The 72,089-nt window shown below is 38.0% G+C and overlaps 2 long non-coding RNA genes and 3 other non-coding genes across 7 annotated transcripts; 3 read left to right on the plus strand and 2 right to left on the minus strand.

Moving 5' to 3' along the window:
* Positions 1–5,658: 5,658 nt before the first annotated feature.
* LOC112781646 (small nucleolar RNA R71) lies at positions 5,659–5,766 on the minus strand. The gene has a single exon (XR_003192410.1). It is a non-coding gene; the product is annotated as a small nucleolar RNA R71 (small nucleolar RNA).
* A 13,062-nt stretch (positions 5,767–18,828) lies between these two features.
* Positions 18,829–23,005, plus strand: LOC140182050 (uncharacterized). Of its 2 annotated transcripts, none has more exons than XR_011877881.1 (3): positions 18,829–19,417; positions 19,540–19,904; positions 22,781–23,005. It is a non-coding gene; the product is annotated as an uncharacterized lncRNA (long non-coding RNA). The 2 variants fall into 2 exon arrangements; XR_011877882.1 differs by having other exon boundaries at positions 22,789–23,005.
* A 2,817-nt stretch (positions 23,006–25,822) lies between these two features.
* LOC112776562 (uncharacterized) lies at positions 25,823–49,475 on the plus strand. 2 transcript variants are annotated; one of them, XR_011877883.1, is made up of 4 exons: positions 25,823–26,376; positions 26,465–26,567; positions 26,751–26,863; positions 49,261–49,475. It is a non-coding gene; the product is annotated as an uncharacterized lncRNA (long non-coding RNA). The 2 variants fall into 2 exon arrangements; XR_003190062.3 differs by having other exon boundaries at positions 25,825–26,376; positions 26,499–26,567.
* LOC112780574 (small nucleolar RNA R71) lies at positions 44,513–44,620 on the plus strand. The gene has a single exon (XR_003191400.1). It is a non-coding gene; the product is annotated as a small nucleolar RNA R71 (small nucleolar RNA).
* Positions 49,476–56,032: 6,557 nt separating the features above from the next.
* Positions 56,033–56,141, minus strand: LOC112782091 (small nucleolar RNA R71). The gene has a single exon (XR_003192831.1). It is a non-coding gene; the product is annotated as a small nucleolar RNA R71 (small nucleolar RNA).
* Positions 56,142–72,089: the final 15,948 nt, after the last annotated feature.

Below are 72,089 nucleotides of genomic sequence, written 5' to 3' on the forward strand. Positions count from 1 at the left end.
TAACAAGTGCCAATTTACATACCTCAAGGACCTGATTGTTGGCAACCACCCACCTGAGGAAGTCCCAGACACTCCGGACTGCACTTTACCTACCAACACCGGGAGCCATAACGACCCCGCCTGTGGAGATGCTGTTACTAGCCCCCCTTTGCTCCTGACTGATGGCACCGAGGACGGTGCCAAGCTTTAAGTGTGGGGAGGTCAGTCAGTACCTGACTTCCGGAGGTAACTTTTCTCTCTTAACACCAACAATTTGACTTTTTCTTTTGTCATATAGGATAGATTACATAATAATAAGTGTTTGCATGCATGTTCTACTCGGTTGAAAAATAACAAGTTTCTTTTTAAGACCCTATTTTTGAAAAATTTTACTAATTAAAATTAAAATTTGTGTTAAACTTGTTTGAAGACTGTAAATTGGAACATGAATTATAGCTAAGAACACACAACCTGCGAGATTTGAGCTTAATTACATGGTTACAATATTTAACCATAATATTGTTTTTTGTGTGTTTTCTTCCCTATGATTGCAATCTTTGCTTTGTTCCATTCTATATATCCATTATTTAGTGTATTTACATGCTTGCATATGATTGAAGCCATCATTTGTTGTTAGCTCACTTATCCCAAATAGCCTACCCTTTCAATCACCTTTGTTTGCCACTTTGAGCCTTTTAACCCCTTTGTTCTATATTTTACCACATCACTAGCCTTAAGCAGAAAAATAAGTAATTACCCCAAATGAATCTTTGGTTAGCTTAAGTTAGAGATTGTGTGTCAATTATGTATGGGGAACTGTGGGAACTTGGGTTGATGAAAGTGTACAGTGTTTCATTGACAAAATATTGGAAATTTGGGTACCTACTCATGAAAGACTAGGAAAATTAAAAATCCATATGCATTGATATGTTATGTTGCCTTTATATTTTTAATAAAAAAAAACAAAAATATTCAACTACTTAAGTACACAAGTGAATAAGGGGATAAAATTACCCCAATATTAAGCTTTAATAAAAGAGCAATGCATATGTGATAAAATTAAAGAAGAGTTGATACATGAGTATGTGATGCAAAAGTGAGAATTATGGGTAGCTAAGCATGATTTTAGAATTTTATAGAGTGTGTGCATGTTAGGTGATAGCTTAGGTTACTCAAAGATTCAATTTATAGCTCACTTAGCCATATATATATATATATATATATATATATATATATCCTCACCTTTACCTTAGCCTTATTACAACCTTGAAAAGACCTCATGATGTTTGCATTGGTACATTAAATATTTGTTGACTGGTTAGATGAAGAACAAGGTTTTAGAAAGCATGACTAGAGAAAACTAGAGTGGATTACCCTATACACTTGAGAGATTAGAGTGCATATACACTACCAGTGAGGGTTCAATGCTTGATTCTATGTTCCCTACTTTCATGAGCTATCTTCTTACAAGTTTAATTGCTTCTTATTGTATGATTTGAATTAGTGGAATTTGATTTATATTTGTGATGAGCGGATAATTTATACGCTTTTTGACATTGTTTTTAGTATGTTTTTAGTAGGATCTAGTTACTTTTAGGGATGTTTTTAATAGATTTTGAGTTAAATTCACATTTTTGGACTTCACTATGAGTTTGTGTGTTTTTCTGTGATTTCAGGTATTTTCTGGCTGAAATTGAGGGACTTGAGCAGAAATCAGATTCAGAGGTTGAAAAAGGACTGCTGATGCTGTTGGATTCTGACCTCCCTGCACTCAAAGTGGATTTTCTGGAGCTACAGAACTCAAAATGGCGCGCTTTTAAGTGCGTTGGAAAGTAGACTTCCCGGGCTTTCCAGCAATGTATAATAGTCCATACTTTGGCCAAGAATTGACGACGTAAACTGGCGTTCAACGCCAGCCATCTGCCCAAATCTGGCGTCCAGCGCCAGAAAAGGATCCAAAACCAGAGTTGAACGCCCAAACTGGCACAGAACTTGGCGTTCAACTCCACAAATGGCCTCTGCACGTGCTACACTCAGGTTCAGCCCAAACACACACCAAGTGGGCCCAGGAAGTGGATTTATGCATCAATTACTTACTCATGTAAACCCTAGTGACTAGTTTATTATAAATAGGACCTCTTACTATTGTATTAGGCATCTTTGGATTACCTTATGATCCTTTGATCACGTTTTAGGGGGCTGGCCATCTCGGCCATGCCTGGACCTTCACTTATGTATTTTCAACGGTAGAGTTTCTACACTCCATAGATTAAGGTGTGGAGCTCTGCTGTTCCTCAAAGATTAATGCAAAGTACTACTATTTTCTATTCAATTCTTCTTATTTCGCTTCTAAGATATCCATTCGCACCCAAGAACGTGATGAAGGTGATGATTATGTGTGACGCTCATCATCCTTCCCCCTTATGAACGCGTGCCTGACAAACACTTATGTTCTACATGAATTAAGCTAGAATGAGTACCTCTTAGATCTCCTAACCAGAATCTTCGTGGCGTAAGCTAGAATGATGGCGGCATTCAAGAGAATCCGGAAGGTCTAAACCTTGTCTGTGGTATTCTGAGTAGGATTCAATGATTGAATGACTGTGACGAGCTTCAAACTCGCGAGTGCTGGGTGTTAGTGACAGACGCAAAAGGAGGGTGAATCCTATTCCAGCATGATCGAGAACCGACAGATGAATAGCCGTGCCGTGACAGGGTGCGTGAGCATATGATTCACTGAGAGGAGGGGATGTAGCCACTGACAACGGTGATGCCCTTGCATACAGCCAGCCATAGAAAGGAGTAAGACAGATTGGATGAAGATAGCAGGTAAGCAGAGGTTCAGAGGAACGAAAAGCATCTCCATTCGCTTATCTGAAATCCCTACCAATGATTTACATAAGTATCTCTATCCCTTTTATTGTTTATTTTAATCTAATAAAGTATCATGTTTAAATCCGCCTGACTGAGATTTGCAAGGTGACCATAGCTTGCTTCAAGCCAACAATCTCTGTGGGATCGACCCTTACTCACGTAAGGTTTATTACTTGGACGACTCAGTACACTTGCTGGTTAGTTGAACAGAGTTGTGTCCACACATAGTAAAGAGCCATAATAATGATTCCATACAATAACAAAGAGTACTACATTAATGTGATCACAATTTCGTCCACCAAGTTTTTGGCGCCGTTGCCGGGGATTGTTTGAGTTTGGACAACTGACGGTTCATCTTGTTGCTCAGATTAGGTAATTTTCTCTTTATTTTCTTTTCAAAAATTTTTTCAAAAATATTTCTAAAATTTTCTCATCTATTTTCGAAAAAAATAAAAAAAATGTTTTCAAAAAAAATTATTCTATGGCTTCAAAATTTTTAAGAATGAATTCTAGTGTTTCATGAAATATGTTGAATCATATCTGGCTGTAAAGCCATACCCAAACTACTTTGGGATTGGTACTCAACTAATCACTCCAGCCCATGTAATTATATGTTGCATCCTGGCTGGCTGTAAAGCCATGTCTAAATTCGTTTAGACTGAGGCTTGCAATTGGTTATCAAGAGCAAGCTAGTTGGAGCTAATCCACCTCCTACTGTTCCTGATCTACCCGCTGTTGATCCACGATCACATACTAAAGCTTGGCTGGCTATTAAGCCATGCCTGACCCTTTGATTGGAGCTTTAGAGCATAAGATACCTGGAATTCATATTAAAAATTTTGGAATCCTTATTTTTTCAAAATAATTTTCGAAAATATAAAATAAAAATCCAAAAAAATTAGAAAATCATAAAAATCAAAAATATTTTTCTGTTTCTTGTTTGAGTCTTGAGTCACATTATAAGTTGGGTGTCACTTGCATATGCATCTAGCATTGTTCGAAAATATCATGCATTCATAGTGTTCTTCATGATCTTCAAGTTGTTCTCGGTAAGTCTTCTTGTTTGATCTTGATGATTTTTTGTTTTGTGTCTTTTCATGTTTATCATATGCATTCTTGAATTCTTAGTGTCTAAGCATTAAAGAATTCTAAGTTTGGTGTCTTGCATGTTTTCTTTGCATTAAAGATTTTTCAAAATTGTGTCTTGATGTTCATCATGACATTCAAAGTGTTCTTGGTGTTCATCTTGACATTCATAGCATTCTTGCATGCATTCATTGTTTTGATCTAAAAATTTCATGCATTGCATATTTTTCATGTTTTTCATAAAAATTTCAAAAATAAAAAAAAAATATCTTTCCCTTTTTCTCTCATCAAATTCGAAAATTTGGATTGACTTTTTCAAAAATTTTTAAAATCAAGTTGTTGCCAATGAGTCAAATCAAATTTTCAATTTGAAAATCTTATCTTTTTCAGAATCTTTTTCAAAATTCAAATCTTTTTCAAAATTCATGGTTATTTTCGAAAATTCCAAAAATATTTTTCAAAAATCTTTTTCTTTTTTTCCATCAAATTTTCGAAAATAACATAAACAATTAATGTTTTGATTCAAAAATTTGAAGTTTGTTACTTGCTTGTTAAGAAAGATTCAAACTTTAAGTTCTAGAATCATATCTTGTGATTTCTTATGAATCAAGTCATTAATTGTGATTTTAAAAAAAAATCAAATCTTTTTCAAAACTAATTTCAATCATATCTTTTCAAAAATATCTCCTTATCTTATCTTTTTCAAAAATATCTTTTCAAAATATCTTTTCTAACTTCCTAACTTCTTATCTTTTCAAAATTTGTTTCAACTAACTAACTAACTTTTTGTTTGTTTCTTAACTTTTTCAAAACCACCTAACTAACTCTCTCTCTCTCATTTTTCGAAAATATCTCTCCCCTTTTTCAAAATTTCTTTCTAATTTATTAATTATTTTAAATTTAAAAAAAAAAATTTTCGAAAAATACTAACAAACTTTCAAAAACCAATTTTCAAAAATCACTAACTCCTTTTCAAAAATAATTTTCGAAAATCCCCCCCTCTCTCTCATCCTATTCTATTTATTCATTCATTAACTAACATTACTTCCTCACATCATCACCAAATTCGAACCCCCTACTCTATCTGTGTTCGAATTTCTTCTTCTTTTCTTCTACTAACAATAAGGATCCTCTTTACTGTGACATAGAGGATTCCTCTTCTTTTCTTTTGTTCTCCTCTTTCTTATGAGCAGGGACAGAGAAAAAGGCATTCTTGTTGAAGCTGATCCAGAACCTGAAAGGACTCTGAAGAGAAAATTAAGAGAAGCTAAATTACAACAATCCAGAGACAACTTGATTGAAAATTTCGAACAAGTAAAGGAGATGGCAGCCGAACCCAACAACAATGCAAGGAGAATGCTTGGTGACTTTACTGCACCTAATTCCAATTTACATGGAAGAAGCATCTCCATTCCTGCCATTGGAGCAAACAATTTTGAGCTTAAACCTCAATTAGTTTCTCTAATGCAACAGAACTGCAAGTTTCATGGACTTCCATCTGAAGATCCTTTTCAGTTCTTAACTGAATTCTTGCAGATATGTGATACTGTTAAGACTAATGGAATAGATCCTGAAGTCTACAGGCTCATGCTTTTCCCTTTTGCTGTAAGAGACAGAGCTAGATTATGGTTGGATTCTCAACCTAAAGACAGCCTGAACTCTTGGGATAAGCTGGTCACGGCTTTCTTAGCCAAGTACTTTCCTCCTCAAAAGCTGAGCAAGCTTAGAGCTGATGTTCAAACCTTCAGACAGAAAGAAGGTGAATCTCTCTATGAAGCTTGGGAAAGATACAAACAGTTGACCAAAAAGTGTCCTTCTGACATGCTTTCAGAATGGACCATCCTGGATATATTCTATGATGGTTTATCTGAGCTATCAAAGATGTCACTGGACACTTCTGCAGGTGGATCCATTCACCTAAAGAAAACGCCTGCAGAAGCTCAAGAACTCATTGACATGGTTGCTAATAACCAGTTCATGTACACTTCTGAAAGGAATCCTGTGAATAATGGGACGCCTATGAAGAAGGGAGTTCTTGAGGTTGATACTCTGAATGCCATATTGGCTCAGAATAAAATATTGACTCAGCAAGTCAATATGATCTCTCAGAGTCTGCATGGAATGCAAGCTGCATCCAACAGTACTCAAGAGGCATCTTCTGAAGAAGAAGCCTATGATCCTGAGAACCCTGCAATAGCAGAGGTGAATTACTTAGGTGAACCTTATGGAAACACCTATAACTCAACATGGAGAAATCATCCAAATTTCTCATGGAAGGATCAAAAGCCCCAACAAGGCTTTAATAATGGTGGAAGAAACAGGTTTAGCAATAGCAAGCCTTTTCCATCATCAACTCAGCAACAGACAGAGAACTCTGAACAAAATGCTTCTAATTTAGCAAATCTAGTCTCTGATCTATCTAAGGCCACTGTAAGTTTTATGAATGAAAGAAGGTCTTCCATTAGAAATATGGATGCACAAGTGGGCCAACTGAGTAAAAGGATCACTGAAATCCCTCCTAGTACTCTCCCAAGCAATACAGAAGAGAATCCAAAAGGAGAGTGCAAGGCCATTGACATAAGTGCCCTGGCCGAATCTGTAAGGAGAGGAGAGGACGTGAATCCCAAGGAGGAAGACCTCCTGGGACGTTCAGTGATCAATAAGGAGCTTCCCTCTGGGGAATCAAAGGACTCTGAGGCTCATCTAGAGACTATAGAGATCCCATTAAACCTCCTTATGCCCTTCATGAGCTCTGATGAGTATTCCTCTTCTGAAGAGAATGAGGATGTCACTGAAGAGCAAACTGCCAAGTTTTTTGGTGCAATCATGAAGCTGAATGCCAAATTATTTGGCATTGATGCTTGGGAAGTTGAACCTCCCTTGTTCATCAATGAACTAAGTGATCTGGATCAACTGACATTGCCTCAGAAGAGACAGGATCCTGGAAAGTTCATGATCCCTTGTACCATAGGCACCATGATCTTTAAGGCTCTGTGTGACCTTGGTTCAGGGATAAACCTCATGCCCCTCTCTGTAATAGAGAAACTGGGAATCTATGGGGTGCAAGCTGCTAAAATCTCACTGGAGATGGCAGACAGCTCAAGAAGACAGGCTTATGGACACGTAGAAGATGTATTGGTAAAAGTTGAGGGCCTTTACATCCCTGCTGATTTCATAGTCCTGGATACTGGAAAGAAAGAGGATGAATCCATCATCCTAGGAAGACCTTTCCTGGCCACAGCAAGAGCAGTGATTGATGTTGACAGAGGTGAAATAGTCCTTCAATGGAATGAGGACTCCCTTGTGTTTAAAACTCAAGGATCTCCCTCTGCAACCATGGAGAGGAAGCAGAAAAAGCTTCTCTCCAAGCAGAGTCAACCAGAGCCCCCACAGTCAAACTCTAAGTTTGGTGTTGGGAGGCCACAACCAAACTCTAAGTTTGGTGTTGAACTCCCATATCCAAACTCTAAGTTTGGTGTTGGAGAGTCTCAACAAAGCTCTGCACATCTGTGAGGCTCCATGAGAGCTCACTGTCAAGCTATTGACATTAAAGAAGCGCTTATTGGGAGGCAACCCAATGTTTATCTAATTCTTATTCTTATTGTTTTTCATGTTTTCTTAGGTTCATGATCATGTGGAGTCACAAAATAAACAAAAAAATTCAAAAACAGAATCAAAAACAGCAGAAGAAAAATCACACCCTGGAGGAGCATCTGTCTGGCGTTCAAACGCCAGAACAGAGCATAGTTCTGGCGCTGAACGCCCAGAATGGGAGCATCCTGGCACTGAACGCCCAGAACAAGCATGGTTCTGGCGTTCAACGCCAGAAATGGCAGCAAAGGGGCGTTGAACGCCCAAAATGGGCACCAACCTGGCGCTGAACGCCCAGAGTTGTGTGCAAGGGCGTTTTGCATGCCTAAATTGGTGCAGGGATGTAAATGCCTTGACACCTCAGGATCTGTGGACACCACAGGATCATCTCAGGATCTGTGGACCCCACAGGATCCCCACTCTACCTCCTCATAATCCTAGTTTTTATTTCCACATCTTCTTCTTCATCTATTCCTTCTTCTTTTGCTCGAGGGCGAGCAACATTCTAAGTTTGGTGTGGTAAAACAATTATGTAAAGGATCTATAGCTCAGTGGTAGAACATTTGACTGCAAATCAAGAGATCCCTGAGATACCTCAGGGGATACATTTTCTTCCACACAATTATTGGAAGCAACTAAGGGTGGAACATCAAGAGCACTCCATCATCCTTCATGAAATCAGAGAAGATCTAAAAGCAATGAAGGAGGAGCAGCCAAGGCAAGGAAGAGACATAGAAGAGCACAAGGACATCACTAAGGTGGACTCATTCCTTGTTCTTACTTTCTCTGTTTTTCATGTTTGTGCCTTCATTACATGATCATTAGTAGTTAGTAACTTTGTCTTAAAGATATGAATGTCCTATGAATCCATCACCTCTCTTAAATGAAAAATGTTTTAATTCAAAAGAACAAGAAGTACATGAGTTTCGAATTTATCCTTGAACTTAGTTTAATTATATTGATGTGGTGACAATGCTTCTTGTTTTCTGAATGTATGCTTAAACAGTGCATATGTCTTTTGAAGTTGTTGTTTAAGAATGTTAAGTATGTTGGCTCTTGAAAGAATGATGACTAGGAGACATGTTATTTGATAATCTGAAAAATCATAAAAATGATTCTTGAAGCAAGAAAAAGCAGCAAAGAACAAAGCTTGCAGAAAAAAAAAATAGAGAAAAAAAAAATAGAAAGAAAAAGAAAAAGCAAGCAGAAAAAGCCAATAACCCTTAAAACCAAAAGGCAAGGGCAAATAAAAAAGGATCCCAAGGCTTTGAGCATCAGTGGATAGGAGGGCCTAAAGGAATAAAATCCTGGTCTAAGCGGCTAAACCAAGCTGTCCCTAACCATGTGCTTGTGGCGTGTAGGTGTCAAGTGAAAACTTGAGACTGAGCGGTTAAAGTCAAGGTCCAAAGCAAAAAAAGAGTGTGCTTAAGAACCCTGGACACCTCTAATTGGGGACTTTAGCAAAGCTGAGTCACAATCTGAAAAGGTTCACCCAATTATGTGTCTGTGGCATTTATGTATCCGGTGGTAATACTGGAAAACAAAGTGCTTAGGGCCACGGCCAAGACTCATAAAATAGCTGTGTTCAAGAATCATCATACTGAACTAGGAGAATCAATAACACTATCTGAACTCTGAGTTCCTATAGATGCCAATCATTCTGAACCTCAATGGATAAAGTGAGATGCCAAAACTATTCAAGAGGCAAAAAGCTATAAGTCCCGCTCATATGATTGGAGCTCTGTTTCATTGATAGTTTGGAATTTATAGTATATTCTATTCTCTTTATCCTATTTTGATTTTCAGTTGCTTGGGGACAAGCAACAATTTAAGTTTGGTGTTGTGATGAGCGGATAATTTATACGCTTTTTGACATTGTTTTTAGTATGTTTTTAGTAGGATCTAGTTACTTTTAGGGATGTTTTTAATAGATTTTGAGTTAAATTCACATTTCTGGACTTCACTATGAGTTTGTGTGTTTTTCTGTGATTTCAGGTATTTTCTGGCTGAAATTGAGGGACTTGAGCAGAAATTAGATTCAGAGGTTGAAAAAGGACTGCTGATGCTGTTGGATTCTGACCTCCCTGCACTCAAAGTGGATTTTCTGGAGCTACAGAACTCAAAATGGCGCGCTTCCAATTGCGTTGGAAAGTAGACTTCCAGGGCTTTCCAGCAATGTATAATAGTCCATACTTTGGCCAAGAATTGACGACGTAAACTGGCGTTCAACGCCAGCCTTCTGCCCAAATCTGGCGTCCAGCGCCAGAAAAGGATCCAAAACCAGAGTTGAACGCCCAAACTGGCACAGAACTTGGCGTTCAACTCCACAAATGGCCTCTGCACATGCTACACTCAGGCTCAGCCCAAACACACACCAAGTGGGCCCAGGAAGTGGATTTATGCATCAATTACTTACTCATGTAAACCCTAGTGACTAGTTTATTATAAATAGGACCTCTTACTATTGTATTAGGCATCTTTGGATTACCTTATGATCCTTTGATCACGTTTTAGGGGGCTGGCCATCTCGGCCATGCCTGGACCTTCACTTATGTATTTTCAACGGTAGAGTTTCTACACTCCATAGATTAAGGTGTGGAGCTCTGCTGTTCCTCAAAGATTAATGCAAAGTACTACTGTTTTCTATTCAATTCTTCTTATTTCGCTTCTAAGATATCCATTCGCACCCAAGAACGTGATGAAGGTGATGATTATGTGTGACGCTCATCATCCTTCCCCCTTATGAACGCGTGCCTGACAAACACTTATGTTCTACATGAATTAAGCTAGAATGAGTACCTCTTAGATCTCCTAACCAGAATCTTCGTGGCGTAAGCTAGAATGATGGCGGCATTCAAGAGAATCCGGAAGGTCTAAACCTTGTCTGTGGTATTCTGAGTAGGATTCAATGATTGAATGACTGTGACGAGCTTCAAACTCGCGAGTGCTGGGTGTTAGTGACAGACGCAAAAGGAGGGTGAATCCTATTCCAGCATGATCGAGAACCGACAGATGAATAGCCGTGCCGTGACAGGGTGCATGAGCATATGATTCACTGAGAGGAGGGGATGTAGCCACTGACAACGGTGATGCCCTTGCATACAGCCAGCCATAGAAAGGAGTAAGACGGATTGGATGAAGATAGCAGGAAAGCAGAGGTTCAGAGGAACGAAAAGCATCTCCATTCGCTTATCTGAAATCCCTACCAATGATTTACATAAGTATCTCTATCCCTTTTATTGTTTATTTTAATCTAATAAAGTATCATGTTTAAATCCGCCTGACTGAGATTTGCAAGGTGACCATAGCTTGCTTCAAGCCAACAATCTCTGTGGAATCGACCCTTACTCACGTAAGGTTTATTACTTGGACGACCCAGTACACTTGCTGGTTAGTTGAACGGAGTTGTGTCCACACATAGTAAAGAGCCATAATAATGATTCCATACAATAACAAAGAGTACTACATTAATGTGATCACAATTTCGTCCACCAATTTGTCTTGGAGAACTTGTTTATTTTTAACCAAGTAGACAGAAGCATCTTAGCATATAGTTGCATTCATACATAAGTTGCATTGCATTGCATTACATGAGTCTTACTTCCCCCCATTCATCCCTTCTGTCTCCTTGAGCTTAGCATGAGGACATGCTAATGTTTAAGTGTGGGGAGTTTGATAAACCACTATTTCATGGTTTATCTTGTGCTAATTTGAGTGGTTTTTATCAACTCTTTACTCACTTATTCATATGATTTGCATGATTTTACAATTCCTTCCTAATTTTGTGCTATGATTGAAAACATGCTTCTTTGGCCTTTAATTCACTATTTTTAATCCTCTTTTATTACCATTCGATGCCGTGATATGTGTGTTAAGTGATTTTAGGGTTTATAGGGCAGGAATGGCTTAGAGGATGGAAAGGAAGCATGCAAAAGTGGAAGGAATACAAGAAACTGAAGGAACTGCACAACTGTCCAACCTGACCTCTTCGTACTTAACTGACCATAACTTGAGCTACAAAGGTCCAAATGAGACGGTTTAAATTGCGTTGGAAAGCTAACATTCGGGGCTTTGTAACAATATATAATTTGCCATAGTTGCCATGCTACTAGGCAACGCGCACGCGTGGATCACGCGCACGCGTGACCTGGAGAAAATTCAATCCACGCGTACGCGTGGAGGACGCGTACGCGTGACTTTGCCGCATGCTGGACGTATCAGAAATCACTGGGGACGATTTCTGGGCTGTTTTTGACCCAGTTTTCCACCCAGAAAACACATATTATAGGCTACAGAGTGGGGGAATGCATCCATTCATACACACAATATTCATTCACATAATTTTAGGTTTTAGATGTAGTTTTCTGGAGAGGGAGGCTCTCTCCTCTCTCTTAGGTTCTAGGATTAGGATTTCTTCTTCTTCTCAATTCCAAGTTCAATGTTCCCTTAATTTAATTTCTCTTCTACTTTTATTTATTCTAGAATTCTAGTTTATTTATTTTCCCAATTTGGTTTTATGAACTCCGTGTTAGATTTGATTTCTTTATTTAATGCAATTTGAGGTATTTCAGATTTATGATTTTAATTTATCTTTTTCTATTCTTAGCTTTGGTTGAGTAATTGGAGGCACTTGAGTTATCAAACTCCTTGTTGATTGATAATTGTTATCTTTGCTAGTTAATTTGAATTCCAATAACTCTAGTCTTTCCTTAGGAATTGACTAGGACCTGAGGAATCCAGTTTAATTTATCCACTTGATATACCTTCATAGTTAGAGGTTGACTAAGTGGGAGCAATAGACAATTCTCATCACAATTGATAAGGATAACTAGGATAGGACATCCAGCTCTCATACCTTGCAAGGGTTTTCATGATAATTAGTTTACTTTCTTGTCATTTACATTCCTTGTTCAAACCTTTCAAAAACCCAACAAGATACTTTTCTCATAACCAATAATAAATACACCTCCCTGCAATTCCTTGAGAGACGACCCGAGGTTTAAATACTTCAGTTATTATTTTTATTGGGTTCGCTTAAGTGACAAACAAGTTTTTGTATGAAAGCATTCTTGTTAGTTTAGAAACTATACTTGCAACGAGGATTTATTGTGAATTCTTTACTAGCAAAAATCTGTTTGTCAAGGTCATAGCTAATCTCCAATTGATTCAATGAGAGCTAGAGTTAATGGCTACCAACTATCAATCACTTGGACGTTAGTAACTCAAGAGTTCCTAAGTTACCTTCCCAAGCCAAGAATATAAAATTCTACTCTAATATCTTCTCAAGCATTTTGACAAACACTTGGAAGGTATAAAAGGAAAGCATGGTAAATTTACAACAAGAATGAAATCTAACAACACTTTATTGCAAAGAATTAACAACAAAAATCAAAAGGATCACAATTATCATGAATTACCTCAAATTGCATTGAAAGAAAATAGAAGAAACAAGAGTAGATCTACAACAAAGCATAGAAACAACATAAAGGAAATTACAACAAAAGAATAGAAGAACAAGATGTAACAACAAGGAATTGAAAGGTAGAAGTAGATGAAAGCATGGATTAAAACCTAGATCTAAGATTATTGACCTAAACCTAATCCTAATTCTAGAGAGAAGTGAGAGCTTCTCTCTCTACAACTAACTAATCCTAATCCTAATGTGTGTAGAAAATGATGGAATCCCCCTTTGCTCTTCAATCCTTGGATCTTTTAAGTGTTTTTGGCACCGAAGTTGGTTTAGATTGGGCCCCACAACCTCTATGAATTCGCTGGGCACGTTTTTACTTAAAAATCACGTGCCAGCACCGACGCGTACGCGTACAGCACGCGTGCGCATCCATGGGGTTTTCGTGATCCACGCGTGCGCGTACATGGAGCTTGCGCGTGGATGGGTGCATCCCAATCTTTGGCTTTTCCATGTGTTCTCCACTTTGCATGCTTTTCTCTTCACTCCTTTGATCCATTCCTAGCCTTTTCAATCTGAAATCACTAACAAACACATCAAGTCATCTAGTGGAATCAAAGGTGAATTAAAATCATCAAATTAAAGGCCTAAAAGCATGTTTTCACATTTAAGCACAAATTAAGGGAGAATCACAAAACCATGCTATTTCATTGAGTAAATGTGAGAAAAGGTTGATAAAATGCTTTGAATTCAATACAAGATAAACCCTAAAAATGGGGTTTATCACTAACCTATATAACAACCTATACAATTTAAATGCTAACCTAACTACCCCTAATTCTCACTTATTCACATACTCATGCATTCTTTTCTTGATCACAACTCATATGCATTGATTATTATTGAACTTCACTTTGGGGCATTTTGTCCCCTTTTTATTTATTTTCTTTTTCTTTTCTCTTTGTTTTTTTCTATATAATTTCTTTTCTTTTCATATATATATATTTTTTTTCTTTTTATTTTTCCATTTTTTTTGCAATAAAGTATATACAAAAGTATCAATGCATATGATTTTACATTTAATTAACACATGAGTATGTACCCAACTCCCAATGTTTTCAACAAAAAACTCAAAATACACTTTTACCTCAACCAATGTCCCAAGTTTCCCCACACTTGAATGATACACACACTCACTAGCCTAAGCTAATCAAAGATCCAAATAAAGGACATTTATTATTTTTCTCTTTAAGGCTTGTAATGTGCTAAAATTAAGAACAAGTGGGTTTGTCATAGGCTCAAAGTTGGCTAACAATGGAAGATAAAATGTAAGGCTATTTGGGTAAGTGAGCTAATTGAAACAATGGCCTCAATCATATAAATGCACGTATACACAAAATAATGGACATAAAGAATCCAACAAATCAAAGATTATAATCATAGAAAGAGAATAATACACACAAGAATGAAAATAAGTAGTTATATGATGTAACCAAACAATTAGGCTCAAATCTTACATGCTTATGTTCTTTGCTCAAAACATGATCCATAATATATAGTTCAAGCAAGTTCAATGAAAAATTTTTACTCAAATCAATTGGGGTACCCTATAGATAAATTTCTTGAAAAAATTCATTATTTCGACTAAGCTTATTATATATGTATGCAACTACAAATCCTAAAAGACCTAAAAATAAAATGCAAAAGTGTTGGGATTAGAAATTTGTCACCCAAAAGTGCCGATTCGGTCGGACGACCTCCCCACACTTAAAGGTTTGCACCGTCCTCGGTGCACTCAAAGATGAGCAAGGGGGTACTGAAACTACACCGGTTGCCACCTTCAGCTGGTGGATCAACTGGCTGCTGCATGTTCTTTCTCCCGCTTCCATTCTTGCTTGTGGTGCATCATTCATGAGAAATAAAAAATAACACCGTATGAGAAAATACAAAAGCAAGGAAGCGTAAATTGTTGGAATGAGGTAAATCACTAGAATGAGGTGAGTGAATTAGTGTGACATTTGTGAAAATAGGTGTGTGGGTTCTAAATTGCGCACGGTTTAGAACACACTAGCAGAAAAAGCTATGTCAGAAAAGAAGCATGCACTTTACTCATTCTAGTGTGCTTGAAATACTTCAAAGAAAACTTGTAGGTTAAGGCAACCAAACAAACAATAAAGAAGCACAAAAGCATTCAAGCAAAGATAAGTAATTGTGAAATGGATAATGAATGGACATTGAGTGATGTGCAAGTAAACTTAGTGAACCAATGGAAATGTGAAGCTTACACATCAACAATGTCACACTTTGAATTTGGGCTCACATCACCTAGTGGACATAAGATGGGAAACATGATTGCTATGCGATGTAGCAAAAGAGAACGATAGGTGAAAAGTCAATCACATAACAAGCATGGTCCATATAGCTTGAGAATTTCAGAAGTGTGTCCCTAGGTGAGCTTCCAATCTAATTTCACAAAAGGAACATTATGCTAAAAAGACTAGTTTCAAATATGTGTAGAGCATATAAGTAAACAATTAATGGTCAATCATGTCAATTAAGGCATAAGCATAACATATGGATGTATATGATCAAGAAATACAACGCATTAAGATAAATGCACAACATCCATCAAGAAATTGCCTAATCAAAGAAAAGGGTTCAAACCACATGGTGGCCAAATCATGCAATTCAAAAAGATTTAACATTCGTTAAAGGCAATTCTCATGTACTTGGTGTTCACAATTGTTCAACAAAGAAACTCAAAACCAAGTAGCAAAATATAACCTCAACAATGAAATCCAACAATAGGAATTAGCAATAATGATGTTAAAACAACATCTTATCAGTAATCAGCAGCAATAAACAACAAATAATATTACTAATCCAACACTTGTACTGAAAAATAGAAAATTAAACAAAAATTAAACTATCTAAACAACCAACTAACTAACTAAAGGAAATGGTGTTAGATGGTGCTTGGTAGTGTTGGATGATGGTTGAAGGATGGAAAGAAAAGAGAAAAAGAGAGAAGAAGGAAAGAAATGGAAAGATGAGAAGAAAAGAAGAGTGGTGAAACAAGGCAATCCACGCGTACGTGTAGTGTGACGCGTAAGCGTGGGGTGGTGAAATGGAAGCGACGCGTACGCGTGGGGCATGCGTACATGTGATGGGTTATTCAGAGAGGCGATGCGTACGCGTGAGGTGACGCGTACGCGTGGGTAGGCTTGTGCGAAACGCACAATTCCAGCCCAAAACTCGCATAACTCTCTTGAATTTGTATGGGAGGTGAAAATTTGGGATCCACGCGTACGCATGAGTGACGCGTGTGCGTGGATTGGCGAAAAACTTGGGGTCATGCATACACGTGGGCGATGCGTACACGTGGCATGGTGCTCTGTTTTTCAAAATTTTTTCAAGTTCTTGCACCAAACCAAGCATTCCAAACCTCCAAACAGCTACCAAACCATCATAAAACCTTATTCAACATACTAGACTCCCAAATAAACTCAACTAACCAAACAAAACCTAAAATTAAGCTAATTACCAATATTTACAAAAGAAAAAAATGAAAAGATGTTACCATGGTGGGGTGTCTTCCACCTAGCACTTTATTTATTGTCCTTAAGTTGGACAATTGGTGAGCTCCTTGTCAATGTGGCTTGTGCTTGAACTCTTCCTTGAACATCCACCAATGCTTGGACTTCTAATAGGCTCCATTCTTCAAAATTAATAACTCCAAGCTTTGATGGAGTTCTTCATAAGGTAAGGGCTATATTCTCGGATCCCAAATCTTGTTTCTACACCCATCTTCAAGTTGATTATCGTCAATCCATCCGGGTGTCATAATCTTCGAATTCTCACTCAAGCGACCAAACATCATCCTAGACCCAAGCAATCTAATTTTACACTAACCCTTGCTATTAAGCTTTGAACATGTAACCATCATGAACTTTGATTTACAATGCCAACCACAGACCATCTCCCTTTTGCTCTTAAAGCCACAAAGAGCTCGAAGTTGCCCATCCGTCTCAAGCAAACCATATTCAAGTGGAATCATGAAGCGTAGGGATAACAGATTTACCCACATGAATGAAAGAATGGATGTTGATGGCTTGGGGAGAGGTGTTTCCATTGTTCTTGCAAGCTTCACTCCCTTGTGTTCTTCCTTGATTACCTCCACCTCTAGGTAAGCTTCTTCAATTTTAACCTCTTCCTCTTGGTAGCTTTCTTCCAATTCAATCTCTTCTTCATTGCTTACCAAGGGCATGGGAGGTTGTTCACCTTCTTCCTTAATCTCTATTTCAAGTCCAATGGGATAGGATTCAATTGTAGATAAGAATTCATCAATGATTGAATCTATATCTTGATCAACCCTTTCAAAATCTTCAATCATGATATGCTTTGGAGGTTGTACACCATCCTCAACATCAATTTCAAGCTTCTTGGAGGGAGGTTCCATGGTTTTACATTCCCATGCACTTTCAACATCTCCTAAATCTTCAACCACTTCTTCCTCTTCTTCAACAATCATAGCTTCCTCCAATTGTTCCAACACAAAATCTAACTCTTCATTTTCCACCGAATTTTCTAATCTCTCCTTCATAATACGCTCTTCATTTGATTCTTCACATGTGGCCATGGAAGTACTTTGCGTGCATGAATATCGGGAGGCTAAAGTCTTTTCTACCTTGATCAAGGCGACCATGGAGGTACCTCCCTCTTCATCTCTTATTGCCTTTGAAGGAATAAAGTGAGAGAATCGTCCATTGGGGCTTGAGGTGGATAGGAGGGTTCATTATTTTGGAAGAAAGGTTCATAATAGGAAGGTGGTTCTTCTTGGTGGAAATATGGAGATGGTGTGCATTGAGGTGGTTCTTGGGAGTAATTGTATTGTAATGTGGGTAGTTCTATAGGTTTTCTCTCATAATGGTCACAAGGATTAGGTAAGGGTGATTGGTCATATGGTTGAGTGTAACATCCCGCATTTTTTTAAAATCTAAATATAAATAAATTGTTATTTTATCTTGTTAAGTTTAAATTTTGTAATTTTAGAAATTATTTTGTTAGGAATAATTAAATAGATTCGGAGATAGTTTTATTTTGAATCAATTAATATTTTTAAGTAACATTATTATAACAGAATATTTTATATAATTTTAGTAATTAAAAAATAAGAAAGAATTGTATAATTTAATTTAAATAACTTTTATTCTGAAAGGTTACCGTTTATTTTATTGATTTGATATCTTATTTTATAAATTAATCAATTGAGAGTAATTAAATTAGTTTTATTAATATTCGGAGTCAAGTTAATTAATATTTTTGTGTAAATTTTTATAATTGGTTATTTTATCTAATTTCAAATTAGAATTCAGTACTGGAAGTGTTATATAATTAAATTTAAGAAATTTCTATTATGAATAAATTATGATTTATTTTATTAGTTTGAACTCTTAGAGATTAATTTACTAGAAAATGATTAAATTAATTTTTATAAATACTTTGGGTTTAAGTTAATTAAGGTTTATGTACAATCTTTACTATAATTAGAGTTATTTTATATAAATTGGAATTAATGTTTTGGTAATAGGAAAGTAATGAAAAAAATTATGTCGTATAATCTAAATAATTGATATTTTCGGATTTAAACCGTATTTTATAAAATGTGATTAGTATGATTATTTTATAATTTAAATTAGAAATAATTATTTGAGCTCGTTAATAGATTGATAGATAAAATCTTATACGTTTCGAAAGTAATCTTTATAGTATTATATTTGAATCTTAAATTGTTATTCTATCTCAAATATTTTATAAAATTTATGTTACTTGTATATATTTTTTCTAGTCTTATGTTTCTTATTTTAACACGTACCGTTATTATCTAATACGTATAATCCCTAACCAATCACAAACGCATACGCACACTACCACTAACCCTTTCCCCAAGTGATCCACGTTCTTTCATTCCTTACCATTCATTTACACTCAATAATTCCCCACACATTTTCAATAGTATAACGCATAGAGGGAGAAAAGGGGGAGACGAGAGACTGAGAAACAGGGGAAGAGGGAGTAAGAGAGCACAAGATGCAGAGGGAAGAGGGGAAGGGGGAGCAGCACCGGTGGGTGTCACTGCCACCGTCGCTGCTGTTGCTATCGAGTAGAAGAGGGAGGGAGGCTGTCGCATTTCTAGCCGCCGCTGCTGAAGCTCCCCTCACCACTGTCAATGTCGGTTAGGGCAGAGGAGAAGAGGAAGAATAACGGAGAAGAGAGACTGATGGGGAGGGTAATATGGTTGCTGTTGATTTGGAGCTGCTACAAGAACGGCAGTTCCTGCTTCTAATCCCTGTCCTTTTGATTTTTGGAGCTGCAGTGGATGGAGCTTGTCATCGGAGAAAGCAAGCTGCCGCCACCAACTCTCAATTAAGCTAGGATCCTTCTCCTTGTTCTGATTCCAATTTCCCCATTTTTGAAACCGTAACACTCTCACCCTTACTCTGATTATACTTTGTTTCTCTTCCATGAGCTTGTTTTAATCATGGTTGCCTATATTTTCGTTGCTCAACCCCTTTTTGGCTCCTATTTCCTGCTACAATTAGGTCGAGTATTGAAGCTGGTGCTGCCATGGGATGGTTGAAGCCATTACTGATTCTGATTTTGTTATCTTGGTACTGGTCTTATCTTCTTCTTAGGGTTGATCCATTTACACGTTATGTTTTGTCACTGCTATGGTTGCCATGTTCTGGTTTTAATTCTATTTTAGTTTTTGCTTTGTCTTGAATCCCTAGAGCTGAAATTGGTTGTGATTCTTATCCAATTTGAATCCTCTATTTTACTGCAACCATAGTCAGTGCTGCGAAGGGTAATATTGTTGCTGTTCCGGTTGCGTAAGAGTTACCGCTGCTGCCCTGAAACTAAAAGAGAAGAGAGTTGTTACGTTAAAGTATGTGATTGCGACATCGAGGTAGGGGGTTTAAAATGATTTTAATTTAGGAATGCCAACAAGGTTTACTGAATAACTGCAAATAGTATTAATAGCTGTGAGTAATTAATTGATTATATGAATGTTTGATTATGATTGCGATTATGCTTGTGCTGTGATTGAATTTATTGTAATTATGTATGGTAGATGAGTGAATTATTGATTGTTGGTTGTTGAAATGGTTGTTTGGTATAATGCTATAGCTATGAAAGTGACTTGAGATTAGTAGAGAATTGTGGTTTTGACTGATTATGTTTAAATGGTTGAAACTAAGATAATCATTTGATATATTTGATACTGGATTGAGAATTGTTGAAGAATTAGGGCCTAAAAGACTAAACTATTATTAAGAATCTGGTTTTCAAAATAGAATGGTTACTTTGAGGACGGCCTAGTATTTTGCTAGCAATTGAAATGGTATGAGATTAAAATCTGAGTAAACTTTAACAAGTGTAGTTGTTAGGATTTAAATTTAAAGGTTTCGTATTGACTGAAAATTTAGTTATGATTTTTCAAAGTTAAGCCATAAAATATGATTTTCTGCATTACCTTTAAGTAAAAATAGTAACTTTGAAAGACTGTAACTAATTCTGTGATGATCAGAATTGCGTTGAACCAAGTCCTGGTTAAACTTGGGAATAATTGGGACTGAATTGGAGAGTTTGAGATCTTTTCATAAAATATAAGATTTATGGTGAATTTTTGAGTAATGGTTGTGGGATCTGATTTTTACTGCAGAATTTTTGGAACAGCAGTAACTTGTTGGCTCTGTTGTGAATGTTCCGAATTGAATTTTGAAGCAAAACCAATTTTAAATGAAACTTTAGTCCTATTATTTTAATGTCGTAAAATTTCAGAACGGTTGAACTTGCGGTTTAAAAGATACAAATTTTTGAAAGATGATGCATTATGCAGAAAAAGCCAGATTCTGTTTTCTTAAATTAGTAACTTTGAGAGTTTATAACTTTTGATCCTGGATAGATATTGAGATGAAACTAATTGGAGGTGAAAATTAAGTATGTTTAGCATATGTGATTTAAATTTCAGGGTTTTCCATGTTTTAATAAGTGAGTTATGGGACTTGGTAGAGGTTGTGTTCAACGATTTGTAAAACAGAATTCTGCAAAGAATTACCTAACTGCGAAGCTACGTTACTTCTTCATTAAAAATGGTATATCCCTGGAACCAATTTAGAAAGAAATTTGGATAAGTTATGTTTAACCACATTAATTTTGAAGGTGGTTGGATTTAATTTGGATTTTATATGAAATTTCGAATGTTGTACATTGCTGCTGTCTTCTAGTTTTAAGGCACTACAGAGCAGTCACAATTTTGCTTATATTCCCGAAGCTAGAGTCAGCGAAAAATTGTGATTTTTGGTTTAATAAAAAGCTTAATCCGAGACGGTCGCATGGATATAAGGTTTGCATAATTCCGAATTCGTTTGATATTTTAAAAATAAAATTGAAATTAGATTGCCGATGTTGTTTTGGTGATTACTTGGATATGGAATTTAAGAAAATAGATTTTCTATAATATTATTAAATATTTTTGAGAATATATTGTTGTAGCAATTGCTGATAAAAGGTTGGTGAAATGTTGAGAAAGAAGGATCCGAAAGGGTGGCTAAGTCCTATTTTTAGAGGAAATTATGTCCAAATTTTTATAAAAGTATAAGGATTTAATTAAAATAAATTTAAAGCTTGATGATAACTTCACTGATTCTTTTAAGAAAAGATTATTTGGTTTATGAGGTTGTTGGCAAGGGCGTGGGTCTAGTCCCGCTTGCGTATTTGTAATTATGAAAGAAAAAGGAAAGAGTAAAGTACTTATTGTATGATTATCTGTTGCTTGAGGCAACCCAAGAGATATTTGTTTATTTGTTTGTTGCTTGAAGCAACCCAAGAGATGTTTGTTTGTTGCTTGAGGCAACCCAAGAGATATTGTTTACTTATTTGTTGCTTAATGCAACCCAAGAGATAATATTTATTTATCTGTTGCTTAAAGCAACCCATGAGCTTCTGTAGGGAAACTAGGATACGTACAGCAATTTTCTGTTCCCAAGAGTATAATTCATGCGAGTAAAAAGCAGAGGCTGCCTCAATAGAGCTGCTAATAATTATATGCGCATTTATTTGAACGGAAAATCATATTCGGGAAATCGTGAACTCGTGACCGGATAAATGTCGGGAATGCAGGTGCTAACCGACACATGAGCTCATGGCCTGCACTAGGACTAGACATTCATCATATGCATCTATGTGACATTGTTTGGGTGTGTATATTGTAATTAGTTTGCCTAAGTGAATAATTCTGTTTAATTGCTAATTGCTATACTTGATGTAATTGCTCTTGGTTGTGTTTGAACCTCATTACCTGTGTTTGTAACTGATTGTTTGGATTGTGGTGATTGGATGTTGATTGAGTTGTTTGGGCCTGAGGCCGTGACTGGTACGTTTGAGGTCTAGTTCTGTATAAAGTACCTGACTGGTTCAGCATAGACTTAATGAACCTATACTTGGAGCAGGATGATCATTTATACCGCGTAGGTGACTTTTATGTTATGGTCTAGTAAAGTATGAAAAAATCAAACTAGTTCAGCATAGATTTAATGAACCTATGCTTGGAACAGGTTGGTCATTCATACAGTCTAGGAAAACTTTTAAGATCTTTATAAAGAAAATATAGGTCTAGGATTTTGAATAATTAACTAATGCTTTTAAAGAAGGTTAATTTTCTTTTAGATGTCTCTGAATAAAATTAACTATTTGCATTTTATTCTTTACTTTTACGGCATTCTCGACCTCTACTGAGAACATGTGGTTTGGTTCTCACCCCCAAATTTTCCACCCTTTTAGTGACACAGGTTTGAAGATGCAATATGAAGCTGCAAGCGATTAGTAGGCCTTCTTTACAGTTTTAATTGCTTTCATAGAGTCCCCTCGATGTCGTCCCTTGAGATTTTATTTTACATAGAGGGGTAGGTTTAGTATATTGTATTTGAGTTTTATTTGGTTTCTTTTGTATTAATAGTTATTATTAATAATATTTATGTGATTATTATTTGTTGGAAATCTTTGAAACATGACTTTACTGAATAAAAACAAAAATTTTCTGGCATTTCCTTAAAACTGAGACGCGAACTCGATACAAAGGCTCGATAATTAAGTAATTAATATTAGGAAAGGTTACGTAATGTTCTTTCTAGTAGAAAGACCCTGACTTAAGCAAGGTATTTTGCTGGAAGGGATGTTACAATATGGTATCAGAGCAGTCCTTCCTGTAGAGCCTTGGGAGTGGACTGACTATGCTTCATTGCATACTCTGAGTGTCTGTCATGCTTTCTAACTTGTTCTGAAGACAAGAGTTTATGTTTTATATGCATGACTGTTTAGTGATTAACGCTATTAGTTTACCATTGCATACCATGGTATCAAGTTTGGCCAACTTAATACTAATGATTTATGTATATGGAACACTAATGGGTTATCATAGACGAAATAGAAGTGATAGGTTAACGCGAATTACGAGGTTTTGGGGACGTTAGAAACTAAATTCTAAAGATTAGTTCCGTTTCGACGTATGCTCTTTATTCGTGCTTAGCGTTATCTCTTTCTATACTAATTGTATTGGAATTTCTAGTTTCTTATCTCTTTCTTGCTAACCTTGTATTATCATTCATGCACGTCCTTGCTTGACTCTGTATCTGGTTGTTGTTTGGATCTTTTGAAACATTTATCCTTACCTTACAAACTCTATGCTCCTTGCTCTGAACTCTGATTTATTTCGGTGTAACATACCATTTCTTGTAATTTCCTTCTTGAGTACTTGTTTCAGATTCTCTTCGAAAAAAAATTTCAATTTACATCTTTTCTTACTTGACTGTATCCACAACCCTTGCTCAAATTTTGATGGGATTGTTTTTAATTCAGCCTAGACTTTCTTACACAAACTCTGAAACTTCTTTATGTAGTTTGATCTTGTTTATCTGTGATATACCACTTACTTTTATTGATTTATAGAAAATTTTGTTTCAGAATTTATTCTTTAAATAAAAGCTGATTTTCTGCCAACTTTACTATAATTCTATGGCTATCCTTACCTAATTATGTACTTAAGTATCCTCCAAAATTTTTAAAGAAAATATTTTTCCCTTAACATCAAACAAGCTTTAATTTACAAACCATGCATGATTTGTTTTGATTTGAAAATTAAATCGATATAACATATTATTTATACTAAGTTTAGTACTTTGAAAAATGTTAGATTTATATATATTCTTTTGAAAAAGATAAACTAATTCCCTCTATTTCAAAATTGAAGTTGTTCAAAATTGTTATACTATCTTCCCTAATGATGTTCATATTGAAACTGTTCGATTTAAAATTGCTTCCTAAACTTCGAACCAACTCCCTTTATGCTCCATTTCATTGCTTATATATATGTATATATATATCCTTGTTTGTTGATGATTTCATGTATTCCTTCAAATTCTTGCGAAATACCATCTTGTACAATTGCGAACTTGAGTATTCTTTCAATTTCTCGCATAAACCTTTCATGCCGCTTGTCTTTCTCTTCTCATGTTTCGTATTGCTTATATGCGTTAGTTCTTAGGGATGCGATTTGTGCGTGCGAAAATTGAATGTGGTCAGTATACAAAGTTATAAGGAGTTGTGGAATTTTGAGGTGACAAGAGGAAGTGGTCATACTTTGTTAAGAGTTCTGAACGAATATTGTGCCTATTTGATTTTGGATTTTGAAAATTGGTTTGCGTGAAATTATTTTTATCAACTTTTGCAACACCTAGTATATTTTCTTCTATGTTTGTGATATGAATTTCTTGATCTCTTTAAAATATTCAAAAAGTGATGTGAATATAAATCTTTTCTCCATCTTATATCAATTTTCGAGGGCAAAAATTTTTGTAAGTTGGATAGAATGTAACATCCCGCATTTTTTTTAAAATCTAAATATAAATAAATTGTGATTTTATCTTGTTAAGTTTAAATTTTTTAATTTTAGAAATTATTTTGTTAGGAATAATTAAATAGATTCGGAGATAGTTTTATTTTGAATCAATTAATATTTTTAAGTAACCTTATTATAACAGAATATTTTGTATAATTTTAGTAATTGAAAAATAAGAAAGAATTGTATAATTTAATTTAAGTAACTTTTATTCTGAAAGGTTACGATTTATTTTATTGATTTGATATCTTATTTTATAAATTAATCAATTGAGAGTAATTAAATTAGTTTTATTAATATTCAGAGTCAAGTTAATTAACATTTTTGTGTAAATTTTTATAATTAGTTATTTTATCTAATTTCAAATTAGAATTCAATACTGGAAGTGTTATGTAATTAAATTTAAGAAATTTCTATTATGAATAAATTATGATTTATTTTATTAGTTTGAACTCTTAGAGATTAATTTACTAGAAAATGATTAAATTGATTTTTATAAATACTTTGGGTTTAAGCTAATTAAGGTTTATGTACAATCTTTACTATAATTAAAGTTATTTTATATAAATTGGAATTAATGTTTTGGTAATAGGAAAGTAATGAAAAAAATTATGTCGTATAATCTAAATAATTGATATTTTCGGATTTAAACCGTATTTTATAAAATGTGATTAGTATGCTTATTTTATTATTTAAATTAGAAATAATTATTTGAGCTCGTTAATAGATTGATAGATAAAATCTTATGCGTTTTGAAAGTAATCTTTATAGTATTATATTTGAATCTTAAATTGTTATTCTATCTCAAATATTTTATAAAATTTATGTTACTTGTATATATTTTTTCTAGTCTTATGTTTCTTATTTTAACACGTACCGTTATTATCTAATACGTATAATCCCTAACCAATCACAAACGCATACGCACACTACCACTAACCCTTTCCCCAAGTGATCCACGTTCTTTCATTCCTTTCCATTCATTTACACTCAACAATTCACCACACATTTTCAATAGTATAATGCATAGAGGGAGAAAAGGGGGAGACGAGAGACTGAGAAACAGGGGAAGAGGGAGTAAGAGAGCACGAGATGCAGAGGGAAGAGGGGAAGGGGGGAGCAGCGCTGGTGGGTGTCACTACCACCGTTCCTGCTGTTGCAATCGAGTAGAAGAGGGAGGGAGGCTGTCGCACTTCTAGCCGCCGCTGCGGAAGCTCCCCTCACCACTATCAATGTCGGTTAGGGCAGAGGAGAAGAGGAAGAATAACGGAGAAGAGAGACTGATGGGGAGGGTAATACGGTTGTTGTTGATTTGGAGCTGCTACAAGAACGGCGGTTCCTGCTTCTAATCCCTGTCCTTTTGATTTTTGGAGCTGCAGTAGATGGAGCTTGTCATCAGAGAAAGCAAGCTGCCGCCACCAACTCTCAATTAAGCTAGGATCCTTCTCCTTGTTCTGATTCCAATTTCCCCATTTTTGAAACCGTAACACTCTCACCCTTACTCTGATTATACTTTGTTTCTCTTCCATGTGCTTGTTTTAATCATGGTTTCCTATATTTTCGTTGCTCAGCCCCTTTTTGGCTCCTATTTCCTACTATAATTAGGTCGAGTATTGAAGCTGGTGCTGCCATGGGATGGTTGAAGCCATTACTGATTCTGATTTTGTTATCTGGGTACTGGTCTTATCTTCTTCTTAGGGTTGATCCATTTACACGTTATATTTTGTCACTGCTATGGTTGCCATGTTCTGGTTTTAATTCTATTTTAGTTCTTGCTTTGTCTTGAATCCCTAGAGCTGAAATTGCTTGTGATTCTTATCCAATTTGAATCCTCTATTTTACTGCAACCATAGTCAGTGTTGCGAAGGCTAATATTGTTGCTGTTCCGGTTGCGTAAGAGTTACCGCTGCTGCCCTGAAACTAAAAGAGAAGAGAGTTGTTACGTTAAAGTATGCGATTGCGACATCGAGGTAGGGGGTTTAAAATGATTTTAATTTAGGAATGCCAACAAGGTTTACTGAATAACTGCAAATAGTATTAATAGCTGTGAGTAATTAATTGATTATATGAATGTTTGATTATGATTGCGATTGTGCTTGTGCTGTGATTGAATTTATTGTAATTATGTATGGTAGATGAGTGAATTATTGATTGTTGGTTGTTGAAATGGTTGTTTGGTATAATGCTATAGCTGTGAAAGTGACTTGAGATTAGTAGAGAATTGTGGTTTTGACTGATTATGTTTAAATAGTTGAAACTAAGATAATCATTTGATATATTTGATACTGGATTGAGAATTGTTGAAGAATTAGGGCCTAAAAGACTAAACTATTATTAAGAATCTGGTTTTCAAAATAGAATGGTTACTTTGAGGATGGCCTAGTAATTTGCTAGCGATTGAAATGGTATGAGATTAAAATCTGAGTAAACTTTAACAAGCGTAGTTATTAGGATTTAAATTTGAAGGTTTCGTATTGACTGAAAATTTAGTTATGATTTTTCAAAGTTAAGCCGTAAAATCTGATTTTCTGCATTACCTTTAAGTGAAAACAGTAACTTTGAAAGACTGTAACTAATTCTGTGATGATCGGAATTGTGTTGAACCAAGTCCTGGTTAAACTTGGGAATAATTGGGACTGAATTGGAGAGTTTGAGATCTTTTCATAAAATATAAGATTTATGGTGAATTTTTGAGTAATAGTTGTGGGATCTGATTTTTACTGCAGAATTTTTGGAACAATAGTAACTTGTTGGCTCTGTTGTGAATGTTCCGAATTGAATTTTGAAGCAAAACCAATTTTAAATGAAACTTTAGTCCTATTATTTTAATGTCGTAAAATTTCAGAACGGTTGAACTTGCGGTTTAAAAGATACAAATTTTTGAAAGATGATGCATTATGCAGAAAAAGCCAGATTCTGTTTTCTTAAATTAGTAACTTTGAGAGTTTATAACTTTTGATCCTGGATAGATATTGAGATGAAACCAATTGGAGGTGAAAATTAAGTATGTTTAGCATATGTGATTTAAATTTCAGGGTTTTCCATGTTTTAATAAGTGATTTATGGGACTTGGTTGAGGTTGTGTTCAATGATTTGTAAAACAGAATTCTGCAGAGAATTACCTAACTTCGAAGCTACGTTACTTCTTCATTAAAAATGGTATGACCCTGGAACTAATTTAGAAAGAAATTTGGATAAGTTATCTTTAACCACATTAATTTTGAAGGTGGTTGGATTTAATTTGGATTTTATATGAAATTTCGAATGTTGTACGTTGCTGCTGTCTTCTGGTTTTAAGGCACTACAGAGCAGTCACAGTTTTGCTTATATTCCCGAAGCTAGAGTCAGCAAAAAATTGTGAATTTTGATTTAATAAAAAGCTTAATCCGAGACGGTCGCATGGATATAAGGTTTTCATAATTCCGAATTCTTTTGATATTTTAAAAATAAAATTGAAATTTGATTGCCGATGTTGTTTTGGTGATTACTTGGATATGGAATTTAAGAAAATAGATTTTCTATACTATTATCAAATATTTTTGAGAATATATTGTTGTGGCAATTGCTGATAAGAAGTTGGTGAAATATTGAGAAAGAAGGACCCAAAAAGGTGGCTAAGTCCTATTTTTAGAGGAAATTATGTCCAAATTTTTATAAAAGTATAAGGATTTAATTAAAATAAATTTAAAGCTTGATGATAACTTCACTGATTCTTTTAAGAAAAGATTATTTGGTTTATGAGGTTGTTGGCAAGGGCGTGAGTTTAGTCCCGCTTGCGTATTTGCAATGATGAAAGAAAAAGGAAAGAGTAAAGTACTTATTGTATGATTATCTGTTGCTTGAGGCAACCCAAGAGATATTTGTTTATTTGTTTGTTGCTTGAAGCAACCCAAGAGATGTTTGTTTGTTGCTTGAGGCAACCCAAGAGATATTGTTTACTTATTTGTTGCTTAATGCAACCCAAGAGATAATATTTATTTATCTGTTGCTTAAAGCAACTGGTGCACGAAATTGTGATCATCAACAATGACTTGGAGCTCTCAAACGTGAATCACACTTTGTCACAATTCCGCACAACTAACCAGCAAGTGCACTGGGTTGTCTAAGTAATAAACCTTACGTGAGTTAGGGTCGATCTCACGGAGATTGTCGGCTTGAAGCAAGCTATGGTCATCTTGTAAATCTCAGTCAGGCGGATTCAAATGGTTATGGAGTTTAAGGTGATGAAAATAAACATAAAACAAACATAAAATAAAGATAGAGATACTTATGTAATTCGTTGGTGGATTTCAGATAAGCGTATGAAGATGCTTTGTTCCCCTTGACCTCTGCTTTCCTATTGCCTTCTTCCAATCATTCATACTCCTTTCCATGGCAAGCTTTATGTTAGGCATCACCGTTGTCAATGGCTACATCCCGTCCTCTTAGTGAAAATGGTCCTGATGCTCTGTCACAACATCGGCTAATCAGCTGTCGGTTCTCAATCATGTCGGAATAGGATCCATTGATCTTTTTGCGTCTGTCACACGCCCCACAATCACGAGTTTGAAGCTCGTCACAGTCATCCCTTCCCAGATCCTACTCGGAATACCACAGACAAGGTTTAGACTTTCCGGATCTCAGGAATGGCCGCCATTAATTCTAACCTATACCACGAAGGTTCCAATCTTAGATTAGAAACCCAAGAGATACGCATTCAAGCCATTGCTAGTAGAACAGAGGTGGTTGTCAAGCACATGTTCATAGGTGAGAATGATGATGAGTGTCACGGATCATCACATTCATCAAGTTGAAGAACGAATGAATATCTTGGAGAAGAAATAGACTTGAGTTGAATAGAAAAACAATAGTACTTTGTATTAATTCATGAAGAACAGCAGAGCTCCACACCTTAATCTATGGTGTGTAAAAACTCCACCGTTGAAAATATATAAGAACAAATAGTGTAAGCATGGCCGAATGGCCAGCCTCAAAGGTCTAAGGACTAAACGTCCCAAGATTGATTGTGTGAAAATACAATAGCAAAAGGTCCTATTTATAGAGAACTAGTAGCCTAGGGTTTACAGAAATCAGTAATTAATGCAGAAATCTTCTTCCGGGCCGACTTGGTGTGTGCTTGGGCTGAGCATTGAAGAATTTTCGTGTAGAGACTTTTCTTGAAGTTAAACGCCAGTTTTTGTGCCAGTTTGGATGTTTAACTTAAGCTTTTGTGCCAGTTTTGGAGTTAAACGCCAGAATTCTTGAGCTGACTTGGAACGCCTGTTTGGGCCATCAAATCTCGGGCAAAGTATGGACTATTATATATTTCTAGAAAGCCCAGGATGTCTACTTTCCAATGCAATTGAGAGCGCGCCAATGGGGCTTCTGTAGCTCCAAAAAATCCACTTTGAGTGCAGGGAGGTTAGAATCCAACAGCATCTGCAGTCCTTTTTCAGCCTCTGAATAAGATTTTTGCTTAGGTCCCTCAATTTTAGCCAGAAAATACCTGAAATCACAGAAAAACACACAAACTCATAGTAAAGTCCAGAAGAGTGATTTTTATTTAAAAACTAATAAAAATATAATAAAAACTAATTAAAATATACTAAAAACATACTAAAAATAATGCCAAAAGGCGTATAAATTATCCGCTCATCACAACACTAAACTTTAATTGTTGCTTGTCCCCAAGCAACTAAAAATCAAATAGGATAAAAAGAAGAGAATGTACAATGAATTCCAAAAACATCTATGAAGATCAGTATTAATTAGATGAGCGGTGCTTTTAGCTTTTTGCTTCTGAACAGTTTTGGCATCTCACTTTATCCCTTGAAGTTCAGAATGATTGGCTTCTATAGGAACTCAGAATCCAGATAGTGTTATTGATTCTCCTAGTTAAGTATGTTGATTCTTGAACACAACTACTTTATGAGTCTTGGTCGTGGCCCTAAGCACCTTGTTTTCCAGTATTACCACCGGATACATAAATGCCACAGACACATAACTGGGTGAACCTTTTCAGATTGTGACTCAGCTTTGCTAGAGTCCCCAATTAGAGGTGTCCAGGGTTCTTAACCACAATCTTCTTTTTGCTTTGGACCTCGACTTTAACCGCTCAGTCTCAAGTTTTCACTTGACACCTTCACGCCACAAGCACATGGTTAGGGACAACTTGGTTTAGCCGCTTAGGACAGGATTTTATTCCTGTGGGACCTCCTATCCACTGATGCTCAAAGCCTTGGATCCTTTTTATCACCCTTGCCTTTTGGTTTAAAGGGGTATTGGCTTTTTTTGCTTGCTTTTCTTTTTCTCTCTTTTTTTATTCACTGCTTTTTCTTGCTTCAAGAATCAATTTTATGATTTTTCAAATCATCAAATAACGTTTCTCCTTTTCCTTTCATTCTTTCAAGAGCCAACAATTTTAACATTCATAAACAATCAAATTCAAAAATATGCACTGTTCAAGCATTCATTCAGAAAAACAATAGTATTGCCACCACATCAAGATAATTAAACTGTTTTAAAATTTGAAATTCATGCACTTTTTTTTCTTTTTCAATTGAAAACATTTTTCATTTAAGAAAGGTGATGGATTCATTTTCATAGCTTTAAGGCATAGATACTTAGACACTAATGATCATGTAATAAAGACACAAACATAAATAAACATAGAGCACAATTTTCGAAAAACAGAAAATAAAGAACAAGGAAATTAAAGAACGGGTCCACCTTAGTGATGGCAGCTTGTTCTTCCTCTTGAAGATCTTATGGAGTGCTTGAGCTCCTCAATGTCTCTTCCTTGCCTTTGTTGCTCCTCTCTCATGGTTCTTTGATCTTCTCTAATTTTATGGAGGAGGATGGAATGCTGTTGGTGCTCCACCCTTAGTTGTCCCATGTTGGAACTCAATTCTCCTAGGGAGGTGTTGATTTGCTCCCAATAGTTTTGTGGAAGAAGATGCATCCCTTGAGGTATCTCAGGGATTTCATGATGAGGTTCTCTTGTTTGCTCCATCCTTTTCTTAGTGATGGGTTTGTCCTCATCAATGAGAATGTCTCCCTCTATGTCAATTCCAACCGAATTGCAAAGGTGACAAATGAGATGAGGGAAGGCTAACCTTGCCAAAGGAGAGGACTTGTCTGCCACCTTGTAGAGTTCTTGGGATATAACCTTATGAACTTCCACTTCCTCTCCAATCATGATGCTATGTATCATGATAGCCAGGTCTATAGTAGCTTCGGACCAGTTACTAGTGGGAATGATTGAGCGTTGGATGAACTCCAACCATCCCCTAACCACGGGCTTGAGGTCATGCCTTCTTAGTTGAACCGGTTTCCCTCTTGAATCTCTCTTCCATTGAGCGCCCTCTTCACATATGTCCATGAGGACTTGGTCCAATCTTTGATCAAAGTTGACCCTTCTAGTGTAGGGGTGTGCATCTCCTTGCATCATAGGCAAGTTGAATGCCAACCTTACATTTTCCGGACTAAACTCTAAGTAATTCCCCTGAACCATTGTAAGCCAATTCTTAGGGTCCGGGTTCACACTTTGATCATGGTTCTTGGTGATCCATGCATTGGCATAGAACTCTTGAACCATTAAGATCCCGACTTGGTTAATGGGGTTGGTGAGAACTTCCCAACCTCTTCTTCGGATCTCATGTCGGATCTCCGGATACTCATTCTTTTTGAGTTTGAAAGGGACCTCGGGAATCACTTTCTTCCTGGCTACAACTTCATAGAAGTGGTCTTGATGCACCCTTGAGAGGAATCTCTCCATCTCCCATGACTCGGAGGTGGAAGCTTTTGCCTTTCCTTTCCTCTTTCTAGAGGTTTCTCCGGCCTTTGGTGCCATAAATGGTTATGAAAAAACAAAAAGCTTTATCTTTTACCACACCAAACTTAGAAGGTTGCTCGTCCTCGAGCAAAAGAAGAAAGAAGAGAGTAGAAGAAGAAGAAATAGAGGAGATTGAGTGGGTTTTGTGTTTCGGCCAAGTGGGAGAAGTGGTGTTTAGGTTGCGTGGAAATTAAGGAGTGAAGATGGGTTTATATAGGAGTGAGAGGGGTGTGTATGGTTCGGGTATAGAGGGTGGGTTTGGGAGGGAAAGTGGTTTGAATTTGAATGGTGAGGTAGGTGGGGTTTTATGAAGAATGGATGTGAGTGGTGAAGAGAATGGTGGGATTTGATAGGTGAGGGGTTTTTGGGGAAGAGGTATTGAGGTGATTGGTGAATGGGTGAAGAAGAAAAAGAGTGGTAGGGTAGGTGGGGATCCTGTGTGGTCCACAGATCCTGAGATGTCAAGGATATCTCATCCCTGCACCAAGTGGCGTGCAAAACGCCCCTTTTTGCCAATCCTGGCGTTAAACGCCAGGCTGCTGCCCATTTCTGGCGTTTAACGCCAGCTTCTTGCCCATTCCTGGCATTTAACGCCAGCTTCTTGCCCATTCCTGGCGTTAAACGCCAGTCTGGTGCCCTTTTCTGGCGTTAAACGCCCAGAATGGTGCCAGACTGGGTGTTTAACGCCCATTCTGCTACCTTTACTGGCGTTTAAACGCTAGTAACTGTCTCCTCCAGGGTGTTCTATTTTTCATTCTATTTTTTCACTTTGTTTTTGCCTTTTTCAATTATTTTTGTGACTTCACATGATCATCAACCTACAGAAAACATAAAATAACAAAAGAAAATAGAAATTTAACATAGATAAGTAAAAATTAGGTTGCCTCCCAACAAGCGCTTCTTTAATGTCAATAGCTTGACGGTGGCTCTCATGGAGCCTCACAGATGTTCAGAGCAATGTTGGAACCTCCCAACACCAAACTTAGAGTTTGAATGTGGGGGTTCAACACCAAACTTAGAGTTTGACTGTGGGGGCTCTGTTTGACTCTGTATTGAGAGAAGCTCTTCATGCTTCCTCTCCATGGTGACAGAGGGATATCCTTGAGCTTTAAATACAAGGGAGTCTCCATTCACTTGAATGATCAATTCTCCTCTATCAACATCAATAACAGCTTTTGCTGTGGCTAGGAAGGGTCTGCTAAGGATGATGGATTCATCCATACATTTTCCAGTCTCTAGGACTATAAAATCAGCAGGGATGTAATGGTCTTCAACCTTCACCAAGACATCCTCTACAAGTCCATAAGCCTGTTTCTTTGAATTGTCTGCCATCTCTAGTGAGATTCTTGCAGCTTGTACCTCAATGATCCCTAGCTTCTCCATTACAGAGAGAGGCATAAGGTTTATGCTTGACCCTAGGTCACACAGAGCCTTCTCAAAGGTCATGGTGCCTATGGTACAAGGGATTGAGAACTTTCCAGGGTCCTGTCTCTTTTGAGGTAATCTCTACCTAGTCAAGTCATCCAGTTCTTTGATGAGCAATGGAGGTTCATTCTCCCAAGTCTCATTACCAAATAACTTGTCATTTAGCTTCATGATTGCTCCAAGGTACTTAGCAACTTGCTCTTCAGTGACATCTTCATCCTCTTCAGAGGAAGAATACTCATCAGAGCTCATGAATGGCAGAAGTAAATTCAATGGAATCTCTATGGTCTCAGTGTGAGCCTCAGATTCCCATGGTTCCTCTTTAGGAAACTCCATGGAGGTCAGTGGGCGTCCATTGAGGTCTTCCTCAGTGGGAATCACTGCCTCTTCCTCCTCTCCATGTTTGGCCATGTGAGATATGGTTATGGCCTTGCACTCTCTTTTTTTATTCTCTTCTGTATTGCTAGGGAGAGTGCTAGGAGGGAGTTCAGTAATTTTCTTACTCAACTGACCGAATTGTGCCTCCAAATTTCTAATGGAGGACCTTGTTTCAATCATGAAACTTTGAGTGGTCTTTGATGACAAGTCATCCTAGCCTATTTTAGCTAGTCTTTTTCTTTTGTTTTCATTAGAATTATGCACTTTCTTAAGCTACAAGCAAGCTAATTGAGTAGATTTTCATGTTTCCCTTGATTGAACCAACCATATATGAATTTATGCCATTTCATGAGGTTTTATGCTATATTTGTTGCATATTATGAAAGAATGAATATCTCATGATTTTGAGCATAGCTTTGATGAGTTTGGTTGATTAATGATAGGTGAAGAAAGCTTGGAGAAAGGTTGAAGCAAAGAGGAATGGCTAGAAGTGAAGAGAGGACAATGGAATAAGTGAAATTGAACCAGGAGGCATGAAGTTAGCCCCAACGTTAGCCCCCTAACTTGGAGGCTAACGTTAGGCATGAAGAGTACTCCCTGGGCTCCCCACGTTTGAGCCAACGTTAGCCCCCTAACTTGGAGGCTAACGTTGGCAAGAGAAACTTCTTCCCTGGGCACCAACGTTTGCGCCAACGTTAGCCCCCTAACTTGGAGGCTAACGTTGGCACATAAATTACAAAGGGGGAAGGGCCAACGTTTGCGCCAACGTTAGCCCCCTAACTTGGAGGCTAACGTTGGCACATGAAGACACAAGGGAGGGGCACCAACGTTTGCGCCAACGTTAGCCCCCTAACTTGGAGGCTAACGTTGGCGCCACTAGCACTAAACAAGGCCAACGTTAGGGTCAAAGTTAGACCCCTAACGTTGGCACCAACGTCCATACCAGAAGAATTTGGCTTGCTGCTATGAAAAGTTGGAGCCAAAGTTAGACCCCTAACTTTGGCTCAAACGTTAGGATCAACTATGGCTAACTTCAAAACCGGTTCAATTGGTTCACTTTGGTTCTTCTTCAAACTTCAAGAGCAATCAACCAAGGCCTCTTTCAACCCAATTCCACCAAGAACAAAGGCCCAACTCAAGGCTTGAAGATCATTTTGGAAAGTGTATAAATAGGATAGAATTCAAGTTATTCGGAGAGCTTTCCTTTTAGAATTTTCAGAATAGTTTTTCGGAGAGCTTTTGAACTTGAGTGAACTTTAATTTCTTGTTTTCATTGCTTTCATTTTCCATTTACATTTGTCTTGGATCTTGGATTGGAGAATTGAAGAAATTCTGTTTCAACCTCAATCTTGGATCTCTCTGTTTCTTTACTGTTAATTGAATTCCATTTCCGGTTCATTGTTCTTCATCTCCTTTCTTTGCAATTTACATTCCCTTGCAATTGTTCTTGTTAGATCTAGGAAGGCATTGAGATCTAGACTTGGTTTTCTAGTCTCTGGGTCCTGAGATCTAAATTTCCCATTTCAATTCCCTGTTTACTGCTTTCTATGTTCATTTACTTTTCTGCTTCATATCCGGTTCAATCCCAATTCCCTTTCCCTCTTCTGTTTGATGCAAATTTACTTTTGCTTGTTTAAATTCTGCAAATCCACATCCCAATCCCCTTTACATTTCAAGCAATTTATATTTCTTGTCATTTAAGATTCTGCAATTTACATTTCTTGCACTTTAAGTTTCTGCCATTTAATTTCTTGTTCTTTAAGTTTCAGCAATTTATTTCTTGTTCTCTTTACTTCAATGCAATTTAATTCTGCAAGTCACAAAACCATCAACCAAATCTTGATTCGCTTGACTAAATCAACCACTAAACTAAAATTGCTCAATCCTTTAATCCCTGTGGGATCGACCTCACTCCCGTGAGTTTTTATTGCTTGATACGACCCGGTACACTTGCCGGTTAGTTTTGGGTGTTTTGGGAGAGATTTATATTTCCTCCAAAATATCTCATCAAGTTTTTGGCGCCGTTGCCGGGGATTGATTAGATTGAAAATGATTAAGTGAGGTGGTAATCTAGATCAAGCACTTTTTCTTTAATTTTGATTAACCCACTAATTGTTTGATTTTTTGCTTAAACTAACTAACACTTCAATCTGGCAGTAAATTGAAGTGTCACTGGTTTTGTGCATTCCTCATGCTCTGCTTGTCTGTCAGGTACAAGAAGAACCATTCTCAATTTTCATGAACAAGACGAAAGAACTCTCAGGAGGTTAAGAAGAGCTGAAAGAGGGAAAAATATTATTGGAGAAGAGGAATCAGACGAAGAATTCCATGAGATGGAAGGAGATACATCTAATCCAGAAGGAGGAGTCAATAATCAACCACAACAGTGGAGAGTATTGGCTTCCTATACCTTTGCAAATGCTAGACATTGTGGAAGCAGCATTCTCACCCCTAATGTCAATGCAAATAACTTTGAACTGAAGCCACAACTCATCACATTGGTCCAGAACAATTGCTCATTTGGGGGAGGACCATTGGAGGATCCAAATCAACATCTATCTACCTTCTTAAGGATCTGTGACACTGTCAAATCCAATGGCGTGAATCCTGAAACCTACAAGCTTCTGCTGTTCCCGTTCTCATTAAGGGATAAGGCTGCACAATGGCTTGAAACTTTTCCCCAAGGAAGTATCACTAGTTGGGATGACTTGGTGATTAAATTTCTAGCCAAATTCTATCCACCCCAAAGAGTCATCAGGCTGAAAACCGAGGTGCAGACATTCACACAATTAGATGCCGAATCCTTGTATGAAGCATGGGAGAGGTACAAAGCCTTAATCAGAAAGTGTCCTCCAGAGATGTTCAATGAATGGGACGTGCTGCAAAATTTCTATGAAGGCCTGACATTGAAATCTCAGGAGGCATTAGATCATTCTGCTGGAGGTTCACTACAACTGATGAAAACTGCTGAGGAAGCTCAGAATCTTGTGGACATGGTGGCCAACAATCAATATTTCTTTGCTCATCAAAGAAACCGCCAACCATCACAAAGGAGAGGAGTAATGGAGCTAGAAGGAGTAGATTCAATCCTGGCTTAAAACAAGATGATGCAGTAGCAAATTCAGCAACAATTTGAGCAAATGGCTAAGAGGATTGATAGTCTCCAAGTTGCAGCAGTTAACACCAGCCAACCATCAACCACATGGGGACAGAGTGAAGAAACTCAAGAAGAACAACAACAAGAGCAAGTACAGTACATGCACAACCAAGGGCCAAATGAAGTGTATGGTGATACATACAATCCATCCTGGAAGAATCACCCAAACCTCAGATGGGGAGAAAACCATACCCAAAACCAACAACCATGGCAGAGGAACTCAAACCAACACAACCCAAGAAGCAACCAAAATCACAACCAGCAGCAGACTAACCAAAACCCCTACAGAAAGCCTCAAAACAACTGCCCCAACCTCAACTAATACCAATCTAATAACCAACCCACCAACCAAAATGCCTACCATCCACCACCCACATCTCATAACCCACCTCAAATATCACCTGAAGCCCAAAGAATCACTCACTTGGAGGCCATGATAGACAAAATGTTGAAACACCAAGAAATGGTAACCAAGAATCAGGAAGCCTCTATGAAGAGCTTAGAGAGACAGATGGGGCAACTCTCCAAGCAAGTGTCTGTTGAGAGACCTTCAAACTCACTGCCCAGTGACACAATTCCAAATCCCAAGGAGGAATGCAAGGCAATACAATTGAGGAGTGGGAGAACATTGATAAGCAACAATGACTCTACAAGGAAGCAAGCAGAGAACATCAAAGAACCAACGGAGGATGAGAATCAAACAGAGGCAGATGAGGCTAAGGAGCAAGTTGCGATGCCAAACAAAAACACTGAGAAAGTTGAAGAGAAGAACAACCAGCCACATAGCTCAAAGGAAGTAGCTCAGGGACAGCAGCAAATAGGAAAAAGCATCACACCTCCATTGCCATATCCCCAGAGGTTCAACAAAGAGGTTAAAGACCAGCATTTTCACAAATTCCTTGAGATCTTCAAGAAGCTAGAAATTAATATCCCCTTTGCTGAAGCACTTGAGCAAATGCCTCTATACTCCAAGTTTCTGAAGGATCTCATCAACAAGAAAAGAAGCTGGGATGAGAAAGAAACCATAAAGATCGCTGAGGAATGCAGGGCCTTGATTCAAAAGGGGCTTCCTCCCAAGCTTGAGGACCCAGGGAGCTTCCTGTTGCCTTGCACCATTGGGGAATTGACCATTACTAAAGCAATGTGCGATCTCGGAGCGAGTATTAACTTAATACCATCTTCCTTGGTGAAAAAGCTGCATATAGAGGAGGTCAAACCAGTACAAATGTCTCTGGAGCTGGTAGACAAGTCAATGGTATATCCCAGAGGTGTAATTGAAAATCTTTTGGTCAAGGTGGACAGTTTTATATACCCTGTTGATTTTGTGGTTCTAGAATCAAACAATGATGATGGTGACTCTGTTATACTGGGAAGGCCATTCTTGGCCACTGCTAGAGCTATCATAGACGTAGAGGAAAGGGAATTAACTCTAAGGATACATAACCAGAGCATCACTCTGAAGGTGTTGCCAGAAGCACAATTTAGCAAGGAAGAGAAAGACTATATGAAAAATGACCAGGAAAGTCACAGCAACATCCCAATGCTAAAGATTGTGCAGACTGATGAAAAAGCCTAAGAGGGTAGTAGAGTATTAGCCACTGAAAAGAGAGGCCCCCAAGGAAAGCCTATGGCCATAAAAGAAAGATCAACAAAAGGAAAGATGAAACGCATAAACAAAGCAAAAAGGGGCTGGAAGAATAGAAAGATTCCAACAGAGGGACTTTCTAAAGGTGACAAAGTGCAACTGATATATCAACAGTTGGGGGCAAATCAACAAACCGAGGATTACTACACTGTCAGCAACATACTATCATTAGAACATGCTGAAATTGAACACCAGAAAACAAAGAAGAGGATCACGGTCAGGGGAGACAAATTGAGGCCCTACAAGCACCAACCACCATAAAAGAAAATCTCAATGTCAAGCTAGTGACAATAAAAGAGCGCTCCATGGGAGGCAACCCATGCTTTAAGATTCATGTCATTTTACATTCAATAAATTATGATTACTTGATGCATGAATTCTTTTCTCTTTTCATGAACATGTCCATTTATTGCATGCACTAGTTTGAAACATATACTAAGTTCGGTGTATCTTCAAGCACACTTAACCAAAATTACAAAGGATTTTGTTTCACATGCTTAAAATGTTTTGATAGAGCATATGGCCGAACACTAAGTTTGGTGTCCACATAGCTTCATGAAAATTTGAAACTCATGCATCAATAATCATACATTTGTTATTTTCCAAAACCTTATAAATAGAAAATTTTTATATTCGATAATGAAGGCATTAATTGTGATGTACCCTTTGATAAGAAACAAGTTTGGTGTTCATCAAACCTTGATGCACCGATTCAAGGATGCAATTAATCCTTCATGAAAAAAAAAAGGAGAAAAAAAAAAGAAAGTATGATGAAAACAATTCTTATGAACATGTAACATTTGAATTTCACCAATTGGAGGAAGAAACTCATTTTCTTTATACATTACCAAACACTAAGTTTGGTGTCCTCCAAAAAGAGTGTCACGGTTCACATGAGATAAGAATTGATGGTTCACATATTTTTATTAAAAAGAACAATAGTGCTACGGTTGGATAAGACTAATAGAGGTTGTCTTGTTGTGATGACTAGGAGGTCAAAGAATCTTCAATGAAAAAGACAAGACAAAGGAAAGCATAGCATAAGGACAAAATCCTATCACATGCTTCAAGGAAGAAATCTGCCACTCCTTGAGAATGATCACGGCAAAGGAAGGGAAAGAGAAGAGCCAATGGAAGAAGATGAGCCACACATAGAAGAAGAGCCACAAGAGGAGGAGGAGCAGCCACACTTTTTCCCACATGGCAATATGGATATGACTCAAATGCAAGAAGCAATAGGGAGATTGTCTCAACAGTACACGAGAATCCAAGAGAGACAAGAGGAATACCATTCTCTGTACATGCAAAACCAACAAGCACAAGAAGAAAGAGAGCTAAGAATAATAAACAAACAAAATGAATTCGAGTCAAGATTTCTTGCGATGCAAGAAGAACATGCCTTTCAATCTCATGAATCTTTTGGGAAGTTGGAACAAATGCAAGCTGAAAGTTTGAAGGCTTTCAAGGAGTTCACAACACTCCAAGAAGCAAGGTATGAAGTGCAAGCCGATTACAATGTCAATAGCCAAATCAAACTAAACTATATTGGAGAACATATGCATAACATGGATCCGGCATTCCCAACTTTTGATGAATTTTTCAAAATGAGAAGTGAGGTAGAAGTAAACAGGGCTATGAGACTTGAAGATAGAGTGGAGGAGGCTATGAATAATGCTGGCTTTTGGCAAGATCAACAGGCACCAAACAAGGATGGTGGGAACACTAGCAGCCAAGTGTATGAAAGGAGAAAGAAGAGGCATGACAAATGAAAGGTGGACTTGCTCCTTGTTCAAAGAAAAAAATCATGCATTCTATCTGTTCTAAGTTGTCTTTGCATTTTTAAGTAGTCATTTAAAAGTCTTTGCATTATGTTTGTTTCTTTCAAAATAAGTAGGCTAGTTTGTGTGTTTGCTTGTGTGTTCATTTTCGCTTGACAAGAAGCATGTGTTGTCCCCTGCATCTTTAAATTCAATAAAAGAACAGTTTGAATGTGAAGTGAAATGGTCTCTGTTAGATAGAAGTGGAATAAAAGTAAGTGGTGGTATGTGTGTGATTGTATAATAGCTCACTTTTAGTGAATAAAGAGCTAGGATATCTCCTTCTAAGTAAAGAGTGGCTTACTGTCTAGGAATCTCAATTGAATTAAATTCCTTGGTTAGAAAGAAAAACAAAAAGAAGGAAAGAACAAAGAGAGCCAAAAAGTGGCAAAACAAAAGAAAAACAAAAAGAGACAAAGCTGGACACCAATAGCTTGAACCTTAAAATATATGCCTGTGATGTCTTTGTACTAGGATCTGCTTGGATTAATAAGCTCTTAGGAGTGCCTCAACACTTGGTGACTTGGGTTAACTAACCCGGGATCATCAGCTGAAAGTCCACCATCAAGAGCAACCTAACTACAAGGCATTTAGTAACCCAAAGAGGTGCTGGGCATCAATGTTTTAAGAAGGAATGTGAGCCAAGTGTCTATGGTGAATAATGTGTCAAGTATAAAGAAAAGAAAATGAACTTGCTACACATGACACTCAAATAAAGCTTATGAACAAAGTAATAGCCAAGGATAAAGGAATAATGAGAGGTCATAGCAGTATGTCACTTAAAGCTTGAAGGATGACTTTCTAGGCCTAGGAGTCAATAAGAAGTGAGTATTGGTCTATCCACACAAAACCCCATGAACCATCAATAATACTCTGCTAGCATGAACATCATCTTCTATTTCATTCTTTCTTCTCAATAAATCTTTTCTTGCTTGGGGACAAGCAAGCTTTAAGTTTGGTGTTGTGATGACAAGTCATCCTAGCCTATTTTAGCTAGTCTTTTTCTTTTGTTTTCATTAGAATTATGCACTTTCTTAAGCTACAAGCAAGCTAATTGAGTAGATTTTCATGTTTCCCTTGATTGAACCAACCATATATGAATTTATGCCATTTCATGAGGTTTTATGCTATATTTGTTGCATATTATGAAAGAATGAATATCTCATGATTTTGAGCATAGCTTTGATGAGTTTGGTTGATTAATGATAGGTGAAGAAAGCTTGGAGAAAGGTTGAAGCAAAGAGGAATGGCTAGAAGTGAAGAGAGGACAATGGAATAAGTGAAATTGAACCAGGAGGCATGAAGTTAGCCCCAACGTTAGCCCCCTAACTTGGAGGCTAACGTTAGGCATGAAGAGTACTCCCTGGGCTCCCCACGTTTGAGCCAACGTTAGCCCCCTAACTTGGAGGCTAACGTTGGCAAGAGAAACTTCTTCCCTGGGCACCAACGTTTGCGCCAACGTTAGCCCCCTAACTTGGAGGCTAACGTTGGCACATAAATTACAAAGGGGGAAGGGCCAACGTTTGCGCCAACGTTAGCCCCCTAACTTGGAGGCTAACGTTGGCACATGAAGACACAAGGGAGGGGCACCAACGTTTGCGCCAACGTTAGCCCCCTAACTTGGAGGCTAACGTTGGCGCCACTAGCACTAAACAAGGCCAACGTTAGGGTCAAAGTTAGACCCCTAACGTTGGCACCAACGTCCATACCAGAAGAATTTGGCTTGCTGCTATGAAAAGTTGGAGCCAAAGTTAGACCCCTAACTTTGGCTCAAACGTTAGGATCAACTATGGCTAACTTCAAAACCGGTTCAATTGGTTCACTTTGGTTCTTCTTCAAACTTCAAGAGCAATCAACCAAGGCCTCTTTCAACCCAATTCCACCAAGAACAAAGGCCCAACTCAAGGCTTCAAGATCATTTTGGAAAGTGTATAAATAGGATAGAATTCAAGTTATTCGGAGAGCTTTCCTTTTAGAATTTTCAGAATAGTTTTTCGGAGAGCTTTTGAACTTGAGTGAACTTTAATTTCTTGTTTTCATTGCTTTCATTTTCCATTTACATTTGTCTTGGATCTTGGATTGGAGAATTGAAGAAATTCTGTTTCAACCTCAATCTTGGATCTCTCTGTTTCTTTACTGTTAATTGAATTCCATTTCCGGTTCATTGTTCTTCATCTCTTTTCTTTGCAATTTACATTCCTTTGCAATTGTTCTTGTTGGATCTAGGAAGGCATTGAGATCTAGACTTGGTTTTCTAGTCTCTGGGTCCTGAGATCTAAATTTCCCATTTCAATTCCCTGTTTACTGCTTTCTATGTTCATTTACTTTTCTGCTTCATATCCGGTTCAATCCCAATTCCCTTTCCCTCTTCTGTTTGATGCAAATTTACTTTTCCTTGTTTAAATTCTGCAAATCCACATCCCAATCCCCTTTACATTTCAAGCAATTTATATTTCTTGTCATTTAAGATTCTGCAATTTACATTTCTTGCACTTTAAGTTTCTGCCATTTAATTTCTTGTTCTTTAAGTTTCAGCAATTTATTTCTTGTTCTCTTTACTTCAATGCAATTTAATTCTGCAAGTCACAAAACCATCAACCAAATCTTGATTCGCTTGACTAAATCAACCACTAAACTAAAATTGCTCAATCCTTCAATCCCTGTGGGATCGACCTCACTCCCGTGAGTTTTTATTACTTGATACGACCCGGTCCACTTGCCGGTTAATTTTGGGTGTTTTGGGAGAGATTTATATTTCCTCCAAAATATCTCATCAGTCTTGATTAGATCAGAGACAATGATTGCTAAGTCAGAGTGGCTCTGCTTAGAATTCTCTGTTTGTTGCTGAGAAGATGATGGAAAGGGCTTGTTATTGCTAAACCTGTTTCTTCCACCATTATTGTTGTTGAAACCTTGTTGAGGTCTCTGTTGATCCTTCCACGAGAGATTTGGATGATTTCTCCATGAGGTATTATAGGTGTTTCCATAGGGTTCTCCCATGTAATTCGCCTCTTCCATTGTAGGGTTCTCAGGATCATAAGCTTCTTCTTCAAAAGATGCTTCCTTAGTACTGCCTGTTGCTCTTTGCATTCCAGACAGACTTTGAGAGATCATATTGACTTGTTGAGTCAATATCTTGTTCTGAGCCAATATGGCATTCAGAGTATCAATCTTAAGAACTCATTTCTTCTGAGTTGTCCCATTATTCACAGGATTCCTTTCAGAGGTATACATGAATTGGTTATTTGCAACCATTTCAATGAGTTCTTGAGCTTCTGCAGGCGTCTTCTTCAGATGAAGAGATCCTCTAGCAGAGCTATCCAATGACATCTTGGATAGTTCAGACAGACCATCATAGAAGATTCCTATGATGCTCCATTCTGAAAGCATGTCAGAAGGGCACCTTCTGATCAATTGCTTATATCTTTCCCAAGCTTCATAGAGGGACTCACCATCCTTTTGTCTAAAGGTTTAGACTTCCACTTTAAGCTTACTCAATTTTTGAGGTGGAAAGAACTTTGCCAAGAAGGCATTGACTAGCTTTTCCCAAGAGTTCAGGCTTTCCTTAGGTTGTGAATCTAACCATGTTCTAGCTCTGTCTCTTACAGTAAAAGGAAAGAGCATAAGTCTGTAGACTTTAGGGTCAACCCCATTGGTCTTGACAGTGTCACAGATTTGCAAGAACTCAGCTAAGAACTGATGAGGATCTTCCAATGGAAGTCCATGAAACTTGCAATTCTGTTGCATTAGAGAAACTAATTGAGGCTTAAGCTCAAAGTTGTTTGCTCCAATGGCAGGGATTGAGATGCTTCTCCCATGGAAATCAGGAGTAGGTGCAGTAAAGTCACCAAGCACCTTCCTTGCATTGTTGGCATTGTTGTTGTTTTCGGCTGCCATGGTTTCTTCTTCTTTGAAGAGTTCTGTTAGGCCCTCTAAAGAGAATTGTTCTTTAGCTTCTCTTAGCTTTCTCTTCAAGGTCCTTTCAGGTTCAGGATCAGCTTGAACAAGTATGCCTTTATCTTTGTTCCTGCTCATATGAAAGAGAAGAGAACAAGAAAGTAGGGAATCCTCTATGTCACAGTATAGAAATTCCTTGAGGTGTCAGAGGAAAAGAAGAATAGAAGGAGGAGGTAGATGGAGGAGAATTCGAACATATAAAGAAGGAGGGGGTTCGAATTGTACCTTGAGGAGGAGTCTTAGTCCCTTAAACAGAAGGATGTGAGAAGAGGGGAAGAATTTTCAAAAATTAATTAAAAGATTTTAAAAAGAAATTTGAAAATTTGATTGAGATTTTCGAAAACTAAGATTGGGAAAGAAATAAAGTGATTTTTGAAAAAGATTTTGAAATTAGAAAAAGGAATGATTGAAAAAATTAATTTTGAAAAAGATGTGATTAAAAAGATATGTTTGAAAAGATATGATTGAAAATCAATTTAGAAAAAGAAAATTTTTAAAATTAAAGTTGATTACTTGACTATCAAGAAATTAAAAGATATGATTTTAAAATTTAAAGTTTGATCCTTTCTTAATAGGCAAGTAACAACTTGAAAATTTTGAAGTGAATCTTTAATTGAAGCAAGGATTTTTGAAAATAGTAAAAATAATTATAAAATGGAAAGAAATTGATTTTGAAAGAGATATGATTGAAAAGATATGATTTGAAAAAGATTTGATTTTGAAAAATTATGAAAACTTGAAAAAAATGTAAATTAAAAACAAAATCTTTCCTCTAGAGTCATCCTGGCGTTAAACGCCCAGAATGGTGCTCATTCTGGCGTTTAATGCCTAAATCTCTACCTTTTTGGGCGTTAAACACCCAGCCAGGTACCCTGGCTGGCGTTTAAACGCCAGTTTTCCTTCTTCACTGGACGTTTTGAACGCTCAGCTTTTTCTGTTTGATTCTTCTGCTGAATGTTCTGAATCTTCAATTCTCTGTATTATTGACTTGAAAAGACATGGTTTTAAAAATATTTTTTGAATTTTTTATGATGAGAAATAATAAAAATACAACTAAGATCAAATAAACAATGCATGCAAGACACCAAACTTTAAATGTTTGTATACTAAGGACTATAACAATGTAAAAATGCATATGAAAAACAACAAAACACACTAAACAAGAGAATTTAAAGATCAGAGCAAGGAAATCATCAAGAACAACTTGAAGATTAATGAAGACACATGCATGTAATTTTCGAAAAATGCAAGAAAAATAGAAACATTCAATTGACACCAAACTTAAAATTAGACAATAGACTCAAACAAGAAACATAAAATATTTTTGGTTTCATGATTTTAAAATTTTTTTTGTATTTTTTTCGAAAATTGAGTGGAAAAGAAAATAAAGAGAATCAAAACTTTTAATAAGAATTCCAGGAATCATGCAATGTTAGTCTAAAGCTTCAGTCTAAAAAGGATTAGACATGTTTGGCCAAGCTTCAGCAGGACATTACATTCAATAGCTAAATTGATGAGAATCAATCAGCTTTTGTGATGGTGGGAACATCACCTTGAAACTCTAGAATTCATTCTTAAAAATTCTGAAGAAAAAAAAGATACCTAATCTAAGCAACAAGATGAACCGTCAGTTGTCCAAACTCGAACAATCCCCGGCAACGGGGCCAAAAACTTGGTGCACAAAATTGTGATCATCAACAATGGCGCCAAAGACTTGGAGCTCTCAAACGTGAATCACACTTTGTCACAATTCCGCACAACTAACCAGCAAGTGCACCCGGTCGTCCAAGTAATAAACCTTACGTGAGTAAGGGTCCATCCCACGGAGATTGTCGGCTTGAAGCAAGCTATGGTCATCTTGTAAATCTCAGTCAGGTGGATTCAAATGGTTATGGAGTTTAAGGTGATGAAAATAAACATAAAATAAACATAAAATAAAGATAGAGATACTTATGTAATTCATTGGTGGATTTTAGATAAGCGTATGAAGATGCTTTGTTCCCCTTGAACCTCTGCTTTCCTATTGCCTTCTTCCAATCATTCATACTCCTTTCCATGGCAAGCTTTATGTTGGGCATCACCGTTGTCAATGGCTACATCCCGTCCTCTCAGTGAAAATGGTCCTGATGCTCTGTCACAACATCGGCTAATCAACTGTCGGTTCTCGATCATGTCGGAATAGGATCCATTGATCCTTTTGCGTATGTCACACGCCCCACAATCGCGAGTTTGAAGCTCGTCACAATCATCCCTTCCCAGATCCTACTCGGAATACCACAGACAAGGTTTAGACTTTCCAGATCTCAGGAATGGCTGCCATTAATTCTAGCCTATACCACGAAGGTTCCAATCTTAGATTAGAAACCCAAGAGATACGCATTCAAGCCATTTCTAGTAGAACAGAGGTGGTTGTCAGGCACATGTTCATAGGTGAGAATGATGATGAGTGTCACAGATCATAACATTCATCAAGTTGAAGAACGAATGAATATCTTGGAGAAGAAATAGACTTGAGTTGAATAGAAAAATAATAGTACTTTGTATTAATTCATGAAGAACAGCAGAGCTCCACACCTTAATCTATGGTGTGTAAAAACTCCACCGTTGAAAATACATAAGAACAAATAGTGTAAGCATGGCCGAATGGCCAGCCTCAAAGGTCTAAGGACTAAACGTCCCAAGATTGATAGTGTGAAAATACAATAGCAAAAGGTCCTATTTATAGACAACTAGTAGCCTAGGGTTTACAGAAATCAGTAATTTATGCAGAAATCTTCTTCCGAGCCCACTTGGTGTGTGCTTGGGTTGAGCATTGAAGCATTTTCGTGTAGAGACTTTTCTTGGAGTTAAACGCCAGTTTTTGTGCCAGTTTGGGCGTTTAACTCCAGCTTTTGTGCCAGTTTTGGAGTTAAATGCCAGAATTCTTGAGCTGACTTGGAACGCCTGTTTGGGCCATCAAATCTCGAGCAAAGTATGGACTATTATTTATTGCTGGAAAGCCCAGGATATCTACTTTCCAACACAATTGAGAGCGCGCCAATTGGGCTTCTGTAGCTCCAGAAAATCCACTTTGTGTGCAGGGAGGTCAGAATCCAACAGCATCTGTAGTCCTTTTTCAGCCTCTGAATCAGATTTTTGCTCAGGTCCCTCAATTTCAGCCAGAAAATACCTGAAATCACAGAAAAATACACAAACTCATAGTAAAGTCTAGAAGAGTGATTTTTATTTAAAAACTAATAAAAATATAATAAAAACTAATTAAAATATACTAAAAACATACTAAAAACAATGCAAAAAAGCGTATAAATTATCTGCTCATCAGCAACCCAAGAGCTTCTGTAGGGAAACTAGGATACGTATAGCGATTTTCCGTTCCCAAGAGTATATTTCCTGCGAGTAGAAAGCAGAGGCTGTCTCAATAGAGCTGCTAATAATTATATGCTCATTTATTTGAACAGAAAATCGTATTCGGGAAATCGTGAACTCGTGACCGGATAAATGTTGGGAATGAGGTGCTAACCGACACATGAGCTCATGGCCTGAACTAGGACTAGACATTCATCATATGCATATATGTGACATTGTTTGGGTGTGTATATTGTAATTGGTTTGCCTAAGTGAATAATTCTGTTTAATTGCTAATTGCTATACTTGATGTAATTGCTCTTGGTTGTGTTTGAACCTCATTGCCTGTGTTTGTAACTGATTGTTTGGATTATGGTGATTGGATATTGATTGAGTTGTTTGGGCCTGAGGCCGTGACTGGTACGTTTGAGGTCTAGTTCTGTATAAAGTACCTGACTGGTTCAGCATAGACTTAATGAACCTATACTTGGAGCAGGATGATCATTTATACCGCGTAGGTAACTTCTTTTATGTTATGGTCTAGTAAAGTATGAAAAAATCAAACTGGTTCAGCATAGATTTAATGAACCTATGCTTGGAACAGGTTGGTCATTCATACAGTCTAGGAAAACTTTTAAGAGCTTTATAAAGAAAATATAGGTCTAGGATTTTGAATAATTAACTAATGCTTTTAAAGAAGGTTAATTTTCTTTTAGATGTCTCTGAATGAAATTAACTATTTGCGTTTTATTCTTTACTTTCACGGCATTCTCGACCTCTACTGAGAACATGTGGTTTGGTTCTCACCCCTAAATTTTCCACCCTTTCAGTGACACAGGTTTGAAGATGCAATATGAAGCTGCAAGTGATTAGTAGGCCTTCTTTACGGTTTTAATTGCTTTCATAGAGTCCCCTCGCTGTCGTCCCTTGAGAGTTTATTTTACATATAGGGGTAGGTTTAGTATATTGTATTTGAGTTTTATTTGGTTTCTTTTGTATTAAGGGTTATTATTAATAATATTTATGTGATTATTATTTGTTGGAAGTCTTTTAAACATGACTTTACTGAATAAAAACAAAAATTTTCTGGCATTTCCTTAAAACTGAAACGCGAACTCGATACAAAGGCTCGATAATTAAGTAATTAATACTAGGAAAGTTTACGTAATGTTCTTTCTAGTAGAAATACCCTGACTTAAGCAAGGTATTTTGCTGGAAGGGATGTTACATTGAGGGCTATGTTGTTGACAACCACAATGAGGACTACCACATCTATTGGATTGATATGCATTAGGAATGGAATTATACCTATAAGAGACCAGAGGAGGTTGTTGCCAAGAAGGTTGAGCATATGCTTGAAGCTCCTCCCACTTTTGATTGTTTCATCCTTGATGCGTATTCTCATTGAAATTCCCATTTCTTACAACATAATTGTTACCACACTCATAGCCAAAGGGGTGAAAATTCATAGTAAAAAGAGAAAATAAAGACAAAAGCTAACAAGAAATAATGGAACAAAGTCCTAAAACTAGCAAAAACTATCAAGCAATCCAAAAATCAAGCTATCCACAATATTAACATATATACAATAACGAATAACAAGGCACACATTTGCAATTTCCCGGCAATGGCGCCATTTGATGAGAAAAAATTGTGTCGGTATAGAATTTCTCAAATAAATTCTCGTTGTAAGTATAGTTTGTAAACCAACAAACAATCCTCAATCAACATTTAATATGCTTGTCACAAGAACAAACCCCAATAAGAATAACCAAAGTATTTAAACCTCGGGTCGTCTCTCAAGAAATTGCAGGGAAGTGTTTATGTTGTTGGTTATGGGTTGTATATTTTGGGGTTTTAAACAAGGGACAAGAAAAATAAATGGCAAGAAAGTAAACGAAACTCAAATGATAAAAAGGTCTTGGCAAGGGTTGATGGTTAAGGATCTTTATCCTTGTTACTAACCACAACATGATAATTGCAAGGATCAATCCCATTAAGTTATCCTCTAACAAGTAAAGGAAAGTCAAATGTTAATCCTAATCCATAAGTCCTAGCAACCTCACTAATAGATTTAGTTGAAGCTAGAGCCAATGGACACCAATCATCAATTACTTGGACATTAGCAACTCAAGTTCACCTAAGTTACCATCCCAAGCCAAGAATAGAAAAATATATTCTAACATCCTTCCAAGCATTTTGTCAAACATTTGGAAGGCATAAAAGTAAGGGAAAATAAGATTGCAAGAAATATAAATCTACAACTACAAATTGCAAGAAATTAACAACAACAAAGCAATTAAACAATAAAAAAATCAAAGGTAAAGAGTGCATCAACAACAAAGTAAACAAATACAAAGAGTAAAATACTAAACTAGGAAAGCAAAGGTAAAGAAACAAGAAATTAAAAAAGAAAAGTAAATCAAAGCATGAATTAAACCTAGATCTAAAGAAATCCTAATCTATATCTAACCTAATTCTAAAGAGAAGAGAGAGCTTCTCTCTCTAGAAACTAACTAAAGCATGATGAAAACTCTACAAATTGCTCCCCCCTTGTCCAATCTTCAATTCTGCATGAAATAGTCTCTGGAATTAGTTAGATTTGGGCTTGGGAAGCTTAGAAATTGCCCCCAGCATTTTCACTTTAATAAGGTCACGTGTGAGCTGCGACGCGTACGCATGGGTCACGCGTACGCGTCGCTTGGCATTTTACTTCCTATGCGTACGTGTCATGTCACGCGTACGCGTCGCCATGCAACTTCCTCGTTTCCATGCGTTCGCGTTTGTCACGCCTGCGCATCGATGTATGCACTCCAAATCCTTGATTTTTCATGAATTCTCCACTTTGCATGCTTTTCTCTTCACTTCTTTGATCCATTCCTAGGCTTTTCAACCTGAATTCACTAACAAATACATCAAGGCATCTAGTGGAATCAAAGGTGAATTAAAATTAATCAATTAAGGGCCTAAAAAGCATGTTTTCACACTTAAGCACAAATTAAGGGAGAATTATGAAACCATGTTATTTCATTGAATAAATGTGAGAAAAGTTGATAAAATCCCCTAAATTAAGCACAAGATAAACCACCAAATTGGGGTTTATCAGGGAGTTTGTTGAGATCTTATCCTTTTGGTTACCGTCTTTCTCGAAGCAGTGACCTAGCCTTGGTATCTTCTGGATGGTGTCCGACCTCTTATAAGAGGTCTGCTAGAGATTGGAGGGCCCTCTCTGGAGGTTAGCCCTTTCGCCATACTGGGTCCCGGCTCAGAGATCAGGCTAGGGTATGAACACTTATCTTATCCTATCTTTTAGCTAGTTTGTTAGGGGTCTATTTAAACACCTTTTGTGAGGCCATTTACACAACTTTTGATGAACAAAATTTTCAGTTGCTTTATGCACGTTTTTATTGTGTGATTAAGTGAGGTGAGTGATTTGCGTCGCTTGTTATATGAAGAAGACTGAAGGATCCAACCTAAGTTGAATCTGCTGGTTGTTTCTTCAACTTCAGCGCTCTAATCTAGGTTGTCAAGGACAAGTTCCTTGAAGGTCTAGTAGAGAATCCCTTTCGGTGATCTAGGTTGCTAAGAATAGGTAACTTAAAGGTCTAGTAGGAAAACTCTTCTCTATATTTTTATGTTTCTACTGTGTCTTTTTATATCATCCTTTATCTTATACTTTATCCTTCATTTCATAATTTTCTTATTAATTATGGAGGTTTTTAAAAATTCATAAAACCAAGAAGTAGCAATAATAGAGAAGAAAGAAAAACAAAAAGCAAGGCCCAAGGCTCTGAGTACAATTGGCTAGGAAGGTTAAAAAGAAACAAAGCTCAAAATATGATATTTTATTAGTACTTTGAGTCTATTGAATTCTTGTTAATTGTAGGAAAAGGATGGCAAAAGGGAATCAGAACACAAAAAGAAGAAAGCAATAAGAAAAGCATCCTAAAGAAGGTAGAAAATTGGCGTGCAACACGCCCATGCAGACCAAAGCAAAGAACCTAGCATGCAACATGCCAGCAAAAGGGCGTGGCACGCCAGGACATGATTATAGGAAGCCAACATAGAGGCACAAAGCGGCATGTCACATGCCAACTCCTGGGCGTGCAACACGCTCGATGATTCACTTCCAGGATGGCTTTGTGATGAGCGGATATTTTATACGCTTTTTGGCACCATTTTCATATAGTTTTTATCATGTTTTATTTATATTTTATTAAGTTTTCATAGGTTTTAGTGAAAAATTCACATTTTTGAATTCTACTTTGAGTTTATATGTTTTTATGCAATTTCAGGTATTTTCTGGCTAAAATTGAGGAGCTAGAGCAAAAGTCTGATTCAGAGACAAAGAAAGCACTGCAAATGCTGTCTGGATCTGACCTCCTTGCACTCGAAAGAGATTTTCTGGAGATACAGACATCCAAAAGGTGCGTTCTCAACGGCTATGGAAAGCTAACATCTATAGCTTTCCAGAAATTTATAACTGGCTATACTTTGCTTCAGAATTGAAGCCCCAAAACTAGCGTTCAATGCCAGCCTCCTACCCTATTCTGGCATCCAGCGCCCAAAGGAGAAGAACCAATGTCCAACGCCCATAAAGGATCCCCTAGCCATCGTTCAATGCCCTAGAGGCCTTCTAACACATGGATCTCAATCAAGCTCAGCCCAAACACTCACCAAGTTCGCCCCAGAAGTGGATTTTAGCACTAAAAGGCTGTTTTACCCTTCTTATGTAGTCCTTAGTCATTAGCTTAGTATTTATTTGAGAAATTTTACAAACTCAGGGAAGGAGGACCTGCCATATTTTTTTTATCATTGTATTTTCTATCATTATGAGTTTCTAAACATCCTAGGTTGAGGGGAGGAGCTCTGCTGAGTTCTATGGATTAATAAAGTACTACTGTTCTATCTCAATATGTGTTTGATTCTCTATTCTAAGATGTATGTCCATTCTTCATCATTATGAATGCGTTGAACCAGCACAAGGTTATCTCATTCTACTTGGGTTCAGCATGAATCTTTCATCGGACAATGATGAACCACTAGCTTGATCATACATCTCTTAGACGGCTAATCCCCGACTTCGTTGGGGACTTCTCGAGACACCAGTTCAGCCGAGGTGCGGGGAGATTAGAGTCTTTGTGGTAGAGGATAGAACCAAAGGCGCAACATTCTCTAATTCAGAAGATTTGACCTTGTCAGTGGCATTTTGGGTAGGATCACTAAGGAGAATGAACTGCAGGAGCTTCACTCTCAATCAGACTGGATCCACACTAACCCTGGGGTTCAAATCTGGAGGAGTATTGGCGATCCCTTAAGAAAGGCGTTGATCACATACAGCCTGCCATAGAAGAAATCATTCACAGTTGAAGAAGAGAGTAAGACCAGATTGATCCAGAAGAACAAAGCATCTCCAAGCCTTAACCATCTTCATATCATTGCATTCACCATCAACTAAGTAACGTTTTATTTATTTTCCTTTTATGCAAATTAATCAAACAAACAACTCTTCTATCTGCCTGACTAAGATCTACAAGATAACCATAGCTTGCTTCAAATCACAATCCTCATGGGATCGACCTTGACTCACTCAGGTATTACTTGGACGACCCAGTGCACCTGCTGGTTCAGTTGGGCGAAGTGTAATTTCGTGCTACCAAGTTTTTGGCGCCGTTGTCGGGGATCATTCGAATTCGGACAACTGACGGATTATCTTGTTGCTTAGATTAGGTAATTTCCTTTTCTTTACAGGTTTAGTTTTATTTTACGTGAGTCTTTTATTTTCCTTTCAAAAAGCTTTCAAAAATATTTTCTTTTCTTTATCAATCTTTATTCTTTGTTTGAGTCTTTGTTCTTGTTCTTGTGTGAGTCTTTTTCGAATTTCTTGAGTCTTTTTCCAAAAAAATTTTCAAAGATAGTGTCTTTTATTTTAGTCTTGTGTCAATCTCTAAGTTTGGTGTCTTCTTGAGTCTTTTCTTTTAAAATTTTCAAAAATTGTGTCTTTGGTTTTCAAAATTTTTAAGTTTGGTGTCCTTTGCATGTTCTTGTTTTCTTTCAATTCTTTGAGTTTTATTCTTGGTGTTCTTCTTGATCTTCAAATTGTTCTTGTTTTTCTTCTTATTTTGATCTTAAAATTTTTAAGTTTGATGTCTCTTTATATTTTTCCTTGCAATTTTCGAATTCTAGGTGTGTTAGATCTAAAAATTTTAAGTTTGGTGTCATTTAGTTGTTTTTCTCTTTCTTCATTAAATTCAAAAATCAAAAAAATAAAATATCTTTTCTTATTTTTATCTCAATTTTCGAAAAAAGCAACAAAAAAAATTATAAATTTTAATTTCAAAATCATTATCTTATCTTATCTTGAGTTTTAAATTTCAAATTCAAATCTTTTCAATATCAAATCTTTTCAAAAATCATATCTTTTTCAAATTGCTATCTTATCTTTTGATCTTTCTTTAAAATTCAAAAAATCTTATCTTATCTTATTTCAATTTCAAATTTTAAAATTGAATTCCAAAATTTTAAATTTTAAATTTCAACATTCAAAATCAAATCTTTTTCAAAAATCAAATTTCAAATCTTATCTTTTTCAAATCTTTTTAAATTCTTATATTTTCTAATTTCAAAATTCAAAATCAAATCTTTTTAAAATCTTTTCAATTTCTATCTTATCTTTTCTAATTTCAAATTATAAATTCAAATCTTTTCTAATCTTCTATCTTATCTTGTTTTCAAATCTTTCTTAAATAGTTACTTGTTTTCTCTTTCTTCTTTTTCAAAATTTTCTAACTAATTCCTCTCTTCTAATTTTCAAAAATATCTTCTTTAATTTTCTCTCTTCTTTTTTAAAATTCATAATTTAACTTTCAAATCTTTTTAGTTAATTAGCTTTTAATTTTCAAATTCAATCAATAATTAAATTATCTTTGTTTCTTATTTCTCTTTTTACTTTAAATTTTCAAATTCCTCATCTCTTTATTCGAATTCTTCTTCTCCTTCTTCTATCTTCATTCTTCATTCTTCTCCTTTCTTTATTTCTTGTTTTCTTTTTCTTGTTTATGACCAGGAACAGAGATAGAGAACCTCTCTTTAAACCTGATCCTGAACCTGAGAAAACTCTCAGGAGGCGTTTACAACAAGCCAAAGTACAACACTCCGGAAGAAACCTCTCAGAAAATTTTGAACAAGAAGCTGAAGACATGGCAGCCAATGCTAATAATGGAGGAGATGCAAGAAAGGTTCTTGGTGACAACACCATAGCTACCCCTAACTTTTACGGCAGAAGTATCTCTATGCTAGCCATTGGAACTAACAACTTTGACCTTAAGCCTCAGTTAGTCTCTCTTCTACAATAGAATTGCAAATTCCATGGACTTCCACTGGAAAATCCACATCAATTCCTGTCAAAATGCTTGCAAATCTGTGACACTGTTAAGACAAATGGAGTGAATCCTGAGGTATACGAACTTATGCTTTTTTTCTTTACTGTTAGAGACAGAGACTAGGATATGGTTGGATTCTCAACCTAAAAAAAGCCTAGATTCTTCGGAGAAGCTGGTCAATACTTTCTTGGCCAAATTCTTTCCTCCTCAAAGGATGAGCAAAATTAGAATGGAAGTTTAAACCTTCAGACAGAAAGAATGTGAATCCTTCTATGAAGCATGAGAAAGATACAAGCAACTGATCAAGAGGTGTCCTCCTGACATGCTCTCAGAATGGTCTATCCTAGGTATCTTCTATGATGGTCTGTCTGAGACGTCCAAAATATCATTGGACAGCTCTGCAGGTGGATCACTCCACTTGAAGAAAATGCCTGAAGAGGCAAGAGAACTCATTAAGATGGTTGTAAATAACCAATTCATATACACCTCTGAGAGAAACCCTGTGAACAGTGGGGTCCCTCAGAAGAAAGGAGTTCTTGAAGTTGACACTCTGAATACCATATTGGCTCAGAATAAGATCTTGACCCAATAGGTCAATATAATCTCTCAGCATTTGACTGTAATGCAAGCTGCAGCTGGTAGCACTCAAGAAGCTTCCTCTGAAGTAGAAGCTTATGATCCTGACCAACCCACCATGGAAGAGGTGAATTACATGGGAGAACCCTATGGAAACACCTACAATCCCTCATGGAGGAATCATCCTAACCTTTCATGGAAGGATCAACAGAAGCCTCAACAAGGCTTCAATAATAATCAAGGTGGAAGAACCCAGAATAGGTTCAACAATAGACCACCATTTCCATCTTCTTAGGAATATATGGAAACCCCTAAACAGAGCCTTTCTGACTTAGTAACTATAGTCTCCAACCTCTTTAAGACCACTCATAGTTTTATTTCTGAAACAAGGTCCTCCATCAGAAATTTGGAGATACAAGTTGGTTAACTGAGCAAGAGAATCCCTGAGACTCCTCCTGACACTCTTCCTAGTAACACTAAAGTGAACCCAAAAGAAGAGTGCAAGGCCATCACCATTGAGGATGAGGCCGAATCTAGAGAAACTGAGATGGCGTTGAACGCCAGTGAGGAATACCTCACTGGGTGTTCAACGCCCAGCCTGGCAACAAAGCTGGTGCTGAACGCCAGTGAGGAATCCCTCACTGGGCATTCAACGCCCAAACTGGCAGGGAATCTGGTGTTGAACGCCGGGGAAGAGGTCCTCCTGGTGTTCAACGCCCAACTTGGCAAAGGAACAGGCGTTGAACGCCTGTGAAGGGATGCATGATGGGCGTTCAACGCCCAAAGAACCACCAGAACTAACGTTGAATGCCAGTAATGGCATACCTATTGAGTATTCATCATCCACTGAAGAAATTCCTATCCAAGAATTAAAGGACGCCAAAGCTCATGTAGAGATCATAAAGGTTCCTTTGCATGTACTCCTGCAGTGCATAAGCTCTGATGAATACTCATCCTCTGATGATGATGAAGACACTAGGGAAGAGCAAGTTGCTCGATACCTAGGAGCTCTCATGAAGTTGAATGCTAAGTTATGTGGTATAAAATCTATGGAGGAAGAACCTCCAGTGCTTACCAAAGAACTCAATACTTTAGTACAGCAGAAGCTACCTCAGAAGCTTCCGGATCCCGAACGCTTCCTAATTCCTTGCACTATAGGCACCATGACCTTTGAGAAGGCTCTGTGTGACCTAGGATCAAGTATAAACCTCATGCCACTCTCTATAATGGAGAAGCTGAGAATCTTTGAGGTACAAGCTGCAAACATCTCACTAGAGATGGCAGACAAATCAATGAAAAAAGCAAATGGCTTAGTAGAGGATGTCTTGGTGAAGGTTGAAAACCTTTACATCCCTACAAACTTCATTATCTTAGATACTGGGAAAGATGAGGATGAATCTATCATCCTTGGAAGACCTTTCCAAGCCACTACCAATGCTATCATTGATGTAGCTAAGGGAGGGAGGATCATATTCTGTTCAAGATGCCTCACCCCAACTCTCCCTCTAAGAAAAGAGAGATAATTGTGCAACACTTAGTGTTCCAACCATCTCTTTCAGTGTAGAGCTTTACTAAGCCCCCAAACAATAATTCTAAGTTTGGTGTTGGGCAGCCATCAACAAGCACTGAGAACAAAGGTACTAAGAAGAAAGTACCTAAAGGCTGGAGGGACAAGAAAGTCCCCACTAAAGGCCTCTCACCTGGCATGAGAGTTGTTTTCACTAAGAAGCCATTCATACCACATACAGTGAGTCATGTCCTATCTCTTGAGCATGTGGAGCTCATCCATAAAAAGACAGAAAGAGAGTACACTTTAAGGGGCAAAATTCTGAGCCCATATCCATCTCCTTAAAGAGCTAACCGTCAAGCTAATGACGTTAAAGAAGCGCTTGTTAGGAGGCAACCTAACCCTAATTAATTATTTTTATTTCTTTTAATTCCTAGCATGATCATGTGCAGCAGTTAGAACAAAAATGTTCAATAATGAAAACAGAACACTATGGATGGAGTGTCTTGCTGGCATTGAACGCCAGCCAGGGAGCACTGGCTGGGCGTTCAACGCCCAAAATGGCAGACTTGCTGGCGTTGAGCACCAGCCACGGAGCACTGGCTAGGCGTTCAATGCCCCAAATGGCAGCAAAGATGGCATTGAACGCCAGCCAAGAGCATAATGCTAGGCATTCAACGCCCATGCAGAGGGCAGAGATTCTGAATTCCCTAGCCTCTCAGGATAAGTGGGTCCCACAGCATCTTTACCTTTCCTACTTCTTCACTCTTCTTTTTCCCACATCCCCATACACACTTCCCTATAAACCCTAACCCAATCACATCCATATCACTTCTCCAAAACCATCATAACTCTCACCAACCCCCACCCACTTTAAAATCTAATTTCCCTCCCATTTACCCCACCCATGACGGAAACCAACCCTAGCCTACTCCTAAAAATACCTGATGCCAAGGCATTTTGGCTAGTTTCACTGACCTTTTCTTTACTATTTTAGGGTAGTTTCATGCATTTTCTTAGTTAATAAGCAAGTTTTGGGTAGATAATCACTTACATCTTGATTCAAGCAAACATTATGAATTTCATGTGATTTTATGAGAATTATGCATGAATTGAATGACAAATTGGATAATGCATGTCTCATAACTTGGATTAGAGCTTTGATGCACTTTATTTGCTTGATTTCAGGACAAAGGAAGCAAGGAAGAGCCACATTAGCAGCCACGTTAATCTAATTAACGTGACCACTAACGTGAAATGGGAATAAACTTGCAACGTTAATGAGAAAAGTGATTGCCAATAATGCCTTCGAAACCATCATGGCCCACGTTAATTGCCACGTTAACTACATTAACGTAGTAGTTAACGTGGAGAGAAAGGGAGCTCCAGCGTTAGTGGTAAAAGTGAATACCTCTAACACTCCAAATTGGCAATTAGCCACGTTAAGAGTCACATTAACTCAGTTAACGTGAACTCTAACGTGGAAAGGGAAGACAATGCCAACGTTAGTGACACTCACCTTTGTCACTAACGTTGGACTAAGCCCAATTGGCCACGTTAAGAGTCACGTTAACTACATTAACATGAACTCTAACGTGGGAGGAGCAAGGAATCGCCAACGTTAGTGACATTCACCTTTGTCACTAATGTTGGACCAAGACTAATAAGATGGATCTTGTTGTTGCAGGAATTCAATATTGAAATTAGAGACAAGAAAGGAGTGGAGAACAAAGTAGCAGATCACCTATCCAGAATTCCTCATGATAAAGAAGGATCACATGATACAAGTGTAAATGAGTTCTTCCCAGATGAGCAGTTGATGACGGTTCACAGAGCACCCTGGTTTGCAGATATTGCCAATTTCAAGGCAACTGGGGCTTTACCTCTAGAAATCAACAAACATCAAAAAAGAAAGTTCATCAATGATGCGAAGTATTTTGTTTGGGATGAACCATACCTATTCAAGAAATGTTCAGATGGAATCCTTAGAAGATGTGTTTCAGAAGAAGAGGGAAGAGAGGTCTTATGGAAATGCCATGGCTCGTGCTATGGAGGCCACTTTAGAGGGGAAAGAACTGCAGCCAAGGTGTTACAAAGCGGATTCTTTTGGCCCACCCTTTTCAAGGATGCCAAGGAAGTAGCAAAAAGCTGCAATGAATGCCAAAGAGCTGGAAACCTACCCAAAAGAAATGAGATGCCACAGAATTTCATCTTAGAACTGGAACTGTTTGATGTATGGGAAATCGATTTCATGGGACCATTTCCAACCTCATATTCAAACAAGTATATCCTAGTAGCAGTGGATTACGTTTCCAAGTGGGTAGAGGCCATTGCAACCCCAACAAATGATAACAAGGTGGTCATGAACTTCCTCAGAAAGAATATCTTTAGCCGGTTCGGAGTCTCACGAGCGCTCATCAGTGATGGAGGGAGCCATTTTTGTAACAGGCCACTAGAAGCTCTTCTTCTACGATACGGGGTAAAGCACAAGGTTGCCACACCTTATCACCCTAAAACAAGTGGACAAACCGAGATATCCAACAGAGAGTTAAAAAGGATTCTGGAAAAGACTGTAGGAGCATCAAGAAAGGACTGGTCGAAGAACCTAGATAATGCTCTTTGGGCATACAGAACAGCATTCAAAACACCAATCGGGATGTCCCCATATCAACTGGTGTATGGAAAGGCCTGTCATTTACCATTGGAGCTTGAACACAAAGCCCTCTGGGCTCTCAAGCTACTAAATTTTGATAGCCTTGCCGCTGGTGAAAAAAGAGTCCTGCAGCTGCAGGAAATGGAGGAGTTCAGATCTCAAGCCTATGAAAATGCCAAGATCTATAAAGAAAAGGCAAACAGAAGACATGACCTCAATCTGACATCCAGGAGTTTCGAAAAGGGACAGCAAGTGCTTGATAAACCACTATTTTATGGTCTATAATGTGTTTAATTGTGTGATTTTATCATGATCTTTACCCACTTATTCATATGATTAGCATGCATTTATATTTTCTTCCTAAAATTATTACATGATTGAAAACTTGCTTCCTAGGGACTTTTAATTATATATTTTAATTCTCCTTTATTCCATTCGATACCGTGATCTGTGTGTTAAGTGTTTCAGGCTTTATAGGGCATGAATGAATTAGAGATTGGAAAGGAAGCTTGCAAAAATGGAAGGAACACAAGAAATTGAGGAGATGACCAGCGAGAAGTGACGCGGCCGCATGGCTCGCGCGACTGCGCGAAAGAGAGGAAATCGCAGTGACGCAGCCGCATGGCTCACGCAACCGCGCGGATTGGAATAGCACAAGTAACGCGGAGGCGTGGACGACGCGCCCGCATGGCAGGGAAAACGCCAAATGACGCGGCCACATGAATGACGCGATCGCGTGATGTGCGCGATCTGCATAATCTGCAAAATTCGCTGGGGGCGATTTTGGGCCCTGTTTTGACCCAGTTTTTGGCCTAGAAAAGCATACTAGAGCCAGAGAACATGTAGAAACCAAAAAAATAACATTCATTCTACACAGTTTTTAGTTTTTAGATCTAGTTTTACTCCTCCTCTAGGTTTTTTCTCTCTACACACATTCATAGTTCTTAGGATTTTTATTTCTATTGCTTTTTGCATTGGGATATTGAGAAGAGTTATTACCTCATCAAGACTTCGTCATTCTAGTTCGTATTCTTTACTTGGCTCTACTCTTCCATGTCCTTTAATTTACTCAATTTTACTATTGGATTATTTTAGAATTTATTAATACAAGAATTACTTTTATTTTTAATTGATTTCTTTGATTTTTATTTATCATGTCTTTCTTTAATTCCTTTCCTATGTTATGAATTCTACATTCACAATGAGCGAGTAGTTCCCTAACTCGATGGGGAGTTGATTGAAAGGAACCCTTGAGTTGGAATGCTCAAAAGAAAAATTGTAATTGGGTTTATTGTTGGATTGCCCTCTAGTCACTGACACCAATCCCTTTTAATTGAGTTGGTTGGAACTTGTGACTAGAAGTAGCATTCCAACTTGTTTGACTTTCCCTTACCTAGTAAGGGATAACTAAACAGAACAACCTTCAATTATCAATTAATCTTGAGAGTACTTCAACAAGAATAGGGCTTCCAACTAATCTACTCCCAGTCAAGGCTTTTATTTAAATTATTTAATTCCCCTAATTTAATTTCCTGTTTATTCAACTCAAAACCTTTTTGAAAACATCTGATTAATAAAATAGCACACCTTTCTGCAACTCGTTGGGAGACGACCTGGGATTCATACTCCCAGTATTTTAATTTTAATTTTTGTGACACCCTTCTAAATTGATAAGCCAATTTTTGGTTGGTTAAGAACTATACTTGCAACGCATATCTTATAACAATTCTTGACTCGCCAATTTCCGCCACGTCAATTTTTGGCGCCGTTGCCGGGGAGTTACAATAGAGTGCTAAGTTATTGATTGAAATTTATTTATTTGCATTTTATTTTATTTTGCTACTATGAGCTGCTTGTTTCTTTCGTTAGATGACGTGTTCACTTCCTGATCCAAGCTTGCTAGTATTTGATCCTGAGATTGAAAGAACTATTTCAGGAATAAGGCAAGCTCGGCGTCGGTTAGTCCTCTTAGAGGGCGGATATGAAATGTCATTTGAGGAAGAAACCAGCCCCCGTTCTACTGATTCGGTTGATTTATGTGTAGGTGACATGGCAGCACCTAGGAGAGTTACTATCCAGGAGGCTGGATCCCCTGATTTTACAATGCAACCGTTTCAAGCTCATCACCCAGCGGTGGCTACAGACTTTGAAATAAAGACTGCACTGCTCAATTTGATGCCCAAGTTTCATGGCTTACATGCTCAAGATCCTATCAAGCACCTGAGAGATTTTCAAGCAGCCTGTTCTACTGTCAGGCGTGATGGTGCAGATGAAACTTCAATTTTTTTGAAAGCTTTTCCATTTTCTCTTGAGGGAAAGGCAAGCGAGTGGTACTACACTCAACCCGCAGCAACTGTATCCGACTGGGATACACTTAGAAGAGAATTTGTGGAAAAATTCTTTCCAGCTGAAGTTACTGATAAACTGAGGAAAGACATTTCCATGATTGTTCAGAACGAATCCGAGACTCTCTATGAATACTGGGAGCGCTTCAATAATCTTCTGGAAGCATGCCCCTACCATATGATTGACAAGATAGTGTTACTCGGTTACATCACACAGGGCATGAGACCCCAAGATAAGACCACATTGGAAAGTGCTAGCAATGGGTCTATGAAAAAGTACAAAACCACTGATGAGGCATGGCAATTGATCAGCGACTTAGCTAAATCTACTCGGAATCACAGGTAGAAACAAAGCCATTCAAAAACTATTGCAGAAGTATCCTCTAGCAGAGAGACTGCTGCTCTAACTCAGAGTATCTGTGAAATGACCAACTTGCTGAAGCAGATGCAATTGAATCAACAACAAGTTCAGCAAGCTCAACCTTCTCCACCACAGCAAAGCCAACAGTTAGTCCCACAGAGAATTTGCGGAGTCTGTGCTGATTATAGCCATTATACTGATGAATGTCCACAGCTCCAGCAGGAAGACAACACCGTGGCAGCCACTCATAACTTCTATGACCGCCCCAACCAAGGGTACAATCAGGGTGGCAATTACAGCCATGGATGGCAGGACAATTCTAGCCAGAATTGGAGGGACAACAACAACAACAGAGGAGGCAGAGATAATCAGGGAAATCAGAGGTGGAATAATAATAACAACAGGCAGCAGAACCAGAACCAGCCTTACAGAGCACCTCACCTGAGGCAATCCCAAGGACCACAGAATACCCAACAGCAAACCTCTCAAACTACTTATCCTTCTTCATCTTCTAATGACGACTTACTACAATCTATTGATCGGAGACAACAGACCATGGAAAATAACCTTTATGCTACACTAAATGGTCTGAAATTTACTTTGCAAGCTCTTGTCTCACAGATTGGATCAATGAATAACTCCAATAACCAGCCTTTGAGCTCCAGTGGAATCCCCTCTCAACCATTACCCAATCCAAAGGGTGGCATTAATGCCATCACCCTAAGGTCCGGAACCACACTGCAGGAAAGGAATCAGGAGGAGTCAAGCCCACCAGAACACGCCTCAGCTGAAGAGGTAGTGAAAATAGAAGATGTTGAAGAGGAAGAGGACATACAGGACATGGCTAAAAAAGAAGAATTCAACCACAGGAGGAAGCACCAAAGGGCGCAGACACTGTAGAAGACACCACTCCCATTCCATTTCCACAACTTGCAAGGAAGCCCAGGAAGTAGCTGGAACCTGATCCCAAAATGGTAGAGATATTCAAAAAGGTTGAGGTAACTGTTCCTCTTTTTGATGTTATTCAACAGGTACCTAAATATGCAAAGTTTCTAAAAGATTTATGTATACATAAAGACAAAATTAATGAATTAGAAACTATTCCTTTAGGTAGTTCCATATCTGCTTTAATGGGAGGTTTACCTGAAAAGTGTAGTGACCCAGGTCCATGTATGGTTAATTGTACTATTGGTGGTGTAGTATTTTCTGATTACATGTGTGATTTAGGAGCATGTGTGAGTATAATGCCTTTGTCTATATATGATATTTTGAGGCTCCCTCCCTTAAAAAGGTCGGCAACTCGTTTTGTGTTAGCAGATAAAAGCATTATTACAGTGGCTGGAGTTGCTGAAGATGTATTAGTGGGCATTAAGGGGCTCATATTTCCCATTGATTTTTATATCCTGGAGATGCCCCAAAATGACTCAGAGAAGCCATCATCAATCCTACTCGAAAGACCATTCCTGAAGACCTCAAAGTTCAAATTAGATGCTTTTTCAGGAACATACTCTTTTGAAATAGATGGCCGAGTAGTAATCTTCAATCTGAATGGAGTTATGAAGCATCCTCCGGAGGATCATTCTATCCTCCAGTGTAACATCATAGATGAAACCGTGGCTGAAGTTCACCAGGAGGAATTTGAAGAGAAGTACATAGGACAAGGTCCAAGTGTGGGGACATTCTCAGAGGACAATGACAGTGCTTTACATTTGTTACCAGCTCCAGACAATCCAGAGCCTGACCATGATCAGAAGTTAGAATTAAAACCGCTTCCTCCACACCTCAAATATGCTTACCTTGAAGACGAGTAGAAGTTTCCAGTTATCATTGCAAGGGAACTCACTTCTCAACAGGAAGAGCAGTTACTTAGTGTGCTGAGGAGGCACAAGAAGGCAATTGGTTGGAGTTTGGCAGACATAGTAGGCATCAACCCTCAAGTCTGTAAGCATAGGATATTTTTAGAAGAGGGAGCAAGACCTGTCCGTCAACCCTAGAGAAGACTGAACCCCACTATCTTAGAGGTTGTCAAGAAGGAAGTGACTAGACTATTGGAGGCAGATATCATCTATCCCATTTCAGACAGTGAATGGGTAAGCCCAGTACAAGTGGTGCCCAAGAAGTCTGGAGTCACTACAGTGAAGAATGAGCATGGAGATCTCATGGCAACTAGAGTTCCATTTATTGATCAAATGCTGGATCGCCTATCAGGTAAATCACATTATTGTTTTTTAGATGGTTACACAGGTTATTTCCAGATTTATATAGCTCCTGAGGATCAGGAAAAGACCACTTTTACATGTCCTTTTGGGACTTATGCTTACAAGAGAATGCCCTTTGGCTTGTGCAATGCACCAGCTACCTTCCAAAGGTGCATGATGAGTCTTTTCTCTGATCTTATTGAGGACTGTATGGAAGTTTTTATGGATGATTTTAGTGTATATGGCAATTCCTTTGGCCTTTGCTTAGATGGATTATCTAGAGTATTAGATAGATGTGTCCGTATAAATCTTGTATTAAAGTTTGAAAAATGTCACTTTATGGTAAAACAAGGTATTGTACTAGGACATGTCGTGTCTAATACTAGCATTTTTGTAGATCCAGCAAAGGTGGATGTTATTTCTAGTTTACCTTACCCCTCCTCTGTGAGGGAAGTCCGTTCGTTCCTTGGCCATGCAGGTTTTTACAGGAGATTCATTAAGGACTTCAGTAAGGTAGCACTTCCCTTACCTAGACTACTGCAGAAGGATATTGAGTTCGAGTTCAGTGAGGATTGCAAACAAGCGTATGATAAGCTGAAGACCGCCCTGACTCAAGCTCCAATTGTCAGAGGACCAGACTGGAGCTTGCCATTTGAAATAATGTGCGACGCCTCCAACCATGCAGTAGGAGCAGCACTGGCTCAGCATGAAGGTAAGGACCCCTTTGTTATTGCTTATGCGTCTAAAACTTTAGATGCCGCTCAATCCAATTACACTACTACTGAGAAAGAGCTTCTTGCTATTGTTTTTGCTCTGGATAAATTCCGAGCCTATTTACTTGGTACAAAGGTAGTAGTGTACTCAGACCACGCAGCTCTAAAGTATCTATTAGCTAAAAAGGAGTCCAAACTGAGGATTATACGTTGGATACTGATATTACAAGAATTTGATTTGGAAATTAAGGATAGGAGTGGTAACCAGAATTTAGTGGTAGACCACTTGAGTCGCCTTGAGCACATTACAGATGATCCCACTCCTATAGCTGATAATTTCCCATTTGATAACCTGCAAGCAGTATCTGAGGTAGTCCCTTGGTATGCACCTGTAGCTAATTATCTAGTTAGCCGCACCTTTCGTCCAAACTTTTCTAAGCATCAAAGAGACAAGTTGAAAAGCAAGTCTAAATATTATATATGGGATGATCCATATTTATGGAGATGTGGTGCTGACCAGGTAATTAGACGGTATGTGCCTCAATCAGAATTCTAGTCCATCCTAGAGGCCTGTCACTCATCTGAGAGTGGGGGACATTTTGGCCCTCAAAGAACAGCTAGAAAAATCTTAGACTGTGGATTCTGGTGGCCTACTCTTTTTAGAGACGCTGCTGAATTTTGTAGATCTTGTTTCCCATGCCAAAAATTTGGTAATATATCCAAGAGGGATGAGATGCCTCAACAAATTATGCTTTTCTGTGAAATTTTTTATGTTTGGGGCATTGACTTCATAGGTCCATTTCCAAATTCTAATGGTTATTTTTATATATTGTTAGCTGTGGATTACGTTTTCAAATGGGTGGAAGCAATTCCTACCCGCACTGATGATGCTAACACTGTTGTTTCCTTTACGAGAAACCACATTATTTGTTGCTTTGGATCACCACGAGCAATCGTGAGCGATCAAGGCACCCATTTTTGTAACAGGAGACTAACAGGATTAATGAAGAAGCATGGGATAATTCATAAGGTTGCAACAGCCTACCATCCTCAGACTAATAGGCAAGCCGAGGTGTCAAACAGAGAGATAAAGCGTATCTTGCAGAAGATAGTCAAACCTCATAGAAGAGACTGGAGCATCAGGCTACAAGATGCACTCTGGGCATACAGAACAGCATACAAAACACCCATTGGGATGAGTCCTTTCCGCTTAGTTTACGGAAAAGCTTGTCATCTCCCTGTTGAAGTAGAGCACTGCAAGAACTGAAAAGCCTTCGCCTAGAAGCTTATGAGAACTCAAGACTATACAAGGAGAAGATGAAGGCTGTACATGATCAGCACATCAAGAGAAAAGAGTTCCAACCTGGGGATTTAGCCCTCCTTTACAAATCTCGACTGAGACTCATGCCAGGCAAGTTGAGATCAAGATGGGAAGGTCCATACAGAGTAGAGAAGGTCGAACCGTACGGAGTTTTTCACCTAAGTCATCCTTCAAGCTCTGAACTTATCAAAGTTAATGGACAATGTTTAAAGCTGTACCATGAAGAGAGGATGAAGAAAAACAAGGAGCTCGAGATCTTCCTCTTGGAAGATCCCCACATAGCCGAAAACTGAGCTAGTGGAGCGTCCAACTTACGGACGTTAAAGCAAAGTGCTAGGTGGGAGACAACCCACCATGGTATGATCGTTCTTTTCTTTATTCTTAGTTTTTCCATTCAATAACTCTTCTCTTTATTAGTACATTTCGTGCATCTGCATTTACATACTTTTATTTTTTAAAAAAAATGGTACGCGACGCGTCCGCGTCGCAGGTGATTGGAGAAAATAATAAATCGAACAGAGAGTCACGCGAGAGCATGGATGGAGGCGTGTCCGTGGCACAAATCGCCCCACGCGACCGCGTCGAGCGGAAACATTGGCCTCCCACGCGACCGCGTTACTCACGCGGCCGCGTGCCCTGGAATTCGACGTGAAAAGGGTGCACGACCGAAAGTTGTGCTAGAGTGGTGCTGGATTGGCGCTGAACGCACAATTCTTCCCACGTGGATGCATGGCTCACGCGTCCGCGTCATATCCTTCTAATGGCCACTCACACGATCGCATGCCCTACGCGATCGCGTTACCCAACATTTGGCGCAATAAGAGTTTGAACAGAGAGTTGTGCAAGTCCGAGGCTGCCCTCGCGCCAGTAGCATAAAACGGGTCACGCGACCGCGTGACCGACGCGACCGCGTGAATTAGTATAAGTGCAAGTCGCGCGACCGCGTGCCCCACGCGACCGCGTCGCTTGTGCCGCACAGCTTCCCTGATTTGCCAATTATCTTATCTTACTTTTCCCCAAATCCTATTTTCTCTTTTCCCTCCTTATTTCTTCCTTCTTCCTTTTTCCTTCTTTCTCACTTTCTATTCTCTCTCTCTCTCTCACCACCATTAATAAGGTTTTCTTTTCTTCTTCCCCCCTTACTTTTCTATTATTCTTCTTATTTTTTATGTTATCTTCTTTTCTTCTTTTTTTTTTTTTACTTTCATTATCCATATTTTCTTTTTCTTTCTTTTTCCTTTTTACTTGGTGTTGGAAATTTATTTGAGTCATTGTTTCTCATTATACGCTTGTGGATTGTTGTAAAATTGTTTGGCAATTATATATTATTTTTTTTAAAGGGTTGCTTGCATGTTCACTTTAATACTTTCTATACCTTATTTACCATGCATGCTATGTGTTTGTGAAAAAGCCCATATGGCATCATGCATTTTTCTACCTTATTCTATTCTACTATTCAATGCTTGCTTTTCACAAATTCCCTTTATTATTGTATTAATTGAATTTAATTGTCAATACAAACGTGATGGCAAGTTTGTTACGAGTGTTAACACATTCCACCAATTAAATGCTTGATCTATGCTACTCATGCCTTTGCCTGCATGCCAATAAACCCCTTGCATTTAATTATCCTCCAATGCACTTGCTATATTTCTATTGTTGAACTTTTCACACGTAGTCATGACCATGTGTTAACAACATCCTCTTTATCGTGCACTGTTTATCACTTATACAACCCTATTCCTTGCTCTATCTCTTTGAATTTACGTTACTTTCTTTTTTTCCCTTTTCAGGATGGCCACCAAGAAAGGAAAAGAGAAAGCTACTCCCAAACCACCAGCAAAAGGAGGAACAAAAAGAGCATTAGTGGCAGAGCCCTCTTCAACTGCAGTTAAAGAAAGAGCCTTCCCAACAAAGGAGACTGCGCGATTTCCCAATCGCTACTGTGAGCAGATGTTTCCCATCCTGGCAGAAATGAGTTACAACAACGAATACCTTCTTCTCCTCCCAAACCATATTGCTACCTTTGTTGAGCCGCAAATTGCACAAAGACAATGGGGTTTCCTACAGAGACAGCCGAGGCAGGTCAATCTTTCTTGGCTAGTCGAGTTCTACTCCAACTTCCACCTGCCAACCCTGTAGTCTGTCTTTGTCCGTCAGAAGCAAGTCCCCATTACAGAAGAGGCCATTCAAAGAGCTCTAGGTCTTCCCCTTGTTCCAGGAGGATTGGACGCCTTTCAAGAAGCCGCACTCAAGCGCCAGATGTACCAATTTGACTGGGACGCCGTTCTTAGAGTTATCGCACTACCTGGCAGCCGTTGGATCTATGGATACCATCGTACCCGCCCTAAGGGAATATCGGCTTCAGCACTTACCTTGGAGGCTCGCGTATGGGCACAGATCATGTCCTATTACGTCTTTCCGAGCACTCACGAGTCCTCCTTCACTGCGGACATGGCCGTTCTACTATGGTGCATCCTTACAGACCAACCTCTGAACCTACCAAGACACATCCGGAATGCCATGGGACACGTACAAATTGCAGGCAACTTACCTTTTCCCGCCTTGGTCTCAGATCTTGTCTCAGTAGCTAGAATTTCCTACAGAGCTGGGGAAACCAAAGCCATGCTCCCACGCGATGATCAGTATGTCCCTAACGGGAAATACATCAGACCTCCACCAGCCACCACAAGCCATCCTACTGAACTAGTTGAAGATATTCCTTCTTCAACACCACAAGCACCTACAACAGACCAACTGCTTCATCAGATACTCGAAAGGTTGGATCGGTAGGAACACAAAGCTAAGATGAGAGAGCGCCGTAACAAGCGCCGATTCACATACCTCAAGGAGCTGATTATGGGAAAATTCAAGGACTCAGACACCCCGGACTCCACTTCCTTTACCAGCACAAGAAGCCATGATGGTTCCGACTGTGGAGATACTGCTACCAGCCCACCTTTGTTCCTGACAGATGCACCGAGGACAGTGCAAAGCCTTAAGTGTGGGGAGGTCGGTCAGTACCTGACTTCCGGAGGTAATTTCTCTTCCCTAAACACCAATAAATTAGGATATTTAGTTAGTTTTTCTTTTGTAGAATAGGATAAATTGCATAGTAATAGGTTAGTTGCATGCATGTTCTACTTGATTGAAAAGACAATAAGTTTTCCCTCTAAGACCCTATTTTTGGAACAAAATTTCACTAACTTTAATTAAAACTTTTATGTTAAATTTGCTTGAAGTTGTATTTAGAACATGATTTTTAAGCTAAAGAACACACAACCTGTGAGATTTGAGCCTTTATGCATGGTTACATTATTTAACCATAATTATTTTATTCTTGTGTGTTTACTTCTCTAAGATTGTAATCTATAATTTTTGTTTCATCCTATATGTTCAATGTTTATTATATTTGTATGCTTGAAACACACCCCATGAGACTAGCTAAATAACAAGATCCTAATAAGAAAAGGGGAAAGAAAAATGAAAGTTGAGAAATAAAGAAAAAGAGTAAGAAATAAGGCTAGGCACCAAGGGTTGAATCTTAAGGCATGTGTCTGTGGTGCTCCTGTGCAAAGGATATACTTGGATGAATAAGTGGTGCACGAAATTGTGATCTCAGGCAACGGCGCCAAAAACTCTGTACGCACATCTTAATAAATCGTTTTTCATTCACAACTTCGATACAACTAACCAGCAAGTGCACTGGGTCGTCCAAGTAATAAACCTTACGTGAGTAAGGGTCGATCCCACATAGAATGTTGGTATGAAGCAAGCTATGGTCACCTTGTAAATCTCAGTCAGGCGGATATAAAATAGTTATGGAGTTTTCGAACATAAATAATAAATAGATAGAAAATAAGGATAGAAACACTTATGTATATCATTGGTGAGAATTTCAGATAAGTGTATAGAGATGCTTTCGTTCCTCTGAACCTCTGCTTTCCTGCTGTCTTCATCCAATCAGTCTTACTCCTTTCCATGGCTGGCTTTATGTAAGGACATCACCATTGTCAATGGCTACTTTTTATCCTCTCTGGAAAATGGTCCGATGCGCTGTCACTGCATGGTTAATCGTCTGGAGGCATCACCCTTGTCAATGGCTGCATCCCATCCTCTTGTGAAAATGGTCCAAATGCTCTATCACAGCACGGCTAATCATCTGAGGTTCTCGATCATACTGGAATAGGATTCACCCTCCTTTTGCGTCTTTCACTACGCCCAGTACTCGCGAGTTTAAAGTTCGTCACAGTCATTCAATCCCAGAGTCCTACTCGGAATACCACAGACAAGGTTTAGACTTTTTGGACTCTCACGAATGCCGCCATCAATCTAGCTTATACCACGAAGATTCTGATTAAGAGATCCAAGAGATACTCATTCAATCTAAGGTGGAACGGAAGTGGTTGTCAGGCACGCGTTCCTGGGGGAATGATGATGATTGTCACGTTCATCACATTCAAGTTGAAGTGCGAATGAATATCTTAGAAGTGGAATAAGTTGAATTGAATAGAAAAATAGTGGTACTTTGCATTAATCTTTGAGGAACAGCAGAGCTCCACACCTTAATCTATGGAGTGTAGAAACTCTACCGTATGAAAAT

This window comes from Arachis hypogaea, chromosome 19 (assembly GCF_003086295.3).
Source record: "Arachis hypogaea cultivar Tifrunner chromosome 19, arahy.Tifrunner.gnm2.J5K5, whole genome shotgun sequence".
NCBI classification, from domain to species: domain Eukaryota; kingdom Viridiplantae; phylum Streptophyta; class Magnoliopsida; order Fabales; family Fabaceae; genus Arachis; species Arachis hypogaea.